This window comes from Ammospiza caudacuta, chromosome 14 (assembly GCF_027887145.1).
Source record: "Ammospiza caudacuta isolate bAmmCau1 chromosome 14, bAmmCau1.pri, whole genome shotgun sequence".
Taxonomy (NCBI): domain Eukaryota; kingdom Metazoa; phylum Chordata; class Aves; order Passeriformes; family Passerellidae; genus Ammospiza; species Ammospiza caudacuta.
Genome location: NC_080606.1, coordinates 2814091 through 2884438, shown reverse-complemented (window position 1 = coordinate 2884438; position 70348 = coordinate 2814091). Strand labels below are relative to the sequence as shown.

The window sequence follows — 70348 nt, the reverse complement described above, 5'->3', positions numbered from 1 at the left end:
TTGCTTCTCCTGATCTACAGTAGCCAATAAATGAACTATAAGAGATAATCAAATAAAAAAACTGTGTTGGTGAAGTCCCTGAGCAGCTGGGACTTGATTAATGAGCACAGACTAAAATAAGCTCTGCTTTGGAAACAATTCTTTTTTTAATAACTTTCTACTTGCAGGTGAATGAACTTAAAAGGTGTTTCAAGGGTTAGAGAAAGTGAAGCGGCCACAAACTGAGAGCATTTACATGTAAATGTTGCTGCATGCAGCCCAGTTATTTGGGATATAAAGTGGTGCCTGCAAGGAGGAGAATATTTTGATTTTTTAAAGTGTATTTATCCTGTGGCAGTGTGTGAAATCAGGCATGCAAACACCTGAGTTCAGGGATGCATTTAGGAGGCTGCTTTATACTTTGTCCAGCTTTATTTCCAGTGTAAATTTACCTGCTCTCCCAGGGGGTTTCTATACATATTGGTACTTACACAAGGTAACACAAATGAGTTTTTAAACCAACAAAATTTGCTTTAAAATAGCAAACTATGGCATTTCTGTGAATTTTTAATGATGCTTAAAATAACTCCTTTAGGAATGAGTCAGAGCTTCTTCCAATTTTTACAAACTTTAAATTCCATGAATAAATAATTAAATCTTCCATATGAAAACAGTGGCAGTGAGGTGATTTTTGGCTAGATCAGACCCCAGACTATGGTCTGGAGCTTATATGAAATCTCCCAATTTATAGAGCTTATAAAATAACTAACATTTCCAGGCAGTTGAACTGGATGATCACTGTGGGTCCTTTCAACTGAAATATTCAAATTCTCTCTTACACAGCAGAGGTAAATCAGTAAAAGTGTCTAGCCAGAAAGACCTGAAATGTTCCATTAGAACTGCAAGACCTTTATTTATCTTTGTGGCTTTAAAGCTTGTGACTTGGTTATGAAATAAATAAAGCCAATAATAGAGTAATCTCAGTTAAAAACAGCTGCTCAGTTCTCTCTGACAAGTGGTTGTCTATTTTTGTTTGTAATTATCCTTAAAAACACAGTCCCATGCTTAGTGAAAAATGTATTCTCAGTGAGAAAATCAGATTTATTTGTCTCTAACTGCTTTGGTTTTCACAGGTTCTGGTGAGGCCCCATCCCTTGCCATAGAAAGGGAGACATAGCAGTGTGAGCACACAGTGGTGGAAAGCTGCATCAGAAAGGTCAGTGTTTCTTTCTTTATCTCCCTCAACACCACTGCTCTGCAGGGACTGGGGAGGTGATGTTGAAAAGGTTTGGGCTTTAGCAGGAAAATATTTCTCCAGCTTGCCCAGCAATCCCTTATTCAAGGGGCCCTGGAGGGCAGCAGATGCTCTCAGAGGCCCTGGGCTGGGTAGCACAGGTGACAACAGAGCCCAGCACTCTGTGAAGGGGAGGACACCAATCCTGCAGCTCCTGTGGAAAACAGAGCTGGGACAGTGGCAGGATGGAAATTCTGGGGTCTGTGGGAGGTGTGGGAAGGGGCAGGTGAGGTGTTAAACTGAGCACAGCCAAGGTGCAGCTGGGGACACAAGGAAGTGCCCTGTAATGTCACATCAGCTGTCACTCCTCTCCAGGCTTTCCCTCCCCCTGGGAAAGGTGGGTCTGACGCCAGCTGGGGCAGGTGCTGCTTCCAGAACATTCCCTGCTCTGGCTTGGAGAATGGTGGAGATGCCCCACCCACCCCCTGCCGCAGGAGCTGCGGGCAGTGAGGAGGGCACAGTGTCCTGCTGTCCAGGGGAATGGAACTGATGAGATCCCAGCAGCATCCCCTGCTGTCCCTCTGGCAGGAGGTGGAATTGCCAGCTGGGCTTTGCCCCTCTCAGTTCCAGGGCAGGCAGTGACTGCTGAGGCAGAGCCCTGCAATCCCTGCCTGGCTCCCTTCCACACTGCTGTCAGTGGGTGTAGGACTCTGCCTTGTTCCCCAGAGTGTTTTCTGTCAGCAGTGAGGGCTGCATCCTGCCATCCCACCAGGCCAAGCAAAATCAGCATTTTCCTCTTGTTCTTCATGGCTTTAAAATGACTCCCAAAGCCCAGATCAGCCCTCAGTCCCTCATAACAGCAGTGCTATGGTTGCACATTTGTATTTCTTTAAATTTCAGCTTCTCTCTCAGGAGCCAACATCCCTTCTCTTGGCAAGGACTTCAGTTTTGAGGGGCAGAAAACAGGTGGATCTCCAAGATGAGAAAACATCCTGAAGTATTGTCTGATGGGAATCTGCATTCCAGAGTGCTTCTCCAGGAATCCTGCTGTCCAGATGTCCCAAGGCTTTATAAATTTAAGTTACAGAGTTAACAGAACAATTTTACAGAGTGATTGTGGCCAATCTTTGGCCTACTCTCTTTTTTTTATAAATACTATCTATTTTTTATTCAGAACAGGTACAGATGTTGATGCGAGTGCGTTCCGAAGGCCTTTTCATTTTGCAAACATCAGGGACTCGAGCTCTTGAAATTCTTCCAAGCCATAATATTCTTGGGGATGGTTATTTATTTTGAGGCTGATTCTCCAACCTTCTCTGACAAGTGGCATTTTCTCATGTATTTAAATTCTGAGTGAGTTCAGCTCAATGCAAGACAGACCCAGTTAAATCTGGCCCAGTTAAATTGGGAGCTGAATGTAAAAGTGTTGAAAGCAAAAGTGCTGAACATGCACATGTACATGTGCAGCTGTGAGTGAAAATAAAATATTCACATTGCCAGTATCAAGATTCAAGAATATTGTGGCCATAGATTTTTTAAAACATTTTTAGGGAGGGTGTTATTTTCCTGGTGTTTGGGTTATAGTGCTCTTGCATCCCACTTGCAGGCTTCTAAAATGCAAAAGGGAACTTCAGACAGTCCAGTTGGCATTAATTCCTAGGGTTAAAATATCATCTCATTCCTGGATCAGTGTTTGATGGAGATTTGTGTGTTCATGGAGTCAGAAAGGAAGATGTGAATTTGAAATATGCACTGAAAGTTTGGCTCCAAGAGTCATGTTTGGAGTTTCACTCCACAGGGGTGGCTTTAGCCCCAAAATGCTGAAGACACAACTGATATATTGAATTTTTTCAGACTTCTTCCCAGCTCAGTGCACTGAGTGGCTTCAGGGGTTTCTGCACTAAGAGGTGATCAGATTTGTTTCTGCATTTTGCTGCATTTACAGTCAAAGAGGTGAATCCCTGTTTCTGTTCTGGGGCATGGAACTGAGACTTGGCTGGCTGGATTATGGATATTTTTCTAGACCTGAGTCCTTTTTTTTTTAATCTGCATGATTCAGCCCAGTCCATCATTCTTGTTTGAATTAGGTGCATGCTAAAAGTATTGGTGTACTGCCTCTAAGATCATTTAGTACCATTTTCTATCCCATTTTTGTGTTTGTTATCAGCCCACTGGTGTTGGCAGTGACTACAGGAGCAGCTGTGCGTGACAGGAGAAAGGAGCTGATGAGTGAGGTTGGTGATGGAGGCTTTGCCTACAGAATAAACCCCTTTTTCCTCTGTTCCTCTGCTGCAGGGATGTGTTTGTGAGCCAGGAGAGCCTTGCAGAGGTTCCTTCCCTAAGAGAAGGTTTCACTCCTGGCTGATCCGTGCCCTGGGATGGAATTTTGTCCCTCAGCCTCTGCAGTGTGTGTGGAGCAGTGCTGACCTCCCTGGGATGTGTCACTGCTGAATTTGGTTGTGAGGGGCCCAGGTGGGCTGGCCCAGGCTCCTGTGGGTTTGTCTCTCCTCAGGGGGGCCCTGAACACTGAAAATGTTCCTATTCAGCCACCTGAGCCCCATCTGTTGAGTGGCTCTGTCACCAAACGACTGCTGAGTGCTGGAAGGGTTTTCCCTGTCAATCTAAAGCTGCATTTCTGATGTAAATCTGGTGTTGGACCTTGTGCTGTGTGTGATGCAAGGTGGCAGCTGAATTAATCCCCTCATTCCTGGCAAAATGTGCTCTGGAGGGGGAGCTTGAGAGGATGATGGCAGCTAAACACAGCCAGAATGTAGCGCCTACAGAGGTGCTATTTGTGCCTTTAAAAACTTTAAATTCCTTGTATATAAAACCAGGAAGGTGATTTGGTGACTTTGTTTCATCCTGCCAGCTGGAGTGTATTTTCCCAGAGCTTGTGTGGATTTACAGGAGTTTTCTGAGCAGGCTCTTGTGCCCTTCCTGGCTTTGGCTCTGGTTCCAGCCCTGCCATTATTTGAGTTGTTTCTGTGCCAGGCAGGAACAGGGAGCTGTGCAGGAGCTCCCCTGCCTGCTCCTGCTGCTCTGAAAATCAGGGTTTGTCTTCTCATACTAAGGCAGATATCTTTGTGATGGCACAGGTACCAAGCTCAGATTGAGAAAGGGTTTTAAATGTTTCCAAGTAACTTTTATTCACTTTTCTTGTAATTAATTATGGTCATCTCTTCCCTTTCCTTCAAAGCAGCTCAGCCTCCCATGGTTGGAACAAACTCTTGTTAGAACAACACAAAGTTTATCACTTCAGAGCCACTTCTCAATATCCACACATCAGATGCTGGAAAGTTTAATGAAATGTGAAACAAACCCAAAAGTTGTGTAAAATGAGGCAGAACAAAATGGGAAAACCCACATGTCTGAGTGAGCAGCTTCATTTTATTCCCTTCTGCTCACTTAAGGTGATATTTTACCCCTGGCCTTTGTCCTTTTAATGCTGAGTAAATGCACTGGAAAACAGAAATTCCTCAGGCTGCTGTGGTCACTCTGCAGGTGACAAAAGAGAAAATATTCAGCCCAGTGTGTGGTAGGCTTTTTTAACCTGCAAATGGCTCTTCAGGGGTTACTCACTGCAGCACCTCCTTTGTTTTCCATGCCCTGATCCTCATCCAGAGGCTCTCCCCCACCATCACTGACTGTAAGGGCTGTGTCAGCAAAGCTCTGTCCTGCCTGCACCCTCCATCCCAGCATTCCAGGGGTGGGATTCAACACCAAGGACACTGCAGCTCTGGGAGCTGCCCATGATTCCATGTGAATGTTGGGCCATCTCACGCTGCCTGTGCTGGTGCCCAGCATTCCAGGTACCCCTGAGCCCTCTGTGTGCCAGGAGCAGCCCACGTGTCCCCACTGGGATTGCCACCAGTGTCACTGTCACCCTCTGGGTGTGTGCTGTAGGTGCAGCTCCATCCAGGGAACCTGGAGAATGAAGGTTTGAGCCTCAGTTGTGCTGCTGCTGTCAGTGTGGCTGTCAGGCTGCGGGGGCTGCTGCAGGTGTTCACTCCAGCCTGGAGCAGTGTGCAGGCAGCAGGAGAACTGTCCCCACCCCTCCAGGAGCTGCTTTCTCTGCTTAGCACTGGATCTGCATTACAGCTTTCTCAGCCTGGAACAGTTTTTCCAAGTGATCTCACCTTGGGAAAGGAGGGAACTCTTTGGTTGGACTGTGATGCCTCCATTTTTACCCCTCTGCTCCTGGATTCATCCTCTACAATAACTGACCCCTAACAGCCACTCCTCACCTCCCCCCTTCTCTCCATTTCCATTCAGGTACAAACCCCAGACAGAGCATCATATTGATGTTTCTCTGTGTGCAATTGTCCTAAATCCAGCCCTGGGCCAGCAAGTCCTGCCCAAGGAACCTGGACTTGGTTTCTCTTGCTGATTGGAAGTTTTTGGAGTAGGATAATCTTGTTTTCCTTCAAGCAGGGAGCACTCTGTATGTTTGAGGAGGCTGTACCCACTGTGAGGGGTGCAGCCACTGGTGAGAGTCAGGAAGCTTCCAAATCCCACTATGCAATGAATGTTTGCTTCCTGGGCCAAACAGGAATGGATGCAGCAAAATCCACACCAGCTGCAGCTCTGTAGTTCTGGATGCTGGTCTGGACTGAAAGCACAACTTGATGCATAAAGTCTGTCATGTGATATGAATGTAAAATGTAAAAGGGGAAAAAATTACTGATTTTTTCCCTGAATTTAGCTATGAAGAATGATGTACTGAGCAGTTACTCTGTGCAGTTACTCTGCTGAGCAGTTACTCTGTGCAGAGCTGAGGCACTCATGGGAGGGTTTAATTAGCAGGGGAAGGAGCCACTGCTGACCTTGTTTATTAAGGCAGAACTAATTAACTCAAAAGGGTCATGTTTCCATTTCAGTGACTCCTGTGGTACAGATTTCTGAAATGGATCCATAGTACTTGAAAATACCTCAATTTTATTGATATTTTTCCAATTCTATCAGCTTCTGCTTTATTACAGAACACTTGCAAAGCTAAACTCACCTGAACTGATCAGATCCCTCAGGTCACTGAAGGTGTTTGCATGGCAGAGGGGCTCTGGTGTGGCAGACCCTGCACTGGCTCTGCCATGGGCTGCATTCCTGCCCTGGTCACACACACTGAGCTCACACCCACTGCTGCAGGGTTTTGGTCTCTTGTCCTTTTTCCATCCCACTTTGAGTATTCCCTCTTCCTCCTGAACATGCAGATAAATATTTTCAGCTTTGAGCTGCTTGTGCTGGTTTTTTTGGATACTGTGAAGGTGAGTAGGTGTCATTTTATGCAGTTGTGCCATGTATTTTATTTGTAATTATTCTCTGTTTGTCAGGTATTGGTTTGTGGTTCCTCTCATCAGGCTTTGCTTAGAGCAGGATCCCACTTTCCTGCATTTTCTCTTTCCTAAAGCCTCATTTCTTCATTCTCCAGCTTCCATTTGGGATGTAAACCTTGTGAAATAAAATGTAAGTTTACATTTCAAATACAAGCCTGTAAGTTGCTCATGCCTGCATGCTCCTTACAATACTATTTTTTTCTGTATGAGGTTTTAAGATTTACAGCAGCATTTGTAAAACTTTAGTGGGTAACAGCCATTGTTAAAAAAAATAAGAAATTATGCTAAGGAGGGGGAAAAAACCACAACCCTCAAAAAAATCCAACAAAAAGGACAAAGGGATCATCTCTGCTTCTTATTCCAGCTGTGCTTGAAAAGAAATGCTGCTTGCATGCAGTGCTGTCAGACAGCCCTGAGACAGGCAGGTACCTCACCTGAGGGCTTCCCTGCTGTTTCAGTACTTCCTGAAGCACTTCCTTGGGTTAAACCTTGCACTAAATCCCATGGAAACCCAACAAAATCAGCCTCCCCCTCTCCCTTCTAACCTGGGGAAGGTGAGTGCAGCCCTTCTCAGCACTTCCCTCTGTAAGAGAAGCAGAAGCCCAAAGTGAAAGTGTTGGTTTATTATTTCCCCACCTTTTTCTGAAGGATCTGGGAGCCTCCAGGATGTGTCCCAGAATTCCCTCAGCACATGGAACTCTGCTGATGTCCTGAACTGCTGGGCTGGTGCAGGTGCCCCTCCCTGGGAGGGACCAGGCTGTGCCTGAGAGCTGGGGGGAGGAGGTGGAGCTGTGGTTCCTCTGCTCTGCTGGAGCTCCATCCTTTGGAGTTAACTTCACTATGGAATGGCTTTCTGCTCTACTCATGGAGCTACTCCAGAGTGACTCCAGATCCACTGCTGGAGCAGGGAGCTTTGGGTTAGGAACACAGCAAGTAGGAAAGGTCTTGTTATTTTATAAATGTATAATCTGCCTGCTCAGATGGCTGTTCCTCAGCTGAAAATGCTGTTTGTGGTGCAAAGGGGTCCCTCAAAGATAGAACTGAGCTGGATCTCAGGATCAGAGAATGGCAGAGGCATGGTGCTGTCGGTGTATCAGGAGGGTTTAATGTCATCCAGAAAAGCCAGGGGGTTTCACACACTGGAAAATGGGGCTGGAGCAGAACCCCACTGCAGGGGGAGCCCTTTTGGGGGCTCCCTTTGGGGCAGGATCAGCTCTGCCATCCCCATGGAGCTGCCAGAACTGGGACACAGCAGCACCCCCTGAGTGGGAGCTGCACCCAGCTGCTCTTATGGCCCAGCATGAACTAGGGCTGGCAGGTGTTCTGTCAGAACTGCTGGTTTAATACACATCCCTCCCCCAATTCAATGGGAAGTAATTATTTTGCAAGGAATGTCACAGCAGGACTGCTGCCCACCTTTGGGGTGTTGTGTTCAGGAGTTTAATGCTGCTGCTGGCATTGAGACTTTTGATATCAAATGGGTTTTTACAAAAGCCTTGGATACTCGTTTTTACTGTCAGACCAATGCTCTGACTATGCTGATGCTCTGTGGAGTTTCACTGGTATTTTCCAAGTGTTTGTACAGTTTCTACAGCTGAATATCCTGTATGTTCTGCTTTGTTGTTTTTTATTATGGTTTATACTGCACTGCAGGCAAGGACTGCATTAAAACCATTTTTGGCTAATTTAATAGACTTGTGAATGGTTATTTCCTATGCTTGGGCTAAACACTCCCTCTCTGGAAGTGTTATACAACTTTAATTAATTGGAATTACTGCTTGGAACAGGGAAGGTTCTTCATCTGTGACAAAAAGATTCATTGGTGTGGGCAGCCCAGACCTCAGCACTCCACTCACCTGATAAGAGGTGAGGACATTACTTGAGACAACATTCCCTAATCCTGCAATTGTAGAATATGGATATATTTAAAAACAATAATGGTTTCTATTGTATTCATGAATTTCCCCAGAGTTACAGTAAGGGGAGGTACTGGCCAGCTGGGTATGGTGTGTTTGATGCCAGATAAAGAAAGAAGGGATTTGGCTGCAGATTGATGTTTAATGTGACCCAAACAATGAGTGCCCTGAGGCTTTGGAAAGGCTGCTGAGCCCTGAGGGCCACGCTTGTCTTCTGGCTCTGGTGCTCCTGAACAGGACTAGAAATTGAGTTCCAGCTTTTTGCTGCAGTTTTCCTGTCATTTAAAGGGTTGGGAGACTGATACAGCCACAAGTTTTGTCTCTCAGAACTCTCAAGTTCTTTGTGTGCAGAATTTCCACAGGCAGTGCTGCTCCCACCCCCAGTTCCCACCCAGTTTGCACCTCTGCTGCAACAGGAATCTTCTTGACTCAGAAGCCCTGAGCAAGACAACCAGGGCTGTTTCACTATTTGAGAATAATATTTGCACAGCAAAATCCCAAGAATTGTGTCTTTTATAGCAGCCAGACCAAAAATGGCTGCTCAGGAGGACCCTGAGATTTGGAAGCACTGGGAGTGGCTGTGGCTGGAGTGATGCAGGTGACCCTAGAAATGAAGGACACTCCCTGGGGGTTTAGTTGGGTTTATTTTGCTCTTGCAGGAGGCCACAGACAGGCTGGAGAAGAATAAATAGGTAAAAGCAGAGTGTGGCAATGACAGAGCCCCAACATGGAGATGCTTGACCGTGTAACCAGAGTGCTTTGTCACTGTGCCTGATCCCTGTTCAGGCCAGCACTAACCTAAGCTAGTTGGCCAAAAAGCTTTTTAAACATGCCCTTGGCCAACTCAATAGTAATAAAATGTAAAAAAAACCTCTTGTAATGCCATAGAGTCATATCCAGTTGTTCCAAGACTGTCAGTCTGTCCCAAAGTACTTCTGTCCAAAGTGTGTTGGTGCAACAGGGTGCACTTCTGTAGTTAAAATGGTGATTTCTGGGAATTCCTGGATGATGGATTTGGCACCTTGGAAGAGACAGCAAAGGCAATAATGACTACAGTGCTCCAGCCCGTGTCAAATCATGATCAGCAAAAGTAAGTCAGGCTATGTGCTTCTGTCTTCCTGTTCCTGCCTTAGCTAACCATCTATGAGGAAAACTGCCTGACTTAGGGGATTGCTGTTTTGGGGTTTTCTTCTTTGGAATTGCCTTTCCCATACACCCATACTCCCAATTAAAGTGGTTACAGGCTGCTCTGCAGTTCAGCTGAGTTTTCTGATAGCAATTTCTGCCAGGGCCAATTTCTAAGACAACACACAAGATCCTATTTCCTCCCAAAGAAGCAAATGTTCCTCATTTAGATCCCCTTTTACCTTTAGCCTGCAGCCAGACCAGTTCTGTAGCTCCATTCAGCTCCCACTCCTGTGTTGCTCTGGTGCTGGAGCACCCCCACATTCCATGGTCCAGACCAGCAGTTGGCCTGGCACTGCTCTGTGAGCCATGCACTGGCAGTGCTGCAAACTCCTGCTTTTAGGAACACTCTCCCATTTGCAGTTTTGCCACTCAGTCCCCTCCTCACTGCCCACACCAAACACGGCGCCGTCTTTGCTCAGTCTTAAAATTCAGCCAAAAAACCCCCAAACCTGCTCTGAGCAAAGCAATGCTGCCATGGCAGAGGCACAGCTGTGCCCTGCCTGTCCCCTGTGTGACTGATGGCACTGTCCCCACAGACACAGCTGTGCTCACCCTGTGCCCACTCACCGTGAGGTGTGGAGAAGAGGCTGAGCAGGATGATGACGCTGGGCTGGACCCCGTGTTCCACCAGCACTTTGACAGCCTCGATCACTGTGTTCCCAGTACCTGGGAGCAAGAGGGGGACAGGCTTTAGGGGTTTTTGTGGTTGGTGAACTTGTCCTAAGCTGTCTGAGAACACCTGTGGTACTGCTGGTGTGACTGAATGGTGACTCTGTCCTTTCTCATGGGAAAGGCATCACCTCTGCATGTACTCCTTGTTCTCCTAATTGTCAGAGTGGACAAGTAACCTCATCCCAACAAACTCCTTATTATATTAATCTAGAAATGTCTCATAATAGAATAAGAAAAATACTGTTTGAGTCTTTTCCCATGGCAAAATTCATATAATTAAATTTTTGTCAAATCTTAATCTCAGCCTTTCTCCCAAAAGCAGCCATGCCCAAACGATTTGCTCTGCATTCACACTGGTGCAGCTGAGTAATGTGTGTCCTGGCACAGCCTGATCAGTTCCCTGCTCTGTCCCTAAACCAAGCAGAAACCCCAAGCAGAGCCCAGTGAGGACATTTTCAGCCCATGCCAGCTCAGAGGAGCCTGGCTGTGGGTGCTGGCACTCACTCAGGATCGGGTACATGAGCAGCACTTTCCTCCTGTAGATGTCAGGGGGGAACTTGGCGTAGTACACCTTGGCTCGCTGCGTCTCCTCGTCGCTCTGGATCAGGATCTTCCCGATGCGGATGGAGCGGCAGCAATCCCGCAGGCCCTGCTCCATTGCCTCCCCTGCAGGGCAGCACAGACACAGCAGCACAGGGTGACACTGGGAAAGGGGCTGCAGGGACAGGGACAGGCCCAAAGGAACAGTCCCCAAATGGACAGCCCCAAAGGAATAGTGTCAAAGGGACAGTCTCAAAGGACAGGTCCAAAATGGACAGTCCCAAAGGACAGTACAAAAGGAACAGTCCCCAAAATTAGAGTTCCAAAGGAACAGTTCCAAACAGACAGCCCCCAAAGGAACAGTCCCCAGATGGACAGTCCCCAAAAGGGCAGTCCCAAATGGACAGTTCCCAGAGGGACAGTCACAAGTGCACAGTCCCTAAATAGACAGTCTCTGAAAGGACAGTCTCAAACAGACAGCCCCCAAATGGACAGTCCCAAAAGAACAGTCCCTGAAAGAACAGTCCCACCCCTGTGCTGGTGCACAGCTCTAAGCATTAAAACCCCTGAACTCTTCCCCTTTTCCCCTGTTTACAGCAAGCTGAGTCTCCTCAGTGCTCCCCAGCCCTGGGTTTGGTGCTCCCAGCTGTGCTGAGCTCTCACAGGACACAGCTGGAAAGGTCAGAGGGGTGGGTGGGGTTTGGGGACACCCCGGTGACAGAGGGGGGGCAGGGTGTGGGGCCAGAGCTGCTTTGCCAGCACAGATGCCAAGGTTTGCCCAGCACTGGGCACTGACAGGGACTCTGCCCCACGGAGCGTGGCTGGGGTGGGGCCCTGGCTCTGGGCACAGGAGGGAAACAGGGGAGGGCACTGGGCCCCTGACAGGGAACAGGGCCAGGGAAGGGCCACAGGAGAGCTGTGCCAGCCATTTGGCTCCTTAAGGGTAATGGGAGATAGTCCTGGACATTCTCTTATCAAGGATACCTAAGAAAGAATTTGAGTAAACCTCTTGTTGCACATCTTTGAAAGGAAGTTGCTTCATGTTTCCAAAGCATTTAAAGTGTTCCTTCAGCAGCACCTACCACTTCTCATGATGCTGACCCCACAGTTTCCCTTCTCGAATCGGACTCCTTCATACTTGTGTCCTGTGAGGAAAGGAACAGCAGGAAAGGAGCAGCTCAGTGGCTGCTCCCTTCTGCCCTCTCTGACAGAGAGGAGATGGTCCTGGGTCTGTCACAGACTGATGGGAACAGAGGTGACACCAATCTCAAAGGTGAAGCCACTGCTGTTTGATGTAAAAATGAGCACAGGTAAGGGATGCTGCTCCTGGGTGTGTGTCTGAACTCTGCATCCACAGCTGAGGGTTTGCAGTTCATCATTTCTCTAAGTGTAATAAAGCCACACCAATGCTTTCCTGCAGAGTGGGAGTGTCACCCTGCAGGAATGCCAGTGGAGTTCCCCGGGGGAACAGGACTCAGCTGGTGTCCATCTCACAGGGGGCTGTGGGTCACACCATGGAGCTGAGCACCCCCCCAAGCTGCTGATGCACTCAGCTGCTGCCTGAGCACTGCACACCTGAGGATCTGTAACCTTACAGGAGGAACCACAACTCCTGCAATGGTTTTCTCCAGTGCCACTTTGCATTTCCTGCCCATCCTCACTCCCAGCTGGCCTCAGCTGCAGGGCCAGATTGAGGCTGGCAAAGCAAAGCTGTTTGTGCCAAGCACTTTTTCCTTGATGGGCATGTGAAATGTCACCAGTTTTAGTTCCAGGCTGTATTCTGGGCAGGAGAACTGATCCTGCACATGCACTGGTACATTTTCATCATGGTTTTGCAAGACCACTGTAATCCTCAGTGAAATGACAGTGCTGACTGTTTTGCTCAGTTGTGTTGATATGTGCCTTGTAGCTTTCTAAAGCAGCAGGGACAGACACTCTGCCCTGCTCAGAGCTCCCCAGGGAAGTGCTTGTGGCACCAATAATATACACCAAGTCTGTCAGAGTTCAAAGACCATCTGGATGTTGCAGGGTTCAGTTTCAGGCTGTTCTCTGAGGAGCAGGGAGTTGGACTCAATGATCCTCTGAGTCCCTTCCAGCTCAGGATATTCTGTAACTCTTGGAATAATTCTCTGTATTTTGATACCAGTTCCAGCTCCAGTCCTCCCCAGGCCAGGGGTGGTTTCCCACTTACCTGTAGGAGTGGTCACAGTACATTCTGTGTAGGGCAGTTGGTTCAGTCCCTCTTCAACCACGAGTCTGATCTGTGGAACCAAGGAGATGGCTCAGCTTAAAGGGGTTGTTATCTCTGGAGATAAGGCACTACATGGCAGTAGGAGTTACAAAGACTGGGTGAGGCCGAAGGGTCTAAAGGGGTCTTTAACAGCAATTAGGGACTGCATTTAGAGACTTTTTGGGGGAGAGGCCTATGTTTTGGCCACAAATCAAACAAAGGCATTGAAGAACAAAATTGGGAAAAGAGAGGGGTTCATAAGCAATCATAAAACTGATTTTATTTACATCTGGTAGGCAGAGGCTTCACAGACAAATTATTCTCAACAGATGAGTGAGGCACCAATGTAACTCCCTTTGCTGACAGGAAATCCTGGGGAGGGAAAGGTGAAGCTCCCCCTCAGTCAGGCTCTATTTTCACATCCCTGTTTGTAGGACTGAACTGCAGCTGGGCTGCCAGAACAGCCCCAGAGGCTGCAGCAATGCACACACACCAGCAGTGCCCAAAGACAAGTCAGAATCTCTTTATCATCTTTATCTCCCAGCTCCTCCCAGCTCTGGTTTCCAGGTGGTGCTGCCAATCCCTGCACTTTTGGATGGTCCAGGTGGAGGGGCAGCTCATGAGCCCCCAGCCCTCCCCTGGTGCTGCCCTGCAAAGCACCAAACATCCACCTGCAGCCAGAATGAGTGACCTGGCTTGTGCTCTGGGGATTAAAGATGTGAGAATTCTCTCTGTTCATGAGCCAAAGATTCACAGCCAGAACTGCTCAAGCAAAGCTACTGCCAAGCAAGAGCTTTCATTAAAACTCACTGATTATTCAAAATTCACTGTGGGATGGAGAGTGAGGCAATGCTCCTGGGATGGAGCAGGTGTACTGCTCACCTCAGGCAGTTCTTATTGCAGAGGGCAGCCTGGAAGGTTTTCCTGTCCTTCCATTCTGCCCCAGCTCCTGGCACACAAGCAGCCTCTGCTAGAAATGGTCCCTTACATTTATAATCTCTCTTTCAAGGTATTTTTAGTCATTTTTATACAACTTTTCCTTCCTAGAGCTGTGTTTGTGGCAGCCATACTCAGAAGTTGTGGTCAGTTTCTGGGACATTTGTAACCAATTTTATTTTATGTTTTTGAACTTAATTCACAAAAAAAAAAAAAAAAGCTAACCTATTTGCCAGGTTTGGAAGAAAAGCCTTTTTCATCTTGCTGTAGTGCTGACATTGCTCCACATAATCTGCCAAAAGTTTGGAGTAACCCAGCAAAGGTCTTATGGTCAAATAATCTCTGTGATCTCCCTACACTTATCAGTGCTATACAGAGAGGCTGGAAGGATTCTTTGTAAACTTGTCAGTGTTGATAAAACATTTATTTTTGCACTGTGCTTCCTGCCACCTCCACAGTCAGGGATTAATTTCCTCCTCTTTTCTCTCATGCCCCAAGAACCAGCTGCTCCTCTCCCAAAGGGTGGCTGCCATTGCTTAGAAGATAAAACCAGTGTTATTACAGCCCCTCATGAAACAGGAAGTAAAGCTTTGGTCCCAAGGTAGAAAATCCTCTAACCCATTATGTGTGGCTTTTCTTGGAAGCTCAAGAGGAGGCAGAACATCCTCTGCATCTGTACAGCTCTTTGCACTCAGCATTTCAAACCATTTTGAAATGACTCCTCCTCATGACTTTAACCTCACTTCCTTCAGCTTCAGGATCACAGCCCTGGCAGTGGCATTCAGACACTCCCTGCCAACCTCCACTGCCCATTAACTCCTTTTTCTCACAAGTATCTTCAAACATTTCCTTTGTGTCATCCCCTTTTGTGTGAAACAAACTGCCAGAAAAAACTGCACCCCCAGAAATCCATCACCTTTAGAATCCTTCCTTAAGGCCTCTCCCTCTGGTGACCTCAGGAGACACTGCCCCTAACAGTTTAACTTCATTCTCCTCATTCTCCTTCCCAAGTTTAACTTCATTTCCTTCCCCTATAATCCCACACTTTTCTCCATGCATTGCCTCTTGCCATTAAACTCTGTTTGCTCTCTGGGTGGAAAACAAGGCAAGTCATAACTGTTTGCACCTTGCCAAGTTTAGTAGAGAGCAAATTCCACATGAAATTATAACTGTTCTTTGTCACACCTAGGAAAAATATTCAGAAAATGAGAGTGCTACATAGTCTTTTGTGCAAAATTCCTCCCACAAGATGGAAACCAGAGCAGCAGGTTCTGTGGCAAGGAGCTGCAGCACACAGAGGCTCCCTGGCTGTGCTGGCCACCCACAGAGGACACTGCTGCAAGGACCTGAACTCACTGCCTGGATCTGCAGCTTCCAGCAATGAGAGGAGAGGAAAAAAATCAGTGTTTGCCTCAGAACAGGGCAGGACACCCAAGAAAGGTGAGAAGGTACATGGAGAAAGGTCCTTCACACTGACAGTAAGGTACTGGAATGCAGGAAACATCCTCAAGGAGGGGAAAGTAGGGGAAAGTGGAAAGCCATGAAGATAAACAGCACTGCAGTCACAATCTCAGCTTGTGGTCATATCTAAGCCTGAGCAAGCCTGGATTAAGCCTGGGCTCAGCACAGGAGAGCTGCCTGCTGTGCTGTAACTGTGAATGGTCTCTGACCGTGCTGGAAGGGGAAAAACACCTCCCTCTGTTAATGAGAGTGGATTTGCAAAAAGCAAACACCCTTGTGGACACAAGCAAGTGTGTGTAGTAGCAAGTGCTGGGGCTTTCTTTAAGCTTGTAATTTAAATGAGATAAAAGCTACACTCCCAGCAGTCTTTGTTCTGACTCACTAAAACATGTGAAAACTTCAAACTGCTTTGTCCCTGCCAGTAACCACCATATGGCTAAAGACAAATTCTCCATGTGGATGCACCCAGAGCTGATAATCTAATACACACCAAATGCCAGGAGGCACTGCTGCATGCAAGCCACTGGTAACATCCAGGCTGTAAGAAATTGTACTGCTTTGTTCACAAGATCAAAAGTGCTGCTTCAAACTCAAACTCAATTATCTGCAGCCTCTGTGTATCTGTTTTTGAACAGAATTTTCTTATTACTGCAGGTCTCTGTCCTCAAGTAGCTGTGGCTGGTAACACCATGGCTTCTGGAACCTGTTGAGATGAAACAGTGAACAGAAGTCCCTATATAGAAAGTTGCAGTCACACAGCAATTTCCTTTGGATAGAAAAGTTGCTGTCACACTACCATTCTTCTGTCCTGAAAGACCCATTTCATGGAAGAGTTACAGTATAATATCAAGAAGAAATTCTTCACCTACCAGACGATCAGCAGAAAATACAAAGTCTCCTCTACTGGATTTCCTGGAAAAGGTAAAATTTACATTTTAAACTGGGAAATAACTTTAAGAACATTGCTTAAACACAACATTAAATACTATATTCCAAGGCAGATCAGAGAAAAGTCTCCTGTCCTATACAGAATTTATCCCAGAGGTTCTGGGTTTTCTGGCTGGTGGCAGAGATGCAGTGACCAGCACTGGGGTTTGGCTCTGTACCAGCAGCAATCAAACACAAGAGGATGATGTTCTCTGGGTTTCCCATGGTGCTGCTGCTCCAGCTCAGCTCCTAAACCCCTCCTGAGCTCAGATATTCCTGCACTCCCTGCAGCTCTGAGCAGGTGAGCTTTGCTTGCCTGTCCTCCTGGCAGACAGAAGCTGTGGGGCAATGACCATGCAGATCCTTAACCCAGGGCTGACAACACACCTGATAAGCAGGAGACACATCCTATCTTATCTGGAACTCACTGAGTGTGATGAGATCAGTGAATGTGAGGTTAAACTGAGCAGGGATTAATGAGCATTCCCATGAAAACACCTCTCTGCCTCTTATTATTTTGGGTACAACCTTTTGCTGCTGTGCCTGTGTGGCTTTTGGACCCTTCAGAAGGCAAAATGAAAGGTTGAAAGCCTGAATTCTAAAAGCAGCTTTAACACCTTGCTTCCCATGCCAAGAGCAACTCCCACTACACCAGAACAGGACACACTTCTGATCAAGGAATGGCTTTGAAAACCCAACATGGTAAGAGTACTTTTAAATGAAATGTTCTATTAATCCCTCTCATGTTTTCAAACCCTAATACTCTGCATGTCTCCTTAAATACCATTTTCATTTAATCCCCAAGGTTCTGAGACACCTCATGCTTACATGAATGAAAGTCAAAAGGTTTGCCTGCTCATTGCCTAGGAACCAGTCACTGATTCCCACTTTAAAAAAGAGCAATAACTTAATCTAGTTTCATTCCTTGCATTAATAACACACTGTTAAAATACTGTTTGCCTTTTTTACCCCTTCTTTCTGGTACTGACAGGATATTCCTAACTTTCTGCTATTTTGACATTAACTAGACAGGCAATGCTCAAAAAGACCCCAAAACTTGAAAAAAAAAACCCCAATCCAAAACCTATACAATTATATGACCTGATTTTATTAAGGTTTTTGGAAAGTTTCATTTTTCTATCTGTGGTATTGATAAGTATTTTTAAAAGTTGAAGTAGCTAAGTGGCCTATCTAGGTTCTTCCAGAACCTAGAAATTTCAGAACATTTAGCTGAATTTCACAAATAGGTGTAAGACAGACCCAACAATGTCCAGACCACAGTTTTGACTGCAAAGTGCTAACGTGTTCTGAGTGAATACTCTGAGATATTAATGCAGATTGTGAAGCTTTGAACCAACTCCTCTGTGGAGACACAGATGTTCCTCTGCACAGTTCACTGAACACCCCTCATTGGTCATACCTGCTTTTTGAGAAGGGAGGGCAATGGAAAATGACAGTGCACACAAATAACAGTAATACAGAAAATGTCAGACCACGTGCACAGGGGCAGCTGGAAAGCTGAGACCACATCTCAAACCCCACATCCTGCCAGAATTGCCAGGGGCAGAAAAAAAAGGGTTTAAGTGAAAACACTGTAACTGTTCTTCCTAAATACCAGCTAAAATACATAAAGCAACAATTCATGTCAGACTAGAAACTGTTTCAGCTGCTTCATCAAGTAACAAGACAACATCTAAAAATATGACGCATTAAAACCTAACTTGTAGCAGGAACGCTGTGTTACACAATATAAATGAATTTCACTTTGTTTCTGAAGGCAGGGGAGTATGGCTGACATCACAGTGCCTGTCTTGGGAGGTGGGAAGAAATGGGTTTTTTGGGACTGCATTGTAATATAAAGTAGCTGCAGGGTTTCTTCCTGCCTTAGCACTTGGTACCAGTGACAAACACTGCCAGGTCTGCAGGTACTGGGGCTTCAGTAACTCCTGTTTCTCCCATTACCTCACAGACCTTGTTGAGAGACACCAGGGTGAGGGCCAGGCTGGAAAAAAGCCACTTCCCTACAGGGGATCTGTAAAAGGCTTTTAAGAAAACTGAAGGCACTGGATGAGCTGCTGACACTCAGGGAGATGAGGTAGCTCGGAACAGGGCCATGTTCCACCTGCAGCACTTCAGTCCTTAGTGGACTGCAGTGTTTAATTATTTCCATGCAGGGGCTGGGGTGCAGAGGGATCCCACCCTCCCTCCCTGCAGCACAGGTGAGTTACACACTCAGCCTCTCTCCCTTCAGCACAGGTGAGTTACACACTCAGCCACCCTCCCTCCCTGCAGCACAGGTGAGTTACACACTCAGCCTCTCTCCCTTCAGCACAGGTGAGTTACACACTCAGCCACCCTCCCTCCCTGCAGCACAGGTGAGTTACACACTCAGCCTCCCTCCCTGCAGCACAGGTGAGTTACACACTCAGCCTCCCTCCCTTCAGCACAGGTGAGTTACACACTCAGCCTCCCTCCCTGCAGCACAGGTGAGTTACACACTCAGCCACCCTCCCTCCCTGCAGCACAGGTGAGTTACACACTCAGCCTCCCTCTCTCCCTGCAGCACAGGTGAGTTACACACTCAGCCTCCCTGCCTGCAGCACAGGTGAGTTACACACTGCTGAGCCCCTGCCCTACGCAGCAGCCAGGGCTGCACATCCAGCCACTCTGCCATCTGCATTTCTATGTTGTGACTCTGCTCCTTAGGGAATAAGAAGCTTTAGCAGAATGCCACAGAATTATCTCACCCAACAGACACAGGAGCCTCAAAGTACCTGGATTTAAATCGTAGATCCTGTTAAATCATGAGTTAAAATGACACTGCCAGCCTGAGCTAATGAATTTTCTTCTATATAAACACATCACTGCACTATTCATTTCAGTTTCCAGATCCCTGGTTCACATCTGAGGCTGGAAATTACCTTGAGATCATTCTCTCCTTGTAAAGAGACTGTCTCTGTTCTAGAATGTTCAGTAGCTCCCATCAGAGCACTCAAGGTCCATATCCCACTCAGTATGAAAGGCTTTAAGCACTTGCTGAGCAGAAGAGTGACAAGGCTGAGGGAAATGAGTGGAGTGAGGCACAATGAAGTTGAGGTGATCTCCATCTCCCCGACTCTGGCACACAGACACAGTTCTTGTTAATTTTAAAGAAGCAAAAGTGCCATTTCAGTCTGCCAGGAGGACATCCCTGTCCCAGCCAGCCACCTCTGAATCCCATGGGACACCATCACCAGCCAGGGTGGGTTTTTATTTACAGCAATACCAATTGAAAGGCCATGATTTCTTTCTCTGAATCCTCTCAGAAACAAAGAAAGAGCTTTCCACTTCTCTGAGCAGCTCATGCTATGGACAAAATAGAATCCTAAAAGCCTTCTGCACCTGGCTGACCAGACCTCAGCTCCATCCCAGCTCACTGGGATTATCTATCTGAATATTTACCCCGTCCTCACTTACAGTAATAGCCCAAATTGACTGGGTTTTTTCCCTACTTTTGTTCCATTTCTCACTCCTCAGGAGCTTGCCTTTTAATGTCTGCCATTTTCAGGTATTCCTGTACTTGGAGCATCCATCCTCTGCAGCATTGAGGATTCTAAATATTCTCCTTGAGTTAAGGTGTTACCTGTTCTTATTTAGTCCAGAAAGTCTAAGTGACAGGGCTCTATCTGCCTGTAGATGAAGCTTCTCCTTCTTCCCAAGCACTGTATGCCAACATACCTCTCTATCAGCTTAAACTGGATTTTTGACCAGTAGCTGCTCTGAGTCACACTGCTGCCAGTTCACAAACACAGTTTGAGGAGTTTCTTTTAGCACCTGGTTTGAATGCTACAGTAGCTACACAGTTGTCTTAGGGCAGACTGCAGCTGCCCAGGGAAAGGTTCATGAACAGTGCCTAAAAAATCCTTTTCTCCCTTCAGCATCTTTCTGAATGACAGGCACATAAATAGGCCAGTTCAAGGTCTCTTAATGAGATGCAGCTGAATTCCTGGGATAGAACACAAAAATAATATTTCCCTACTGTCCTTCCCTACAAACCCAACCTTTCTGAGCAGGCTGCCACCCCATTTTCCTCACTGGTTGGGAAGGGAGCTTGGAAGTGACAGTTCCATCCCCACTTCCAGGGCAACATCAGAATAAAGCATAGCCTGCAATTGCTGCAGCTGCTCTGAGTAATTCACTGTTTACAAGCCCTATTCTAGACTTCCTCTTACCAAAGTCTTGTGCAATAAAGCAGATGTAATTCCAAAGAATGTCCTTCAAGTTAAAATTGCAGCTGCTGCTTTCTGGATAAGCTCACTGTAACCAGAAACCTCTTAAATGTATTTGAAAGTGGTCAAAACCCATGTACAACAAAATAATAATAATAAAACCCATGAGTAAAGTAATTACATTGCTAGTATTTGTCTAGACATCAAAATTATATGGTTTTCACTAACCTCAAACCCCTTCAGAGGCTATCACCAAGCCTAGCTTGGATTCCCTCTCTGTCTCTCTCTGCTTAGCCCTCTCCCAGATTCCTTTTCTGCTCCACAGAGAAGCTGCCAGGTGGGTGATCTGTGTGGTCTTGCCCTCCTTACATCAAGACTGCACTGCCTCTGGTGTTCCTGCTGCCAGGTTTTGTTTTTCCCACAATGCTTTGAAAATTAAGGAAAAGCCTCCCCAAACTAGTTTAAGGCAACAAGGCTCAACTAAGTAAATAAAATTAATGGAGGTACTGTGTTTGAGAAATGGTGATCAGTTTTGCATTAAAAAATTAATTATTGTTAGCTACAAAGTTAAGCCTCAAGAGCCAGAAAATAGCAAAACATGGACTGTGCAGATAGTGAAACACAGCAAGGAACAGTGTCTCTGCAATGACTTACTGCAGATGTCAGAAAGCCACTGTGTCACAGGAAGAGAAGGTTTTATTCCGAACCTGATCATTCTATTAATAGACTTGATTTCACACCTCTTTGCTGGTGGTTCCTGCAAACCAGTAGTTTTTAATAGATGGATGCTACTGAAGTTTGTCTTATGTTGTACGCTATATCTAATACCTTCCACTATCACCTTCCCAGTGCTGAACAATCACAGCTACAGAGATCAGTGGGAGGGAGGGACGTGTTCAACACCTGAGCTGTGTTGTGGAACATGGTGCTCACAGGTATCTCCAGGTAGAGCCTGGGAAGGGCTCCGTGCCCCATGCTGCCCGCAGGATGCGATCTCAGAGAGCGGTAATGAGCCCCAGCTGCTGCCGGGCCCGCCGCTTGTCCCTAAGGTAGAGCCTGCTTTCCCCAGGGCTTACACACATCGTACTGCGCGCTCCTTGTGCCGATGATGTGGCACGCAGGCTCCGAGCCGCCCGCGGGGCGGAGGCGAGCAAACACCGCCATCAGAGACCGTCCGAGTGTGTGAGGGGTTTAAAGCCCGGCCGAGCCGCTCGGTGCCCGGCAGCCCTGCGGCGGGGTGGGCAGGGGGCCCCGGGAGCTCTGCCTGCCCTGCCCCGGGGCCCGCCTCACCAGCAGACATGGCCGCGCCGCCGGCCCGGGCGCTCCAGCCGGCACACGCGGCACGGCAGCGCGTCCCGCCGGCCTGGGGCTGGGCCCTCGGGCCCGCCGGGACACCGCAGGCAGCGCCGAGCCGGGCAGCCGGCACCAGGGCCCGCCTGAGAGCGGCTCGGCGGGGCTGCGGCTCCCTGAAGAGCGAAGGATGGAGCGAGGGACAGGCGAGGATCCCCCTCTGTCTCCCCGGCCCGCCGCGGCTCCTCCCCAGCCCACACGCCCCGGCCCGGCCCGGCGCGCTCACTTGTCCCTGATGATGGTCTGCAGCTCCCGCAGTTGGTCGTTCATGGGCAGCAGCTTCAGCTGCGGCCCGATGGCCGGCGCGCCGCCCTCCCCGGCGGGGACCGGCGCCACCGCCACCACCCCGTTACTGCTGCTGCTGCTGCTGTCCGGGCTGGGGCAGCCGCTGTCCTCGCTGGGCTCGGCGAAGCGGATCAGCCGGGTGCCGCCGCTCGCCGTGGCCGTGGCGGCCGCCGGCGGCTCATCCTGCGGCCGCGGGCCGAGGCGCTGGTTCTGGCAGGGCATCGCCTCCATGCGCCGGGGCCGCGCCCCCGTGCGCGCCGCCGGGGCGGGGGAAGCGCGCCCGCCGCCCGCGCTCCATTGGCGGCCGGAGCCGCCGCTCAGCCCCGCGGCGGGAGCGCAGAGCGGGGCGGGACCGGCACCGGGCGGGCACCTCCTGCCCCGCCCCGGCCCGGCCCAGCCCCGACCCTGCCCCGGTCCAGTCCCACTCCGGCCCTGCCCCGGCCGGACACGTCCAGCCCCGGCCCTGCCCCGGTCCAGTCCCAGCCCCGGCCCTGCCCCGGCCCTGCCCGCACTGCGCGCTCCGGGACAGCCCCCGGGAGCTGAATAAAAGCCTCCTTTAAGTCGCTGTTTTTAAATCGAGAAAGGAGGCCTGTGGGGGTTAGAAAATGAACATGGGTTTTTACCCATCTTTTTCTCTTAAGTAAATATGTACAAATCATTGCCAGGATCTTACACATCAGTGCCAAACATTCCAATGTACACCCATGCAAACACAAGGACAGGGAAGGGACAGCACCTCTCTGCCAGAAAATAATCTACAGTCTGAAATTCCTGGCTTCTTGCTCTGTGCATGATGAACATGTAACAGGAGGTGGAGTCCCAAAGGGCCCAGGAAACACCTCCCAGGAAAATGCAGCCCCTCCACTGCCTGAGAGCAACAGAGCACCGAGAGTCACCAAAGCCCACGAGACTGAGAGCAGATGAAAAAGTAACCGGATTTCATGACTTACTGTCCAATACTTAATGAAATACTTGAAGACTGTTGCAGCAATATACAAGCAATACAACAAAGAATAGGCTAAGAACAGTAGAAAGAATTTGTAGTTAGAAAATCCAATGCAGTTATTCACCCTGGAGGACAAAAGCAAAGTTGAAATCAGGATTGGTGCAGTACACAGTGGGTGTAACACAAAGAGCACGAACCAGTTTTGGGGGTTTGGAACCCCTGGGTCACACAGCCCAATTTGCCAACGAGCAGCTCCCCTTAGTGGCCGCAAGGGAACAGGACCGGTGGCTCTGCTTTTCCCTCCAACCCTTCCCTGGGCCCAGGAGAAGCACAGTTCCGATTTTTGGAATTGTTTTGAGGTTGGTATCACAGGGAAATGGGTCACAGAGGCAGCAGCTCGTTCCTCCTGTCTGCCTCTTGTCTGCCAAGGAAATCAGAGCCGGGAGTTCTGTGCTGCTTTATTCCTTTGCAAAGCTCAGGAGCCACCTCAGCCCTGCCTGTTTGTTACACACAGCCCAATTCACTCCACCCTGGTTAGAATTGTCCATGCACAGGAGAGCTCTAGAAAGGAACACGGGGATGTACAAAAAACCCCAGTGGGTGTTTGTGTCAGAACTCAGGTTTGGAAAATCTCCTACAATTTTGATCACCAGGAAGGTTCAGGTAGGGAAATGTTTGGGTTGTTTCTGAATTCTTAAATCTTCCTGGGTTTTTTTAAGAAATAAAAGGGGGAATTTAAGAAATTTAGTGGCAGCAATTTTGGAAGGTGTAAAGCTCAATTATTCCATGCAGCTTTCTGCACAGACAGACATATAGATGTATAGCAGTAATACATGTAAAGAAGGCTTTCTTTTCCAAAAAGTGCCTTTAAAAAAGAGAAACTGATTGAGAAAAGGAAGGCAGGGACTCACCCTCTCTCCTCTTCCTTCCTTCCCAGATCATGGCATGCCATTCAAAAGCAACAGTGTGCTGTGGGAAATAACACTGAGCCTGCAAACAGTGAGTCCTTACTGAGCCCAAAGCCATTCCTGGAGAAGAAAACTGGTATCATGAGCTGCACACACTGAATTTCTCCTTTCCTCTCTGGCACACCTGTCAAGCCTCACTGCTTTGTCAGAAAACGTTCCCTGCCCACCCAAGCCAGCAGTGCAGGCTGAGCCCCTGCTGCAGACAGACTGCCCCTGCATTCCTGCCTGTTTGCATCCCCCTGAGCTCTGTCCCAGAGCAGCTGCAGGAGCAGAGCTGATGTTCAGCCTACACCTTCTCTTTGCCCCCAGGCTCCAGACACACCCAGCAGATGCTCAAGGCTGTCACTGACCTTGAGGAAAGACAAATTCCCAACGTGCCTGGCAGAGCTGCAGAGGGACTGAAGGTGAGGAGGGTCCCTGAGGAGTTTCCAGGCTTCTCCATTCCTTGACAGGCTCCTTGCTCTACCAAACACCCCAAAGACACCCAACCCTGCCTCACAAGGCTAAAAAGCTCCTTATTCAAGTCAGGAACCCCCAGTTCCAGCAGGGTCACAGCCTCTGAGGCTCCCCTGGCTGTGCTGCTCATGGGCTCTGAGCCCCCAAATCTGTCCCTGCCTATTCCTTCCTTTCTCCCACCTTCCTTCCAACATCTCAACTTTAGATTGTAAATCTTCCTTTACATTGTGCATTTCTCTTACCAGTTCCCATGGCCAAAGCCCTCCTTGGTGGTGCCCTCTGAGCAGGAGGAAAGGAAAGCAAAGCTCCCATTTGTGCCTGGGCCAAGGCGAGCGCTCTGGGCACAGAGGGCTCTGTGTGCCCTCGTTCCCTTGGCAGCAATAACAACCTCGGCCACTTCAGGGGAGGTGACTGCATTAGCAGGGCACAAAGGGGAAAAGGGCAGAAGAAAAGCAGCCAGTGACAGCCAAAAAGTCTCAAGCATGGCCTGGTGGATTTGCAGTGAGCCAGAGCACAGGCTGGAACAAAACCTGGAGAAGAGAAAGGGATCAGGGCATCACAGAGCCACAAACTGCTGGGGATTCACTGCAGGTTTGATCTTCCCACAGGCAGGAAATCCATGACCTGGGCAAGGCTGGATGCCTCTGCTCTGTGCTGGGCTGATGTGCCCCTTCAGTTGTTTCTTGAGCACTTCAAGGGATGGTAACTCCACCACTGCCCTAGGGGACTCCTTCCAATTCCTAACCACATTTTCAGTGAAAACAACTGGACATGTCACTTTTGTAACACAATCAAGCACATTTTAAAATACAGCTCTTTTATGCTACTTATTTAACTGGCTGTGAGATAAAACTCACACTGCATTTCCAAAGTGTGTGCAGCTGCTCGGTTCTTAAATGCAGGGTCTAAGGATTAATAGTTCATATTTTTCTAGAAATAAGGGCATTAGTTGCTACATCCAAAAGAGTGCTGTGCCTTTCAGCATGCATTCTATTTGCCAAAATCATTTTTCACCTCAGAAAAAGGGCTTCCATCTGCCCTTAACCTTGTCCTCTTTTTCTATTTTTATTTTCTTTGCATTACTTTGTTCTCATTAATTTTCAGTCTTGCTTCAGATACTTCTTCCTTGTGATCATACCCTTCCAATACCATTGATTCTAAAAGATGTTTGAACATTGGTGCTTTCCTTTTTCCTCTAGCCTGACTCCTGAATTGATTTGGATTCCCACAGCCCTGGGGGATTTTCTTTTAGGCTGATGCCTGCCACAGCTGGAACTGTCAATGTTACCATACAGAACAGAGGGTTCAGTCTCCCTTTGGAATACTGATTATCTGGAATTTAGTGTTGATTCTTTCCATTTTATAGGAATGTTATTAATTATAAATCTTACTTCTAGAAGATATAAGTTCTTATTGCTAGAAGTGAAATTCATTACAGTGCTAGAATCATATTAAGCACCTTTAATGAGAAAGAAGAACTTCAAGAAACTCTAAATAAAATGTTATTTCATCTCCACAAGATTGGTGTTATATTTGTGTTGCTGAGCTGCTTCTATAAACTTTTCTAGCCAAAAAACTAACATGTTCTCATTTAGTACACTGACCTTGGTCTCAAGCCCTGGTTTGTCATCTACACAGCTCCTGGAAAAAGGCCAGATTAGATATCTTTTAGGATTCTATTCACAAATCTCCTTTGTGGTGAGTTATTTCCATTACTGGAGCTTCTATTTCTTCAACTGAGCTGCTTCTGTCATCTTTCCAGAGTGCCAGCTCTGGAGCAGGCATTGATTTGTCTGTCTCCAAGGAGATCCTCTGCTTCCACAGCTAAATCTGCAGAGAAATAGATATTTATTTTGTGGTGAGCTACTTTAAACAGTGTAAGTTCATAAAACTCCTCTGTTGGCTTTCTGTGTCTCTATCATGAGCTCTGTTCCCCTGGTTCAGTCACTCTGGGATAGAGCTTGTTACTTCTACAGGAATTTGGGCTCTTTTCACCCTGGGTGTCTCTCAGGCTTTGAGCAGTGCCTTGTGCAGGTATCAGTAATCTGAGGTCACATAAATAAAGTGGTACCAAAAGGAGAAAGAGAAGATCAGAAGTGGAAACAAGAATGAAATATTAGCAGGAGGAAATAGAGCCAGTAGCATGGGGGAGTTATTACAGAAGGAACAGCTAAAGTAAAATTTGCAGGGAGAACACTCATATCAAATATATTACATTTGGAAAAAAGAAAATGGTACATTATCTAACAATGACAAGGTTGAGATGATGCAGGGGTTGTGTGGTTTGACAATAAATGTTTGCTGAGGGATTTGTAAGTCTCCCTTAGAGGCATTGAAGCTGAGATCCTGTGACACCACAGTGCAGCTGCTGTTATCCCTGTGCATGATGTTCCATGCAGCAGTGTCCAAAGAGCCTAGCATGGTCAAAACACTGGTCACATTTCACAGGGCTGAGAGCCTGTGCTGCACGTTGGATTGACCCAAAAAGCACTGCCTGTGCACACAAACACTGCATGAAACCATTGCAGCAGTGCACGTGGGGAAATTGCAGAAACATTTGAAATCACTCCAGAGATGCTGCCATGCTGGCCAGCCTGTCTGTCCAGGCCATCCCAGTCAGAGCTGTGATTATCCCGTTTTGCCAGGTCAAACTTCCCTGCAGAGCAGAGCAAAAGGAAGGAAGGGGATGCATGGAAGCCAGAGGCCCAGAATTCCTGTTTATCCCTCTGAATCCCTATCCCTATCCATATCCCTATCCTGTTTATCCCTGCCACGGGGCGGCACTGTTCAGAGCCAGCTCTGCCAAATGCAATTATGATGAGGAATCAGATTAGTGCCAGAGAAATGTCGCCTTTGTCATTTGAAGTGGATCCTGGTCAGGAGCAAAGTTGTGTATCAAAGTACAGACTAGAGAAATCCTGCCTCATTAAAAATCGACTTTAAGCCAATTGTCCTCTTCCTTTCTGTCTGTCTGTCTTTCTCCCCTGCAAATGAGCTTACAACTCTCCCTCAAGGCAAGAGCATCAGCAGTCAAGCTCTGGTAGCTTTGAAGAAATCTTTGTGTGATTAGAAGTGCCACACAGAGCTCCAGCCTTCTGACAGCTCTGCATGCCGATCACATGGGAGTATATAGGCCACTGGAAATGTAATCCATGGCACAGCTCTGTCTTCCTAAGTGGGTGTTTAATTAGGAACTGTACTATTGCTGCATTATTCTGTTTCAAAGGAACTAAAACTAAGCTGTGTGAGCAGGAAGAGGCCTCTGAGGTAGCTCAGAATTTAACCCTAGGAAGGGTGTGCAATACAGGATTAGGTGTGTATGGAGATGCATCATCTCACGTGCCATCCACGCCTTCCCCTCCGGCCTGAGCTCCCTCATGGTGCTGGAGCCAGGGCTTTTCTGTGCCTCAGGCAAGGAAACTGCCTGGGCAGCTGCACTGTGGGGGACCCAAAATCCAGAGAGACTGTGTGCCAACATGAGCATCTCTTTCTGTGCGCAGTGATGACAGTGTCCAGCTGCACCAGGACAAAGTGTGGGAGTGCTAGCAGCAGCTTGAAATGAGCAGCCTGCATGAAGTACTGACAGAGCTGCTGACCAACATGAGCCATGCTTGCAACTGTGCAGTTTGTGCTGAGGACACCCACATTCCAACAGTGCAGTGCCTCAAAGAGCAGGCTTTTATCTGCACAGTCAGAACAGAAAGGTTTCTGAAAGCCCTTCATTCATTCCCTTGTTCATTCCGGCTTAGAAGGGCCTGGTTAATTCCCAGCTCGGCAGGGGTGTGCCTGTCCCCCTCAGGGTGCCATGGCAAGACTGAGAGCAGCCCCTTTCTGGGGATGTTGTGGGACTGAGGGCAGCCCCTCTCACCGTGTGCTTTGCTAGGGCTGTGGGCTGCTCCTCTGGGAGGTGCTGTGGTGGCACTCAGGGACACTTGAGACACCATAGCGGGGCCAAGGGCTGCTCATCTCTGGGCTCCATGATGGGGCAGTAGGCAGCCCCTCTGAGAGTGCAGTGGCAGGACTCGGGGCTGCTCCTGTCTGAGTCCAGTCGTGGGGCTGAGGGCTGCCCTGCTCTGGGTGCCATGGTGGTACTCTGGGCTGTCCCCTCAGGGCACCGTGGCTCGGGATATCTCCTTTCGTGGCACCATGGGGAATGAGGGCAGCTGCTCTCAGGGTACCATGGCAGGGCTGAGGGCTGCCCTTCTCAGGGTGCCCTCAGGCTGCCCTTCTCAGGGTGCCCATAGTGGAGATGAGGGTAGCCCCTGTCAGAGTGCTATGGTGGTGCTCAAAGCTGCCCATCTTGGGCCACCATGGGGCAGCTCCTCTCACAGAATACCAGGAGGAGGCCCAGGGCAGCCCCTCTCTGCCCGCCGTGGTGGCTCTGAGGGCAGCCGAACCCGGCTCCAGCCATAGCACCGCGAGCCACCCTCCCCTCAGGGCGGCCAGACCCGCCCCGCTCCGCCCCGCCCCGGCCCGCCCCTCCCGCGGGTCCGCCGCCGTCCCACAATCCCCTGCGCCCCGGCCCTCGCAAGATGGCGGTGCTGGGGGCACCGCGGGGCCTGGCGGCCGCAGCCTCCCGCAAGCGGCGGCTGCTGCTCGCCCTGGCCCTGCTGCGCCCGCCGCCCGCCGCCACCCTCGCTTGCTTCGCCGGAGGAGCCGTGGGGAGCGGACGGCGAGGCCCTCGAGCCGCCCCGGGAGGAGTACAGGTGGGTGGGGGCGCCGGGGCGGGCGGTGAGGGGTTGAGGGGACGCTGTGGGCTGAGAAGGATGAGGGGCGGGCGCTGAGGGGCTGAGGGGCCCCGGTGCCCGCAGCGCTGTTCCGCCCGCTCTGCGAGCACCGCCCGGTTCGTCCTTGCCTGGCCGGTACCGGCGCCCGCCGGGCCGGTATCGGTCCCGCCGCGCGGGGACCGGGGCTCCCGGGGACACTCGTGCGGAGCTGCCGGGGGTGCCGGGGGCTCTCTCTGTGACCAGCATTAAAGCCCTCAGTGTCTCTGAGCGGATGCTGAACGCTGTGCCGGGCCCGACTCGTGATTCCGCCGCTACGTGCGGACCGGCAGGTGGACTTAGAATCCCTTTTGGAACGCTGTAATATGGCCTAGCGAAATGTTTTTTATTCCAAGTAAAGTATTGAGTACTTTATCTCAAACTAAATCCAGCTTTTGGTAATTCACGTGCATTTTTCAAAGTGACTTATCTTTGGTATCCCAAAGACTGAGGTAATGAACTTTCATAAACTCTCAGCTTGTAACTCTGTTTGATAATAAACTTCTTTATCCTCTCAGATTGCTGCTGTTTATGAGTAACTTTCCTTTGTCACCCGCCTTGATTAGTTTTTCCCGACAGGCAGAATTTTGTCAGGGACTATGGTTAACTTTATGGCACTAAATGAGATGAGCAGGACTGAAAGGGCAAATTTTGGAGTTTTTAATTTTGAAACTTGTGTAAGAGGCTGGGAGCTAAAGTGGATGCAGATCAAATATTTTCCCCATGTATTTGCATGCATTTAAATACACCTGAACACTCGGTATTGTCTGGTGTTCCTGGAGATGAATTTCAGCTGTTAGGGAACAAACAGCAATGTTATCATGGTGATGAATAGAAGTATTAATTATATTCCTGCTTTCCTTTTGAATGACTTTATTTTCATGTGAGAAATGCCAGTCCCTGCTGAGCAGTTTTAATTGCCACGTGTCACTAAATGTGGATTTGCTGAACTAGAAAGTAAATACTACATCTGTGGGATATATATATATATATATATGTGTGTGTGTGTGTGTTCCTCTCTTTGGCTTTTCAATTTATAGGCATTTTTGTGTTAGAAAGTGCTCAATGAATGCATTTTTTGATGATCTGGTAATGAATTTTCACTTTTGCATCAAGCTCTATTTGGCTGAATATTAGATTTCATGAAATGCAAGAGCATTTATTTTATTAAACAAAAACTCTAACAGGAGGCTCAAACTTAAGTGTCCTGGGCTTTTTGGTTATAATGCCTTTCAGAATTCTGGGACATGGTTTTTCAAGCATTTAGATAAATTTGCTGACAGAGGAAGATGTGTTTTCCTGACAGGAAGGACTTTCCCTGCTGTGGTTACAGCAGAGCTCCTCAGTGCTGGGGTAAAACCCCATTGGGAGTGAACTCCACAGCCACAGTTCTGCTTTAATTTTATATATAAATTATATATTTTTAAAAATTAAATAACAGAGGTTTGCAGCACCAGAGCCAGGTCAGTCAAGAGCTGTGCCTGTTTCAGCTCAAGCTGGTGACCAGCACAGCCATAGCTGAACTCCTGAGGAAAAATGGGATTAAAGACAGGAAGGAGCTCTGTGAAATGACTGTAAGAGCAAAGTTGTAACCATTCTTTTTGAAAAAGTTAATTTCAAAGACTTGGCTCTCATCCTTCTGCTCTGCTTTGCATTCATGTGGTACTTGGTCTCCTGTCCTCATAGTTTCATGTCCATTGTAGATTTTTTTAAGCTTACAGTTAATTGTAAGCGTAATTGTATACAAAATATATATTTTCTATGGGACTTTGTACCATGAGAGTCAAATACAATAGAGTTGTTTGGGTGTTATTACAATACAGATTCCAGTATTTTTTCCCCCTCACACTTATATTTTTCAGTAGTTTTGATTAGATTCTGAATACTAAGCCACATAACATTTGTATGCTGGAGAGGAAGAAAATCTAAATTTAGGGAGGGGAAAAACAGGTTTCAGGAGCTGGGATCAGGCCTCATTTTTTACTATTGAGATCAGCTTGAATTTCCATAACCACAGTTCCTTCAGTTCACCCTCCTGTGGCTGGAGCAGGCAGGGCCTCATCATGTCAAAACTTGTGTTTGGAATTTGGGATCTCTGCTCAGTACAGAACTGGAACATTGGCTTGATAACTTTATGAGTAACTGAATAATTGCTGTTGGGTTTTTTTCTAGGAAACTTCTGGGTTTTTTTTGTTGTTTGTTTGTTTGGTTTTTGTAGAACTTCGCCCTATACTCAAAATAAAAACCATGACAAATTCTGTTCAGTGTAAATATGGAAATTAAATGAATCTAAAAATTAGTTAAATTAGCCAAATGGAAAGAAAACAGCTTTTGACTGGAAGGGTCAAACAGCCTTTAAGTAAGGATAATTATTTTGCTAGGAATCTTTATAAGCAGAGAAATACATTGAGAAGTTTGTTTCAGGGAGAGCTTTGGCAGTTGTAGGAAGCAGGGCTGTGTAAATGATTGTAACTGTAACAGAACAGAATAGAGACTTTTCCCTTCCATTATCTTGCCCTTCCAGCTGCTAGTGATAAAGAGCTTGTCCTTCTGCATAATTTAATAATATCCCTGGCTCTGGCAGGGCTTGCAAGAGAACTTTCAGGTATTTTTGTTACATTTATTTCTATTTTTCTTCAGTTATTTATTTATTTTCACTTGGAGCTCGGTCTGTTCTGTAAAATGGCACTGATGTTTGTTGTGCTGACATTCCGTGTGTTTGTGTGCATCGCTGAATTCTCTTCTCTGGCCTCTGAAGGTGCAGTTGGGCAGTCCCTGGCATTCCTGCTTGTGTGGGGCTGCTGGAAATCCCCTGAATTGTAAAACCCCTTTAGAGAGGAGTTGCTGCTGAGCAGGGCAGCAATCCCATGTCTGCCTATAAAAATGGACCCCTGAAATTGCTGTGAGGAAGGATGCTCCATCCTGGAAGGGTTCCAGGCCAGGCTGGACGGGCTTGGAGCAGCCTGGTGTCCTGGGAGGTGTCCCTGCCCATGGAGAGGGTGACACTGGGTGAGCTTTAAGGTCCCTTCCTTTATCCATCCAGGTGCCCAGAGCAATTGCACATTGGCCACTGGTAAATGCAGCTCCAGTTAAGTTTGCATTGTTCGTTCTGGTGACACTTTAGCCTATCTTCATACCAGAATATTTTCACCTTTTTCTCTCGTTTTCTGTCGCAGACATTTCTCCACAGAAATCCTTTCTTTCACATTTCTGCGTCTTTGGGAGGCCAGAGGCCTCTGAAAACAAAGTAAACAATTGTTATCAGCTGCTGTAGAATGCAATAAGATTCACCTTGATTGGCTCATTTTCTATGTTTATAATTAAGAGCCAATCATCAGTTCAAGCCAGGGGACTGAGTCCTTAGCCACAACTTTGTTGTGAGTTCTTTTCTATCTATTCTTAGCTTAACTAGCTGCTCTGCAAAACCTCTCTCTATATTCTATTTAGTATAACTATAATGTATTATATCATATATTAATAAATAAGCCTTCTGATCAAGATACAAGATTCACCGTCTCTCTCTCACCAACTGCGACCCACACAGGTCGCAGTAACAGTTTTCCTCCATTTTCTTTCCTATGCATCATTTCTTTTCTTGCCCTGTAAACTCAGCAGGATTAACTGTGGGACTTAAATGCTGCAGAGGAACCTGAATCCCACCTTCAGTTATCTTTACAGTTAGTTAAAAAAAGTCCCCATGAGATGAGTGCAGCATGTCTGGAACACAACATATTCCAGAGAGAAGCTTCTAAGTGTGGGTTTGACCTTGCACAAATGTGTTTAATCCCTGTTGTTTGTTTGCATTTGTAGCATTTAAACTACTACCCACAGTCATGACACTCTAACAACATGACTTTTATGTGCAATCAGTACTAGACATCTGTTTCATCCTTTAGAGTTTAGAGAATCATATCCAAAAATACATGAAAAGAACATAATGGTGCAGAGTCAGGCATTCAGGAGGTAGGAAATGCCAGAATTTCAGTTGCCTGCATTATTTGTTAAATTCTGCAATAAGCAGGACTTGCTCCTGGTTCTTTAAAGCAATAACCTGCTTCTTTTATGTGTTGTGATTAGATTAAAGGATGGCTTTGCTTTGTAGTCTTAAGGCTCTTGGGAGCCCTGGTGAGGGAAGGTGGAGTGCTCAGTAAGTGTGGAGAGGCAAGGGAAGCTGCAGCCCCTCTCATTTGGGCTCTCTGTGCTGTGATGGTCAGGAATTACCATAAAGGAAAGTGTTCACCTTGTTTAACTCTTTGTTTCTCTGCTCAGATTTGTTTTTAGCAGGAGCTTGAGAGAGGATCGAAACCTCCACTCTTCCAGGCTCAAGACTGAAAATAAGAACAGGTTTTTTGTGTATCTTGTGCAAAACCTTTCATGTTTTTGCTGACTTAACCCCATGACAGTTCATAGCTTCTTCATAAGAAATCAAACTATTTATCTCATGCAGTAATTGAGGCCGAATCTGCTGCTGTTTCAGTAGAAGTTGTTTCTGTGATGTTTGCTTCATGTTTCAGTCAGAAGTGAACTCTGAGAACTTTAGTGAAACATTTCTCTGCTGTCCTGTGTATACATCCCAGAAAACAGTATTTAGCTACTTTCCAAAACTGCTGAAGCATATTTTTTCCATTATATTTTCTGTTTATGGCGCTGTCAACATTCCTGTGGAAAATGTCTTGCTGTAGATGGAATCCTCAGTGCTGACACAAAGCTGGAATGCATCTACAGGGAAATGCTTTAGAAATGCAACTCCTTTGTTTAACCCAGGTCTTGGAAGGATCAGGATGGTTCACCCAGGCCAGTTAGCTCTGCTAAATGCAGAATGTATAATTATAATGTTCACTTTCTCTATATAATGTCATATAATAGAAATATTTGGAATAGCAGGTGCATGTGATAAGTTGTGGAGAAATGGTTTTAATTTTCTTTGAAATGACTCATGAAATTATTAACTGAGATATGTCTGAGGAAGAAAAGGATGTTTAAGGCAAAGTATAAAATATATGATGGTGCTGCTCTTTGATAAGGTTAAAATTACCTTTTTTATGATCAAGTCCCTCTTTTTTTATTTTCTTTTTTTTCTGTTTGTCCTTTGCCATGGGCTGGACAAACATCTCTTGGTGTGAGTGTTATAGGGAGTGAGGTTAATTCTGTCCCAGAGCAGTGAAAATGGAATCCTGAGTGTCAGGGCTGATGTGCACCCTCAGTGCTGACCAGGAGAGGTCCCTGTGCTTTGCCATGGAGAAGGAACTCCTATCCACTCCCTCTGAGGAAAACAAATGCTCCTTTTGAACTATTTTAGCCCTTTAAAACATAAAAATATGGATTGCTTGGCAAGGTAACATGTGGAGCATGGTGCAGTTCTGCCAGCTGTGTATTACAGGTTAAGTGCATTGCAGGGTCTGTGAATATTGCATTTATTGTGTCCTGCTAACCCAGAACTTGCTGCCAGCCCTGCTCCACTTCTCTCATGGTCCCAGGGTTGCCAGGCAAAGCTGGAGCTTGGATTTGCCTTCTGGAGACAAGCATGGCATGAGCTGAGCTGAGAGGAATTGGGAATGGCAGAAGCTATAAGCATAAAAAGAACATTTCTTAATGAAAAACAGGACAAAAGACTGTTTGAAAGAATTCAGGAGACAACCTGGGAGAAAATGAAAATGAGAGGAAAGGGAAAGCTGGGCTTTTGTTGTACAGAAGAAACAAAGTCTGATGAGAGTGGGGATTCAGGGAAGGGAAATGCAGTTCATTGTCACTGAGCAGTTCTGATGTGTGAATGTAATTTATTTTACAGCTGCTCCCCACCAATTCTCTTTTTCTGTGGTCAGTTGTTAAAAAACAAAGCCATCTGCCTTCTTTTCATGTTATGCTTGTTTACATAAACTAGATGAATATTCTCTGAATATGAAGTGCATGTTCTGCATGACTCTGTTTTCATTTCTTTTTTTTTTTCTTTTTTCTTCCTGTTTTATTCTGTAGATTCCACCAGTCTGCAGGCAAGGATCATGGCACAGCCTGGGAGGGAATTATTCAAGACCATTATTGGAGCATTCAGAGGTGGGTATAAATTGTTCTTCCAACTTGCAGGTCATGAGAAACTTAAGCCTTTGCAGCATCTTTCAGTTTAGACTCTTGTTGCTTTTATTTTTTTTTAATTTCACTATTTACAGTTCTGAAGTTAAATGGCAACTTATGTTTCTGCCCCTAGAAATCTTTTTGAATCTCTGCAAACTAATGGTAACACAGTAACTTCAAAAAAGAGATCTTAAAAGTGTGGGGTTTGTGGTGATGCTTAGATTCATTTATTAAGCACAGAAAATACCCAGTTAAGAAACTGAGTTTTCCTTCAATATGTAGGGCTTTATTCTATCAAAATTCTGCTTAGATTGTAGAATATTCTCATCACTGAGTGCCAGGATGTCAGGCTCTTACTCCTGTGAGGTCTGCTTGCCTTAAAACCACTGCAAACACAGGGCAGCTGCAATTTTTCCTGTTTGTGGAAGAATTGACACATTTCTGAGTAACACACTTGTTTGAATGAAGCTGAGAAATGTGTTTGTCTTGCCTTTTTTTTTGTTTGTTTGTTTTTAATTATAAAATAACCACTCACAGCTGACTTAAGTAGCTAAAATCTTTTGAGGGTCATTGTGACTTCAGAGCATGAAATCTACTTAGATTTGGTTTTTTGATGCTTTACTTTAAAATGTGAAAAGTGACATTTTGATTTGGGAAACCCTGGGGTCTGCTATCAACCAACATACATAAAATAAGATTGCTAATGAGCTTTTAAATAACTTAAACTTAGAAATTGCCAACATGTAGCAAATCTTTTAAACAAAAAGCAGATTCTTTTTTGAAAAGCTTTAACAGGTCCATTGTTTGTGGCAGGCACTTTGAACTTGGAAAAATGCCTGGTGGTAGTGATTGTTATTTTTTAGTACATCTACATGCATAAATAAATTCAGAAATTTTCCCCAGGGCATCTTGGCCACATGCTAAGAGAAGTGACATTTGTTTTTAACAAGCAGGTTCTTTTCCAAACAATGGGATAACATTCCCATTCCCATCCTGGGAGCAAAGACAAGTGGGAAGCAGATTTATCTCATTTTTTGCCCTCAAGTAAAGCTACCCTTACATACATGGAGGGAGTATTATTGCTTAAATGTGTTCCACTTTACATTAATGTGCCTGAGTATGGGTATCCTCCAAAACCTCAAGGTTTTCCTGTGTTCAGTTCATTTTCAATATTTAAGGATCTGTTATCTTTCCCTCCTGGCTGCTGGGATTATTATATCCCTTTTTTATTACTGTTTTCTTAAGCAAGGTTTTTAGAGGGAGGTGAGATCTTTTATTAAAACAAGTTTAAACTGTTTGATGATGAGGGAGGTAAAACAAGCCAGTAGTTCTTTCTGCTGCCTTTTATGTGCCTGTTTCCTGAGGTTCTTGCAAATTGACTTTTCATTTTCACACAGATCCTGCCCAGGTGGCAGCTGATGGAGAAGAGGATGTGTTGGCATGGCCATGCTGGTGGAGGGCTTCACACAGATCCAAAGGAAGGGGTAAAACTTGCTCAATTATTATTGCTTTTTAAATAAAAAATGCTATCAGCTTCCCCAAAAAACCTGAACCTAAAAACTGAAGACCTCAAGCAGCAATTTGTCCAAAATTCTCTCAGCAGATACATAAATATTGTAGTAGATACTGTTAAATTGTCAGTGTAGACTTGCTAGCTCTTAAATCACCAAATGTGTGATAATGGTGTTGAAGGGTTTTATTTATTTTTTAAAAATACCATTTTACTGTTACACCCTGGAAATTGCCCTGGATTGGATTCTTTGGATGGAAAATGTTTCCTTGTCATTCACTGATGTGTTGATCTGGTTTGTGACTGATATTTGCCTGTGACTTGGCAGACAGGATGGTGGAAATCAGCTCCTGGGTTGTTGCATCACTTGGTAAAATCACACTTGAAATAGGAGGGGAGAGAAGCAATTAAACTGTGTTCATTTTTACTTGGAATTAATGGTAATACCTCTGGTATATTTTGCCTGTGTTTCTATTCAGGAAGCACATTAAAGTAATGATGATGGTATATGAGGAGAAGCAGGATCTTTTATTAGACCAAATGATTACAATCAGAAAATGAGGGAAACTTTTGGTTAAAACAGGACAGTATCAACTGTGTGATTAAAATTGCCAAATCAAAGCTCCTGAGTGTACAGAACTTCCATCCTCTCATTTCCTGGGCATACTTATTTCTGATGCTTTGTGTATTTGCAGAATCATTCTGTGTCAATGGTTATAACTTGTTCAAACCTGGGTGGAATCCACTCTAAAATTCATGAAGACCACATTGATGACAAACAATTTTCAGTTTCAGAATCCAGGTCTTCCAACTTGTTCAGACCTGGGTGGAATCTTCTCTAAAATTAATGGAGATCTCATTGATGACAAACAATTTTCAATTTCAGAATCCAGGTCTTCCAGGGCTGCTCTGCTGGTTTAACTGTTCTGATGATGTCTCTCCTACAATTCTTCAGTTGTAAAGAAATTGAAGATTTCAATTTAGGATTTTCTTTCAAGTTGTTATCTGAGAGTTGCCCTTCATTGAATCCAGACCTGTTTGTGCTACAGGCAGAAGTCAGGAGATGTGTGTGTTTTATAGTGAGAGGGAATTTCCTAACCTGAGGTGTAGCCAGCTTGTTTTAGTAAACATCTCTGATCTTTTCTGCATGAGGCACAGGGGAAACAAAATAATTTCCTGTCTCCAGTCATAGGTACCAGGGCTGTGCATGTAACATTAACTTCAGACTCACTTTTAAGCCCTCCTTGCAACAGGTGTAAGAGATTTTCAGAGATTTCCTGAGCAAAGCAGACTTCAAACCCGAGTCTCCTTCTCTGTTTGACATATTTAAATTCCAGGGTTTTCTCTGGTCAGAAAGGAAATTGAGGGTTCTGTTTACCACAACACAAATAACCTTAAGGGATGTGGGATGTTCCTTAATGCTAAAACTCACTAGCAATATGTTATCCAAAAATTTTGATGCCAGATGATATTTTTTAAATTTGCTGGCAGTGTAAAATTCCATTGGCATTCTCCCTTCAGCCTCCACTTGCAGCTATTCCTGTGGAAATCAATCTCTTAACTTCTTTATTGTAATAAATGCAGCTGAAACTGTTTAATACAGGCCATGGTCAGTTAAGGCTGTTGTCTAACCAAACAAATACCAGCTGTCCAGGGGAAAGGAGCAAGGACCAGCTGTGGAAAAGGTGAAATGTGTGAGGAGTGGAAAATAACAGGCAATGTTGGGTTTGCCAGGAGTTTCTCAGCAAAACTGAAGGGAAGGAAGTGCTCTGCTGCTCCAAGTGCAGCTCCTGTATCTCATGTGTGCTTGCACTTGTATTCAGTGGGTACAAATACTGGCAACCCATTCACTGCATTTTTTCTCCTAGGATTATACTTTTAGGAGAACTGCAGGTGAGATATCTGTCAGCTCTATTACACCTTTCCCTGTTGCAGATATTTTCTGACACACCAGGCTGTTTATTCTGACTTTGGAAGTGACATTTTAAATTGCCCCTTTTACAGCACTGAGCCCTAAGGATGAGCACAGAGTGCAGGGCACATTACCTTCACTACTAAAGAAACTTACACTTTTTAAAATTCCAAAATCTGCTTACAGCAGTGGCTGCTGTGCTGAGTGCTGAGATCAGAACTGATCTTTACCAGCTTTGGGGGATTTTTTGGTGCTGGTTGGGAGAATAACCTCATGCAAGGGGAGAAAGTTGTGCTGGTACAATGGAAGGGATGATAGAGCTGCCTGAGGGAGCACACAGGGAGCCAGAATTGTGTCTTTCTCTCTTCATCAGCACTGACAGCTTAAATTCCAGTCAAACTACCCCTTTCTTGTATCCCACTTGTGACAGCTCATCATCCTGGCACAGCCTTTATCCACCAAGTGACAGGGTCAGCCCAGTGAGTGCCTTGCAGTGCTCAATAACCATGGAGATGGTGAAGAAGAATTATGGCTTTCTTTTTTTTTTTTCCCCTCTTTAGGTATTTTAAAAGGTCCAGAACCTGGATGGGATGGGTAGAAGGGGCAGGAAGTTGGTCCATGGTCATTCTTTTGCAAATAACCTTCAGTATTGCACAGAGTGTTTTAGAACCATGCTGCATTCAAGAAGAGGAAGAGGCTTTCCTTCTTTGCTCCTTGCTGTATAATATTTTTCCTTCCATTCCTGTAGAAATAGACCTGTAAAGAAAATGCTAAACATTACTACCATTTAAAAGGAGGTGAAATAATTTCATCTCTTAACCTTTATGTACCTCAGAGAATCAAAAAAGGGCCTGAGTCCATTGAACAGATTGCTCATTTGAATTCTTAATGTTGCCACTTGCATATTTAAACAAATTTTTAACTCATGTTTCTGTACAACAGTAACATTTATTTCATGGTAAACTTTGATGTAATATGTGTGCATTTTGCACCCTTTGATATTTCTTCTTGTTCCTTTGCAAGGCCTTTGGCAAGTGAGTGGCTGCCTCCTGACTTTTTTCTAAATGGATTTGCTTCTGTCACCCTTCAGAGCCATGAAAAAAGGAAATAGATTCCTTGTTTGCAGCCAATATATTTTGTTCCTTTTAATAGGTTTTCTGTGCAAAGTCTGCCTAGCCAGTAGCAACATATAATTAGAACTGCTCTGATTGCACTTTTGTATCTTTTGTGTTAATGTGGTACCAATTTTTTTTAACTTCCTTTTAACCTGTAAGTGGTGATCAAAGATATTTTCCACATGTTTGAACTGCTTTTTATGCATATCCTTGACTCAAATGGAAAGATTCATGTATATGCTGCAGCAGGTATCTCCATTTTTAAGAGGGTAGGACACAACAGAGGCACTTTTGCATCCTCTCTCCACTGACAAATCTTCCATATACCCATTTTTTAAAAGTCCTTTGAAATGTGCTTATCCTGTGTAATGTTCCAATACATTTGCAGTGACATTTGATGACAAAATGCCTTGGTTTTGCTTGAAGCTGTGACTAGAAAAACTGAGATGAATTTCCTGGTGCTTTTAAAAGCTTACCTTTATAGGATTGGCTTCCCTGGTTGCCTCAGCAATTTTACCTTTTAACAGACCTCTCCTTTCTTACTTATTCATCCCAGACCTTAACAGAGAATTTCTTTTCTAATTTGGTTTATCCTCAAACAGGAAGATTTATTATAACACTCCCCCTTCCTACTGACTTCTGTCACAAGAGTCATCTTTGAAAGGTGTGCACTAACTTTTTGTTTCTCTCCCTCCTCCCCACTACAAAATATTGCCTGAAATGGGGAGATTAGCTGCCCTTGCTGCCCTCCTTTCTCCCTTAGATAACCCTTGTGTCTTTCAAGTTAACCCCAGTGTAGCCAGCCCAGAAAAATGAGTTGTTGGTACTTGTTGTCGATTAGGAAACATGGTTTAGGCTGCAGATAATTTAGCTTGGGAGTTCAGTGTTATTATCAGAAGTGTCAGTGATAAACATCTTTTCATCTGGAAAATAATACAGCAAAAAAACCCCCAACAAAATAAAAAAATACAGCAACCAAACCCAACAACAGAAAAATAATCCCAAAGGAAAACTTAAACACAAAAAGAAAAAGTAATGTTTTTCAAGCTGTCTTGTTAAATGGATTGTGCTCTTACTTAGAGCAAAATTTGAGATTTGGAGGAGAAGCTATTTTAAGAATTCAGTTAAAATTGACAGCATCATTTAAAGGTGAAAACTTGAGGTTGTGTCTAGATCTTGTTCTGTTTATTGCAAATACAAGTTTTTCTCACATTGTTTTTGTCACACTTTGTTAGAGTGCAAAAACCTGAGCATGAAATGTGTGCAGATTCTCCAACTTCTTAATGTAACTCTAGGAGTTCAAGCTAGGGCTACCTGTAGCAGATATTGCTGAATCCCCTCACAAAAAACAAACCTTAAACACTGCTCAGTGATATTGAGCATTGTGCTTATCCTGGGTAATGTTCCAGTACATCTGCAGTGACATTTGGTGACAAAATGCCAGCACGTGGCCATGTACATCTTCTGCCTTGTGAAGCCTGATTAGCCATGGCAGGGAATGTTCTCCAAACTATTTATGTTTATTGTGGACCTTTCAGGCTTCCTTCTTACCTTATTTTGTTAATTTGTTAATTTTTTTGCATTTCTCTCCTGCTATTTTAAAACATCTTCCAAAAAAAGAAGTAGCAAGCCCTTGACTTTTGTACAGCAGTCTTGAGGAGATAAAAGAAAAGGGTCAGTGAAGTGTTTAAAGATGGGGAATTGTGGTTTTCTCTATGTTCCAGTTGCAGCCAGCCAGGTTCCATGCTCTGGAGAACATGGAACATTTTAATGGCATGTCATGGACATAAACCCAAAAACTTCCACCTTGAAATGTTCATAGGCAGTCGTGGTGTCGGGCATTGTCAAATGTCTGTTTCCTACCAAATAAAATACAGAAGTGATCCAACTGTATGAAATTCATTACTTACAGTTGTTTTACTTGCCAAGTCTGTGTGTAAGCAGTGCTCTGTTTGTGCCCCCCCAGCTGAAGGAGATTGATGCCAAGAAGATCATCAGGGCCATGCTGTCCTACGTGTGGCCCAGGGACCGGCCCGACCTGCGCGCCAGGGTCGCCCTTTCCCTGGGCTTCCTGGCCAGTGCCAAGGTAAGAGCAGAAACTCCCACAGCTGCTGTTCGTCTGTGCAAGGAATCATTTGCTTTTCTGGTTTTTAAAGGCTTTTATGCTACTAAGATTTTTCACAGGAACATATATGAGAAATTATAGATTGGATTTTGGAACAGGGTGTATCTGCAGGGAATACCCATGTGCATGTTTAGGGAGGTGATGATGACAACTAGAACTTCTGTTTCCCTTGATTTCATTAGTTTAGCCCAGGATTTTCCATTTCTGGTTAATTTTTTACCCCAGAAATTAGAGGAAATGGGAGTTAAAGGCTGTTCTTCTCTCCTTGTGTGGTGCTGTCAGACAGTGCCCATTCTGAACCCTGAATGTGATCAATGTGGTGGTGCCTATTCACAGGTCTTGCTGTGCTGTGGAAAGGGATTTGAGCTCCACTCTGTTGATATTTCTCTATGAGATAACAGAGAATTAATTATTTTGGGGACTCCTCTGGTGTCCTCATAACAACCCTGCTTTCATTCAAATGATTTTCATGTAGTCTTTGATTATGAAATGGAAGATTGCTCTTACTTTTATTTCATTATGTGAAAGGATCTATATTCTTACCTGCAACAACATTAGTGTTTATTTGTTCTTTCAAAGAATTTGGAATGCAAAACTGTTCTGCAGATTAAAAGGGGGTATAATTCAAATTCTATGCAAACCTTGCAGAAATAGTTCAGAAGAGCAAATGTTACCTTCCTTTTGCTTTAAATAAAAAAAAAGAAATATTTGATTGCAAAACACTGGGAGGAAGTTTTGTGAATTCCATTGAGACATACAGCTCAGCTGGGTTGCTTTTAAGTACAGCAATTTTAACCAAACATAAAGCTAATATTAGCACTCAGCACCATTGCCATGTTATGAAAAGAGAGAAGAGACAAATTTCAGCTCTGTAGGTGTTAAAAGAGGAGTGCTTGGGAGAGAAATGTGCTCATTTCTGTGAGCTGGAGCTGATCTACAGTGCTTTCTCAAGGGGTTTTTATCTCTCAGGTATTTGTGGGTACTGTCTCCAGCAGATACTTGGGTTGTGCTGCAGCTCAGGATGTTGCTGATAATGCAGGTGATGACATGCAGAATATGGCTGGACTGTGCAAGTGAGCTTCCCCCTTTGGGCAAAACACACAGCATTGCTTTCCACTGCATTTTAAAACTCCTCAAAATGCAGATGCCTTGAGGTTTTCTGATGTGGATCTACCAGGTGGAAATGAAAATCATTCTCACTCACTTCCTTTTAAAAGACTTTTATTAGTAATGTTAATAATAATCTGAAGGCAATTTTTTAAATGTTTGAAGGATTTTTTCCTGTTCTTCTCCCCCCATTCCCTGTTCTCTAATTTGTAGTGTTATATGGATATGATGGAGAATGTGTATCCAGCCTCTAATCCTGCATATGGCAGCACTGTACCTTGCCTTTAAGAAGTCTTATTAATGTTTCAAGCAGCTTTTTGGGATGTTAAGAAAACAAAATTGATGACCAGGATACCTTGACTTGTGCAAATAGCTCTGTATTTGGTGTAAAAAAGAGCCATTATATTTCTACTGGGAGAGAGAGATGTTTCCCCATCAGAAAATCATTTAACTCTTTGGGGAAGTAATTGATGTTTGGATCTTAAGTGTTCTCTTAAGTTTCCCACTCTATATTTGTACAAGGCAGCCCAGAAGCCCTGATGTCCAGAGCAGAGTCTCAGAAGAAAAGCAGAAAACCTGGTGAGCTCTGCCCAGGTTTTAGGAGATGCTTGTTAGAGCAGAAGTGTTTTGTGAGAATGTTTGTTTGGGCAAACAAGGATTTCATTGGGAAAACACACAGCAAACTCTCTATGGAAAATAAATATCATAACTGGCAGGGGTGGAAAATTTTATGGATGTCTCCTAGCTGTTCTTTGTTTTGTTCTGTCATTGCAAAGCTGTGTTGGGTAATTGCAAATTAAGGAGTTACCCCTCATCTTAGGAGCTGTGCTCACTCTTCCTTTGTGGGAAGAACTTTTCTTGAATTGCTTCATGCTTTACACGTTCTGTGTGTGTGTGTCAGTGTGACACAAGTGATGTGCAATAGTTTATTCCAGAGCTGTGGTGAGTCTGTCACATCTTTGAGCCCTGAACATCTGCTGCCCTTGCAGAGCACACAAAAGGTCACTTTGTCCTGGAGAAAATGCAGTACAAAGTGGTTTACCTGTGTCGTTCCTGCACCATGTGTAATTGTGTGTGCTTTCCTCATTATCCCATTTGGGAGCCCTTTGTTCTGCCTGCCTGTGAGGTTAATTACAATGCACTCCACAGACCACACAAGCTGTTTGGTAAAGTTTTTCTGCTATATCATTGTGTCAGCACAGGAACACCAGCCTGTTTTTCTCCTCACTGCAGTCCTAATTTCTTTGTTCACTATGGAACAAAGTGAATTCTGTGTCTGAAGGATTTGCATCCTTAGTGTGGATTTTGTCTAAAGGCCCCTCGTTCTGAGGGGGTTTGCATAGAGAACTGGATGTTCATGATGGCTGCTGCAAGTCACCTTCCCCCAAAAGAAACACTTCTGTCAACCCTGTGCCCAATTCCTTCTGAGTTTGACAAAAGATTTGCAGATTTTATGAATTTACAGCAATAGATTTCCAGTTAAAATACTGTGGTTGTAAGGTGGCTTCAGTTTTATTCTGTGAGAACTCCAAGGAATCACAGAGGACAGGTAGGTTATGAAATTCTCAGCTGTGGGGGGAAAATGTAAGGAATATACCCCCAGTTTAATTTAGTTACTTACTCACAAAACAGCTGCAGTTCATTTCTCCTTGTGCTGCTGCTTGAGAAATAATTTGTCTCTTTAAATCTTGCAGTTCAGTAAAATTCACTTTCAAAACAAAAGCCAGTTTGTGTGCAGTTACTGAAGAGCCTGCAGTTACAATCTGTCTTGACTACTTTTGTGGGGCCCAGTTGCCTGTCATTGAACAAATTATTGTGATTTTTGGTTCCTTTTTGTCTCCACATAACTGCCCGTGGTATTGTGAGCCTTCAAAGCAAGCTGTTAGGATGGCTCTTTATGACAGGATGGAGTCTGCTCCAGGGCTAGTGAGGTCTTTTCTTCCTTGCAAGATGTGTTGTATTATTATGACACACTTGAAATTTTTACCTTAAATATTTATAGCCTATCTAGATGTGTGTACATGATCTGAAGGATGCAAGAGGAAGGCAGGTGAGAGGAGTACACAGGGAAAATCTGTGTTTTCAGACATTGCTCAGCTTCTGCATATCTGCATTTTCTTTTTCCATGTTTTCCCACCTTTTTTTGGCTTCTCTACTGGTGATTGTATAGCAAATGCTTCCTTACTTTTCTGTTTTTTTTCCCTTTTTCTTCTGTGGCACAAGGAGAAAAGTGCTGAGGCTTCTGAGGAGCTGGATTAAACACATGAATATGACAAAATCACTTGTCACCTCTGTCAGCCTGCAATGGGTTTTGGCCTCCTGGTCACAGAGCAGGCATGTGTTATTCATGAGCCAAAGAATTCTTTCAGACTCTCTGCATTTCTACTGACTGCTAATTCCATCAGTTTCAGAGCAGGAATGGCTGGCTGAGGAGGCAGGACACAAGGGTTGAATTGCAAATTCTGCCTGCACACGAAGATAACGATATCCAGCTGATCAGTGAAGCATGTTCCTGTGATCTTGGTGTTTGAGCTCTTTCTAGGGGCTCAGATGGAGTTAGATAATTGCAATAAACCTTTAGAAATTGGTGGCTTTTTGAGGAGTTTCAGGTGAAAAGTGTTTAAATTGGTTTGAGTTTTTTTTCCCTACTGGAAAAAGTGTAGTTCAGGTGATCATTAAATTTGAAGAAGCCACGAAGGCAGGTGCTTCTTCCCTCATCTGGAGAACATTTTGGAGCTTCTTTAGCAGTCTTGCCTCCACAAGGGATGGAGATTTCTGTGTGATCTCCACAAATGTGTATGTTTATATTGGTCCAGAGATAAATTCAGTCATCCTCATGCCAACATTTCTCACTGAATTATTGGCAAAGAACAGTTCACTGTGGACCAGTTTTATCTTGTTGGGGCTCAGGCTGTCATTAATTCATCATCTTTATTAAACAAAAAATGCTGGGAAGAGCAAAATGAAAGATAAGGCTGTTTGCCTTAAATGTAGTGTAGTCCCATGGGGGAATAAAGATGATACTGCACTGTCAGCTTAAAACAGTGCAGTCATTAAAAAAATGTTTAAACTCATTTACTCATGATTCATTCCAGGGCAACCTGCTGTTAAATGTGGGCAATTGAGTTGGGATGATTTCATGGGATGCTGTATTTGCTTTCCAATAAATTCAAGCAAGGATAAGCTATTAATTCAAACCCAGAAATAGAAAATGCACAAATTCATATTGAAAGAGTCTTTTTAATGGGAATTGTTATCAAGCTTTCAGGCATTAGGCAGAGGAGGGAAGCCTGTGCAGATATATTGTGTAAGACAATTGTTTTTCATGGTAGATTTTCATGGTCTACCAAGGTGTGCTTAAAGCTTTTTGTTCTGTGCCAGCAAATACAAAGAGAGAATGTGAATTTTTGCAGAAGGATGAAATTTTGTTTCCATTACTGTGAACGTGATCTCATTGACTTAACAAATTGAGTAGGAAAGGCCTGTTTCTAATAATGGCCTCTCATCTCTTGCTATAAACTTTGTAAGATTAACTTTTTTCTTTTTAAATTACTGGAAAGCAGACTGTCTTGATTGCTAATGAAATGCAATACTGTGCTGCCTTGTTCTTATTCAAGCTTTACCCTCCAGGAGTCAGAACAACTATAACCTGAGACCAGGCTTTAAATTTCATTTAAAACTCTATTGGGAAGAATTATATTGATGTAAAAGAAGACATTTCTACAAAATTGTAGGCTGTTACCAGTTAAATTAATTGTGAGTGGAGAACAGCAGTTTAAAGAATTCATCTCTTTTCTTTAAATGGACTTTAAATATATCTGTGGTTCTATTTCAAAACTACCTGTAGTGTAGCACAGTCTAGTGAGGAATAAAATCTCTGCAGAGAGATTTGTGAGAATCTGCAGCAAATGAGGACCATCTGCATGGCAATATTCTTATTTTCTCCTGAGAGGTGTCTCCCAGGAAAACCTGCACTTTGTCATGTTGGTTGTCACTGGAACAAACATGGCAGTAGATTCATCTTTATCAAGAACAAAATGCCACCCCAGAATGGAGTTTCAGTATCTCTGAAGGCAAAGTGGAGTTGTTTGGTTGTACTGGGGAAGGGATTTGAGATTTCCACAATTCCCATCTGTTAGAGGGCAGCTGTGGCTGGAGGACTCTCAGGCTGCTCTGGACAAGTTTCAGAGAAATGCTTGGTGTAACACCTGATCTTTCAGCTGCTTTCTCTTTTCAGTTACTAACAAACCAGCACTAACCTCACCCAGGTGCCCTCAGATCTCATGTATCTACTCTCAGAGTTACCTAAATCACGCTGTGTTGAGAATTTTGATGTGTTTTTTTATAATGTATTTCATAGGGAACACATGGGGGAAGAGGAGAAAATTAATTCCTTCCTCATTTGCATTTAAATCTTTAGCCTAAAACACTGTCTGAAAAAACTAACAGCACAGATTCAAAAAATTAATTTACATTATATTCTTTAAATCTGTAGTTTACAAAAATATTTTCAAAACCCAGTTACTCTGCTTGGTGAAGTTTATACCTTCCACTATTTGCCATAACTTGTAAAACTGGAAATATTGGATCCTGGGACAGTCATTAGAACTTCTGGAACTCTGTCTTCCCCCTTGAATTTGGACTGAACTTAAGAATGACTTTATCACTCTTTTGTCTCAAAATCTGGTTTTATCCAATTTATCTACAGTTTTTTTCCCTGGGCTTTCAGCTCTGACAGATGTCCCTAAATACAATTGAGATCTAAGTGGGTATCCAAAACATTTGGTGGAGAGAGCTGAAATATCTGTATCAATCTGGTTTCTGTTTCTTGTTTCTTCTCATGTAAAATTATTTGTCATCTCCTCACAAGTTTTTTCCAAATACTAAAAAAAAGCCCAACCTTAAGCTAACTCAACTTGCTGTAAAGTATTTTAACATCTGCTGTGATTGTAAGATTGTAGGTCATAACTTACTTGTTCAACTGCTAAAAAAGTTGTGTCCTTATTTTCAAATCTCAACAGTTAGGAGCAGTTTGAATTAAGAAATTGTATTAATTTTATGAAGTTTGTTTGTAAATTGCCTTTCTTGTTGGTATAAGTGAGCAATGTAACAATGGTACATTAACAAGGAATTTTAGGTTTTCTGTGAGATTTTCCATTTTTTCTTGTGCTGCAGTTGTGCAAATAGAAAACTGCTAAAGTTGATGTGTTTACATATCCATCTGTTTGGGGTTTCACATCTAGAGGGGCACACTGGGTGATAGGTGGTGGATGTGACTTTTTGTTTGAAAACTAATATTTGTACAGTAATTTGTAGTGTCTTATGGACTGTACAGACAATCTTTTGTGCTGCTGTGCCAAACCCCAGGGTTTATAATATTTGGAGTGATGTTGCAAATGAGAAGCATTATTTAAATTTTAGGGGAGTATTAACAGAGACAAAGGAGGGGTTGGTTTATTTTCTTTGACTTCCTTGGAGCTTTGGTTGAATCCATGCCAGTGACCCAGTGTTAGCAAAGTGCAGGTGAGTGTTTCCTGTGGAACTGAGCTTCTTCACACTGAATACTGCCAGCACCACAAAGAGCAAACAGCTCCAAATGATGGCACAATTTAGTAGCACTGTGTGTGCCATGCAGTGGCTGCTGCTTGATTCATTTCCTGGGCTTGCCATGCTGTCCTGAGAGCTCAGCTCACTTCCAGGGCCTTTGCAGTGTGGTTTGTTGAGGACAGAAATCCATATTTAAAAGAAGACAGTGAGAGAGACAAAGTAACCCTGCAGTGCCAGCAGCAAGGGTTTAACATCCTGCTTGAAGTAAAGAGCAAACTCACCCGCACTAAGTGCTCAAGGACTAAATATAACAGCAGAGCAATTTCAGACAATAATAGTCATGCTGCAGAGATGTTTTAATGCAAATGGTCTAACTGGTGTGCTCCTGCTTTCAGGCCATGAATATTCTGGTTCCCTTCATGTTCAAGTTTGCAGTGGACAGCCTGAACGAGGTGTCTGGGAACGTGCTCAACCTCGGCGATGCCCCGAGCACCGCGGCCACCCTGGCCACTGCTGTCCTCGTGGGCTGTGAGTGCCTCCAGACCCTGCCTGGGACCTCAGGGGCTGCAGGGAGGGAGGGAGGGGTTCAGCAGAGCTCCTGCCCGTTGCTCTGCTGGCCATCACAGCTGCTTGTGAATCACAGAATCACAGAGGGGTTTGGGCTGGAAGGGACCTTCAAGGTCATCTGTGGGCAGGGACACCTTCCACTGTCCCAGGGTGCTCCAAGCCCGTGTCCAGCCTGGCTTTGGGCACTGCCAGGGATCCAGGGGCAGCCCCAGCTGCTCTGGGCACCTGTGCCAGGGCCTGCCCACCCTTCCTAATTCCCAATATCCCATCCATCCCTGCCCTCTGGCAGTGGGAGCTGTTCTATGTGTCCAAGGGCACAAGCTGTGCTCCGAGCCCTGTCTGCCCTGACCTTGGACATTTCAGGGATCCAGGGGCAGCCCCAGCTGCTCTGGGCACCCAGAGCCAGGGCCTGCCCACCCTCCCAGGGATCAGTTTTTTCCCAATACCAAATGTAAACCTACTCCCTTTCAGTTTAAAGCCAAGTTTGGGTAGGAAGGGATTTTAAGATTCCTTGGGCAGGGACACCTCCCACCATCCCAGGCTGCTCCAACCAACCCTGGACACTTCAGGGATCCAGGGGCTGCCCCAGCTTCTCTGGGCACCCTGTGCCAGGGCCTGCCCACCCTGCCAGGGAACAATTCCCAATTCCCAATCTCCCATCCATCCCTGCCCTGTGGCAGTGGGAGCCATTCCCTGTGTCCTGTCCCTCCATCCTTGTCCCCAGTCTCACTCCTGGAGCCCCTTCAGGTGCTGAAAGGGCTCTGAGCTCTCCCTGGAGCTTCTCCTCTCCAGGTGAGCACCCCCAGCTCTGCCAGAGCCCCCAGAGCAGAGGAGCTCCAGCCCTCAGAGTGTTGTAACAATTTCATTGTTACACTGTGTTGATGTCTATTCCTAATATTCTCTGACCTTGCTTCTGGTATTCCAATTAAAAAATGAAATAATGCTTATAGAAACTATTCTTGATTATAAATCCTGCCCTTTCTTATAACCAGCTATAAAAAGAAACTGATTTAAATGTGTGCACAATGGTTTATAAATGAAAAATTGCATAAAGCTTGGGCCAATTAAGTATAAATTACCTTTGAACTAAAATTGTTGAAAATATATAAAGAATGAGTCTAGTGTAATTTCATGCATGAAGGGAAGTTGAAAATATAATTATTTTCATTTTGTAAACTTTTTCATTCCTTTTTAGATGGTATCTCAAGAGCTGGGGCAGCATTATTTAATGAAGCAAGAAATGCAGTGTTTGGGAAGGTAGCTCAAAATTCCATCAGGAGGATTGCCAAGAATGTTTTCCTGCACCTTCACAACCTGGACCTGGCCTTCCATCTGAGCAGGCAAACAGGAGCTCTGTCAAAAACCATTGACAGGGGCACCAGGGGCATCAGCTTTGTTCTCAGTGCTTTAGTGTTTAACCTGGGCCCCACAATGTTTGAGGTGGCTCTGGTCAGTGGAATTCTGGTAAGTGTGCTTTAGTTGGAATTGTCTCATTTAGGAATAATGCTCTTACCAAATTCTACTAATTATAATAATAATAATTGAATTTACAATGTGAAAGCAGCTACTTCAAAAGAGAGCAAAGCAACCTATAGTGTTCAAATATCTGGTGTTTTAAGTAAGCTTATTTGAAGTGGTTTTCACATTTAAAGCCTCTCTTCAGCCAGTTGCATTTATGTGGACAGTTTTTAATGTTTTTCTTCAGAATTGTTGGAAAAATGAAATCAGAAAAGTAAACTGTGCACACAAGTGTCAAATATACCCAGGTGACTAGTGAGGAAGCAGAATAAAAATGTTGTGGTTCAGTGTATTCAGAACAGAGGAGGGAGTGATTATTGGCTCTTTCCTGAATACTGATCTGGACTTATCCAGAACTTAAAAGTGAAAATGAGCTTTTGGAAAACAGGCTTCTCCTGGCAGGTTTTAAGCTTAATGCCCTGAAATTTAAACTTCTACAAAATAAATCACACATTCTGTCTTTGAAGTCAGGATCTTTGGGTGTTATTTGGGTGCAAAAATCTGAATCATGGTTATGTATCTTGGTTTAAATTAAAAACAAGAATCTTGTTCTGTTTATTGGCCTTTTTGGAAAGACTTAATCAAGTTTGAATGGAACAGTGAAATGCCTGTTGGGTTCCATTTTCTAACCAGTGGAAATTGCAGACCAGGCTGGCTGTCAGCCAACCCTCCTTAGGGCTTTTCTCTCCTGATGTGCCCTGAAGTACAGAAAATGCTTCCTAAGTTGTTTTGCAAGGCCATTTATTTCTTCTTCTACAGTCCAGCTTTCTTTCAAAATCTGAAAAAGCATAGAAACAAATACTTATTTGTGAAAACAGCACAAGCATCAGCAGCATTTATATGTTTTATAATTTGAAAAATAACTTTGCAGTATTATATACACTAGCTCTTGGTTATTGCCTGCAATCTTTTCATCTAAATCCTTCTTGCTGCTTTCCTTTTGAGTTTAAGCCTTTATTTAGCCTTAAGCTGTTCAGAGCAGGGATTGTGTTGGGAGGGACCATCATTTCTTGTCTTAAAATTAGAGTAGCCTAGCTGGAGACATCAGTGAAGTTTTGAAAACAATAATGATTCTTTTTTTATTATTATTTGATTTGAAATCTTGCAGTATTACAAATGTGGTGCTGAGTTTGCTTTGGTCACTCTGGGGACCCTGGGAGCCTACGCGGCGTTCACCATAGGAATCACACAGTGGAGGTAAGGCAGGCCCTGCCCTCATCTTCCTCAGCTTGGGATGGTGCCTTCAGTGGCTGCCTGGAATTAAGAATAAGAGATATTAGGATTAAGAGAATAAAGTGGGAATTTATTAAAGGCCTTCAATGGATTCACCTTGGGCAGTGCAGAAACCACCAAGGACACACGCAGGATGGATGATGGTCATGAGTTTTTCAGACAATTATAAGTTTGGTCCATTTACATATCAGGGGTTAATCCTCCAATTCCAGCTTCGGGCAGTGAAGTCATATTCCCCTGTTGTTGTTATATAGCAAAGGTTTCACATTGTTGTCTCCTTACTCAAGAGTTTTGTACCTCCTCAGTGTTGCTCATAGGCAGCTCCTCTAGGCACTGACTCTTGCTGGTCCTCACAGCAGCCAACTGACTCCAGCTGCCACCAATCCACTCTTTTATAGCACTGTTCTTATTGGCTGCAGGTGTGGCCTGTTAACATCAGGCCTGCTCCTAATCTTTAGTAATTGGTCCAGCTGCACCTCTTTAGGGGGTAAGATTACATTCTATACCACCTTCATTTACCCATGCTGTGTCCCCTTACATTCCCCCAGTTTGCTACCCCACAATTCACTTTTAGAGGCTGAGGCAATAGAGTATCCTTGAATCTCAGGCCTAGAGGAACTGTTTAGTCTGACCAAAATGAGAAGACAGTTAACTGACACTCTATAAGGAATTTAGAGTTATACACTAATGCAGTACAGGGTTTGAAAAATATAAAAGCTAAAATAAAAGCATCAGTGATGGGTGAAGCCTTCCTTTCCTTTCCCAGGACAAAGTTTCGGATAGAAATGAACAAAGCTGACAACGATGCCGGTAACGCTGCCATTGACTCGCTCCTGAATTATGAGACTGTGAAGGTAAGGCCAGTCTTTACTACCAGGCTCTTTGTCTTGCTTCTGTCAGCCTTAGGGAAGTGAGTCATAAGATTCATCTTTAAAGGGCTGCATATTTGGAGCAATAGCATATTTTTAAGCAGTATTCATTTGAAGAGGAGTGCGTGGCACTGACAGAGTAGCAGGAAGGTTGTTAGTGGGGGTGGAAAAAATCTCTTTGTTAATAAAGAATGAGAAGTTTCTTTCATGGCTGAATCACCTTGACCATCAATTTCTGCAGAGAGTAAACTTAGTCTTGAAGAGGAGGTTTAGGTTGGGTACTGGGGGAAGGTTCTTCACCCAGAGGATGGTGGGCACTGAGCAGGCTCCCAGGGAATGGGCATGGCCCTGGGGCTGCCAGGGCTCCAGGAGTGTTCAGACAGCTCTGTCAGGCACAGGGTGGGATTATTGGTGTGTCTGTGCAGGAGCTGGGCTGCATGATCCTTGTGGGTTCCTTCCAGCTCAAGATATTCTGTGATTCTTTCCTTCAGCTGTTAGAGAGGAGCTGTGTGTGTGTCACTGCACTCTGTTCATGCTGGATTTTACAGCCACTTTAACACTCCAACATGTTTGTACTGTCACATTTCCCATTTTTGTTTATATTGTAGTATTTCAATAATGAAAAATACGAAGCCCAACGGTATGATGAGTTCCTGAAGACCTATGAGAGAGCCTCCCTGAAGACTACCTCCACTTTAGCTCTCCTCAACTTTGGCCAGAGTGCCATATTTAGTGTGGGTTTAACAGCCATCATGGTGCTCGCCAGCCAGGGCATTATTGCAGGTAACTCACCTGTCTGTAAGCCTGAAATGAGTCTCTTTTACCTCAGTTCATCCACAACAGAGGTGTTAGTCTTCATTAACAGAGGGTTGATGTGATAGTTCATTTTGAGAGTTTTTGGTTGAGAGTTTTTTGCTTAAGTTTTGTCTATATATTTCTGCTTCTTGGAGTATTATTAATTCCATTTTATCTCTCTCTCAATGGCTCAATCATACTATGATTTTATCAAAAGCATTATAAAAGTTTAGCAGTTAAAGAAAGATCCCAAGAAAATGTCACTTTAGGAAATTTCTCTTAAAGGTTTTTGAAAGGCACTTCTATAGATAAAAATATTTCTGTGGACATTGTACAAAGATCCTTTCTTTTTGCCCTTCTCCCTTCCCATTTTGGCAAGACTCCATGTATGTATACCCCTGTGCTTTGTCTCCAGTATTTTTGTTACCAATAATTCACTTTCCTTCCATTAAGAAGGAAAGAATTGCTTCCATCTGTTCTGCACTTGTCTAATTTACTACATAAAATAAAGCCTGCTTGATTAGCAAGACAGATTAGCAAGCTTCAAATACAGAATTGGGATGAAGCTCTGCTAAAGCAAGGTGGTTTTAGAGTAAAAATAATGATGCTTTAAAGACTGTTAGCATCCAGAAGTGTTTGAAGGGCAGACCTTTATACCATGTGCTCTCCCTTGCATCTGCTTTGCGCTTTTTAAAGATGCCAGGCCAGGGAAGGGTTACACTGAAGAGATCAGTCAGTAGGTGCAGTTTATAGCTGTTCTTAGCAAGATTTAGAATAGCTTGAAGCAGGATGGTAGACATATGGCTTTAAATCATCTTTCTGGGCCTGTTTCAGCTGAACTGACCTGCCACTTACCTTTAGCTGCTGTGACATCCTGAGCTTTCCCTTGATCAGCCTGTTTGATAAGAGCTGCCCAGAGCTGCTCAGTGTGTTTCAGCAGCTCTGTGGTACATGCAGGGAGAAAGCTCTCTCTTGATCATGACAGAATCTATCATTTGCATTTGTCTGTAATTGTACTTAAGATTGTCTTTCCTGATTTGTGCTTCCATATATTATTTCCTTCCCTTTTAACTTCCTTAGGCCTCTCTGTGGATTTTACAGTCTGATGTTGTATGTGCTGCTTGCCTTATTTGCCAGTGCTATTACATCTTTTTAAAGTGAAATCCACACAAACATTGCCATTCTTCTCAGGCACCCCTATATAAAATCTGAGAATGGATTCTGTGGTTTTGTTTGTTATTTAAAAATCTGGGTTTAGAAATGAGATAAAAGAAATTAGGTTTGATGGACTTGATCAATTCTTTTGGTGCATCCTAAAAGGAAAACCCTTCAAGTCTCCTTATTCTCTCACACCCCTTTTGTCTTAAGGCAGCCTTTCTGTTGGAGATCTGGTAATGGTGAATGGATTGCTGTTCCAGCTTTCTCTGCCCCTGAACTTCCTGGGAACAGTGTACAGAGAGACAAGACAAGCACTGATAGATATGAATACCTTGTTTACACTTCTCAGTGTAGATACCAAAATCAAAGTAAGTAGTAACTTATTTCCCTGAAGTATCTGGGCATTTAACAGGGCAATGCCATCATTTTACCATGTTCTCATCTTCCAGGTTTAATTTCTATTCATGAAAGAGTTGTTGTGTGTGAGGTTGCTGTTCTGCCTCTTCTTAAGTGCAGTTACTGCAATAAGTTAATTTTCTTTTTCTTGCAGAGAAGCAAAAATTGCTTCATGGAAGCTGTGTTTGTATTGAGACTTCTTTATTTAAGTATTCATGCCTCGTGCTTGAATTTTTATTGGTAATTAATGATGCAGAATATATTGCAAAAGAAGTTATGAGGCAGAGTGTTTACAGCAGGAATTTTTACCTCCTTTGGGGAAAAGGAGGAGCAAACCAATGTCACTTGTGCAGCAAATTATGATTATTTTCCACATATCTGAGCTGGAGTGTCTGTTTGTCTTTTTCTGAGGTGGGAAACGGACTGTCGAGCTTGTTGAAGTGTTGGAGATAATTTCTGGGCAGCAGATAAAGTGGAATTCTTCTTTTCATAGGATAAAGAGCTGGCTCCACCCCTGCAGATCACCCCCCAGACTGCTTCCATTGCCTTTGACAATGTGCATTTTGAATACCTGAAGGGGCAGAAAGTCCTTGCTGGAGTGTCCTTTGAAGTCCCTGCAGGAAAGAAAGTGGCCATTGTAGGAGGTAGTGGGTCAGGGTGGGTAAATGGACTAAATATGCCAATCAATGCAGAATTTAGTTTCTTAAATGTGGTGCTGCTTGTGTTTGCTTTTTGTTGTTTGTACATCATTGGAGATTGTAAATGGCAACCAGGATGTAACATTAACTTCAATTCTTTTCAATTCCAGGAAAAGCACCATTGTGAGGTTATTATTTCGTTTCTATGAACCTCAGAAAGGAAACATTTATATTGGTGGACAGAACATCCAAGATGTCAGTTTGGAAAGTCTGAGAAAGGCAATAGGAGTTGTGCCTCAGGTATTCCATGTTTCCTTCTCCCCAGACACTCCATTGGAACAGTAATTCTAATAGTGATTCTCAGTGTCTGGCACTGTTCAGTGAAGGCCACTCCTAATGCAGTGGTGTTGCATGGTGACTTTCAAAGGAACTAGACATTTTTCCCCCAGGAAATATTATGTTTTTATATGCATCATCATATAGATCCAATTTCTGAAATGTGTTTAAGCCTCCCCATGAGAAGCTGCCTCCAGCTTTAAGTGATTTAGCTTTATAGTTGATTACCACCCATAATGAGTTAGCAAAGTGGTGAAACTATGCATGACATACATATTTAGGACAAAATATAATAATCCTTTTTTTGGGAAAAGAAATGTCCCCAAACACTTTTACCTTCAGGCTGTGTAAAGAAAAATAAAAACCATTCTGTGTTGATTCTTTCACGGGCTGGGGACTGTAGCATGCCCTGGTTTTGCAAGGGCCCCATGGTGTGCAGAATTCTAAAGATAGGAAATGCCAAGCCATGGTGAATGGGCTACAAAGACCCTGTTCCACCTTTGGACCCCTGCTTATCTCTCCATTTCTGATCCCCTGTACCCTATAAAAAGGGCTGGTTTAGCCTGGTTCTAGTGGAAGAGCTGTCACTGGAACCCTTCTCAGAAGAATCAATAAAGACATCACTGTGGAACCCCACACAGCCTTCTCTCTCTCCCTGTGTCTGCCTGCCTGGGCACCTAGCAGGCTGAAGGGCTGGAATCACAAAGAGCTGAAATCACAAAGAGCTGAAATCACAAAGAGCTGATATCACTGAAGCTTGCTAAGGTTGCCTGTGGCTGAGAGCTGCTTGGGAACTCAGTCTGTCCCATAAAGGACTGTGCTATCTGGACCCTGCAGCCTGCTGGGGACACCCTGAACCCAGCAAGGCTGATTTAGGGGACAGTTCTGAAGCTGATGTTCATAATTTCTTCTTCCCACCAATGCAGGATGCTGTTCTCTTCCACAACACCATCTACTACAACCTGCTCTATGGCAACACAGAGGCCACAGCAGAGGAGGTGTATGCAGTGGCCAAGCTGGCAGGGATCCATGATGCCATCCTGAGGATGCCCAATGGCTACAACACCCAGGTTGGGGAGCGAGGACTCAAACTCTCAGGTGGGCTCCCAGCTTCTTTGTATCCCTTTTGCTGCCTCAAAGTTTCCTTCAGAGTTTAGTCCTCAGGTTTGGTTTTAGTTTATTTAGTTTATAACACAGAATCATTAAGGTGGGAGAGGATCTACAAGATCAAGTCCAACCTCTGGGTAAATCCTACCATGCTCATTAAACTGCATCCCCAAGTGCCACATCCATTCCTTTTTGGAACACTTCTAGGGATGGTGACTCCACCACTGCCCTGGGCAGCCTGATGCAATGCATGACCCTTCAGTGAAGAAATCTTTCCTATCATCTAGCCTAAACATCTCCTGTCCCAGCCTGAGGCTGTTCCCTCTCCTCCTGTCCCTGTTCCCTGGGAGCACAGCCCAACCCCTCCAGCTGTCCCCTCCTGTCAGGAGCTGTGCAGAGCAAGAAGGTCCCACCTGAGCCTCTTTTTCTCCAGGCTGAGTGAGCCCCTTCTCAGCTCCCTCAGCTGCTCCTCATGGGACTTATGTTCCAGACCCTTCCCCAGCTCCATTCCCTTCTCTGGACACTCTCCAGCCCCTTCATGTCCTTGTAGAGAGGAGCCCAAAATAACTACCTGTAAGGCTGAATATTAATATGAATATGTACATTTTAAGGCAGCTGTAGTCTGCAAGATGTTCAAAGGAATGTGTTTTCAGGGGATACTGTTAAATGAGGTTGTAAGTGAGGCTGGCAGTGCATTTAAGTAAAAATTATTTTTCTCATGATCTGTTTGGGTAGTGGACTAGAATTGGGAACTCTGTGTGTTTTGAGGGATGCAGTGGGTGCAGACAGAGGTGCTGCCTGTTGCAGAGACAGTTCTGAGGGGGATTTCTTTCTCTGCAGCTGCTGCAGTCAGTCCTGGTGCTTTTGAAAAAGGGGGTCAGAGGGTGCAGGCTGTACCCAGAACGTGAGTGCAGGAGAAAGTGTGCATGCTGCAGAAGGGGATTATGCAGAGACCTAAAAGAGAAATAAAGTATGTGAAGCACAGATCTGGGTGAGGGAATAGAAGGTGCTAAATAGGTACTGGCAGAACTGAAGAGAATCGTGCTAACAATGAAAGATTTGTCTTGTGCTGCCTGTCTCCCCACACTTATAATTGCTGGAAAGAGGATTTGACTGACAATAGGTTTGAAATGTCTTGGTGTTGATAGAAGAATAGAATGGTTTCATTTGGAGGGAATCTTCTAAAATTCATCTAAACCAACCCTCCTGCTGTGAGCAGGGGCATCTTTCACTAGACCTGGTTGCTCCATGCCTTAACCTTATGTTGAGGTTTAGATTGGATTTTAGGAGAAATTTCTTCACCCAAAGGTTTGATCAGGGTTCTCAGGGCAGTGGTGGACTCCTCATGCCTGGAGGGATTAAACAGCTGTGTGGATGTGGCACTTGAGGACATGGGTCAGTGGTGGCTGGGGGAACAGTTGGGCTCTCCATGGTCTTGTGGGGCCTTTCCAACCTGCATGATTCTGTGTCCCTTTCTGAGTCTGGAGCATTGTGTGGGGGTGTGCTGGAGTTTCCTTCTGACCTCGTGACTCCTGTAACAGAGCCTTTCAGAAAATGGTTCTGCCTTTCCTCCATCCTTCAGTTTGTGCTGCCACTGGGATGGTCATAAGCACCCACCTGCCAGTGCTCCCACAAAGGTGGTGTTGAGAAAGGTAAGGGAATTGTGTTCTTTTACTGCTTTGTTTGTATTTAAAGAAGAAAGAATATGTAAAATACCCAGGAGAAAGAAAATGGAATTCTTTTGAGCTCTAAGCATCTGCCACTGAAAGAACAGCTTCAGTTTCTTATTTTCAACAATTAGGTGAATATTGACAAATACCAGTGGTAAAGAAGCTTCAGGAATGTGTGCAGCCAGGGTACAGGAGTCTCAGGCCAGTGCTCTCAGAACTGGTGTCATTGTGCAAAGGACTGGAGATATCAAATGGAAAGCTCTGAGTTCCTTCAGTGCTCTGTAAAATGCTACTGCTAATTGCAATCTATAGTTCTCTCAATAGTAGATTGGCTCCCTAAATTCTTATAAAGATATGTATTGATTCATTTCAGAATCAGTTTGTGGGGTTTTTTTTAAGTTAGGTGAGGCTTCCTCAAGGAGAACACAAAGTCCTGCTTTGTTCTGTTACTTTGTGGCAGGAATAGGGTGAGTAAAAGGTGTGTGAATTCAAGTGATTCTCTTTAAAATCCAGGGGTTTATGTGCACAATGGAAAAACAAGATTTTAGCTGCAGTGACAGATTTGCCAATTTAAGTGGTGATGTAGCATTTTGTGCAGTTCTTACTGTTCTCAAGGATTGATTCATCAAGAGTAAAGAGTGAAAAACAAGTTGTTTGGGTTGTTCCAATTAGAACCCACATCAGTGTTGGCTGATAGATGTGTAAGAGGCAGAGCTGCAAATCCCTGACTCTGTGAATGGAACAATTTCTGTGCTGCTGCCCTGGGTGTGAATGGGGAACAACATTCCCTGAAAATATGGGGGATCTGGGTACTGAAATATGTCTTTCAAACATGGATATTGTCAAGCTGTGAGTTTTGAAGATGCTGTACAAGGGAGGGAGGGAGGGGAGGGAGGGAGAACACACTAAAACAGACTGAGTAAATCATACAGTTCTAATTGCTCCTCAATTCTGCCAAAGACAGTTTAAAATGTGAACTGCAGCATTACCACCAGCCTTTTAAATGGTTTATGAAAGCATGTTCTCTCCTGATAGGAGTGGAACATTAACAAGAGTATAATGGTATTAAATGGAATGTTTTGAAGTCTTGCATAAAACAAAGGAGGACAAGTGCACAAATGTGACGTGTTTGCGTCGCATACCAAATGTTTAGCAGATTTTAAGTTCTCAAATGCACCTGTTTTCCTGTCTGTAAAAGTTGCCCTGAGTTATTCTTGAGTAGATGTTGGCTGTAAGAATTGTTTAGGAAGGAAACTAGTCTGAAATTGGGTTATAGCAGAAACCAGCAGGCTGTAGATTGCAGGCTGATGGTGGTTTGCAGTACAATATTAACTGTTCTTGAGTGAAATTTGCCATTATGGGGTGGGAAGTTGGATGAATGTCAAGGACAGACCTGAAAGACACAATGTATGAGCAAAATGCCTGAAATCCAATACAGCAGGTGTGGACAGAGCAGTGTTGAGAGAAAACTGGATTTGTGTGTGCAGAGTTACTGGATGGAGCAGATCTTAGGCCAGGTGAATGGGCTCCTACTCCCAGGTGTACAGAGTGAGTAACTGTACAGCATTGTTACTCACCTGTGTCAGACTCTTGCCTTGGAGCAGATACAAAATAGTTCTCTGTCCTTTTCCAAAAGGATGAGCAATCTTGAATCACTAAATTTACCAGGGAGCAGGAACTTGTGTGCTACTTATGTAACACGTCAGACATTTGTCAGCAGTGACTCTGATGTCTATTAAAAAAGGAGAAAAAACCCAACAACCAACCCTTCAAAATCATGTCTGCTGTTGAATTTAGACTATCACAATTGTAACTTAATCTTTTTTCTTTTTTTTCCTCTTTCCCCCTCATTCAGGAGGAGAAAAGCAAAGAGTTGCAATTGCCAGAGCAATGTTAAAGGAGCCACTTATTTTTCTCTATGATGAAGCCACATCATCTTTAGATTCAATTACAGAAGAGGTAAATTGGGATAAAAAATCTAGAATTTAGGTGATACCACGATGTTTGATTCTGATGCTTTTCCTTGTTCTTTTCCTCTCAGAATTCTGGGTTTTTTCAAGTGTTTTCTCAGTACTATTAAGACATGCTGTGTTGAAGCTGTTGTTCTAAAATGTGGAGCAGAGAAGCTCAGTCCATCTGTCTGGAGAGAGTGAGGGATATCAGCTGTCTCTGGGATATTTTCTGTTTCCACTCTTGACACATTTATCCCTTGAAGCTGGTGCAGGTAGCCATGAAAAAATCCCTCTAAATAATTGAGATCTAATGCAGGACAAGCCCCCCTGGTTCGTTGTACAGATGCAGGTGTGACCTGCAGTGCTGCTGTTCATTTGTGCCCATTCCACAGGAGGAGCTGTGACATGAATGTGGTGGCACTATGACAGGAGCTGCATCAGCCTTCATAACATCATCTTTGTTTAAGCACAAAACTCTCAGCACCAGCAGTAATTTCCCAAACTGATGTCATCAAAAATGAGCTAAGCTATGGCTCTGTTCACTTATGCAGATTAAGTGAATTTATTGACCTGTAATCACTAAATTACTTTCATTTTCCAGATGCAAAGAATCCAGAGGATGAACTCCATATAGCACAGCTCTGAAATGTAGCACAGCTTCCTCATGGGCCAGAAATGTCCACATCACACTGAGTTCTCACATTTTTCCTCTCTTGTTTTGGTGTATCTGTGCAAAAGTCATAAGCAAAGCAGAAAGTTTCAGTGTAGAAATGCACTTGGAAGACAGCAAATGAAAATGAGGCTTTTCCACAAGAGTGTGCCTGGAAATGGAAATGTTTTCTGACAAAAATTTTCAGAGAAATAAAGTGGACACTTCACTTATGGTAGTGAGGGCACAAATTCCCCATCAGTGCTCCTTGCAGAGGGAGGGTGTGGTTTGGAAGGTGCCATAGAGCTCACAAAGGAAACGATGGATGGATGGGTGGATGGATGGATGGATGGATGGATGGATGGATGGATGGATGGATGGATGGATGGATGGATGGATAATTCCCAGAATTGCTCTGCCTTTGTTCCACATTAGCATAATACTGAGAGGGATTTTTTCCTTTAACAATCATGGGAAAGCATTAATATTACAACCATGAGGAGTTCTTATTTTCAGATGCTTTTACTGCTGTTTGCTTCTTGTGTAGCATGGCTCCATGGGGAAGTTTTTTCCTGAAATGAAGTGACACTTCTCTTCCTGTGTCCCTGGGGATAGCTGTGTTTTTCTGTGAATGCAAGGTTTTTTTTCAGTTTGAGGCTTTAGCAAAACCACAGATATTTCATGTTTGGGACTCTTCTGTTTCTCCTGTACATACGCATGGCTGTTTGTTATTGGGAAGCTGTAGCAGTACCAGAGATGATTTTCAAAACTTATTTACAGTAATTTGCATATTTCCAGGAGCATTTTATCTCTCCTCATCTCACTCAGGAGTGTGTAAGTGTTTGTGTCTGTTCCACTCTTGCAGAACATTCTGAAAGCCATGAGGGACATGGTGAAGCACCGGACGTCGATTTTCATTGCGCACAGGTTGTCCACGGTGGTGGATGCAGATGAGATCATCGTGCTGGATCAGGTGAGGGCTCACCTGGTGCTGTGGGATATTCACACCATGGCAGGCTTTGCTTTAGGGCCCCTCTGTGTCCAGTTTGAATTGTGTTTGAATTGTAATTCACTCCCACCAAGCTGCTGGAAGTTTTTTCTTTGGAAATGAAGCATGTTTGAAAATTCCAACCCAAGCTTGGCATGTGTGACTGCCTTCTATGTTGTTATTTTTATGCCTTACTGTTGCATGTTTTTAATCTAATTTTTTGCATGCTTCTGTCATCTGAAGTTTCCTAATGTGTTCCCCCAATTTATGCTTCACTCTCATTGCTCAGGGTCTGTTTTTCACATACATCCATTTTTCCTCTCAGTGGAAGGAGAGAGGACAGTGTGTTCTGTTTCCATGCAGATAGAACTATTGCAGGATTGTTCAGCCTCGTTATGTTTAAAATCTGAGCACCATTCTCTGTTGTACCTGTAGAAAAGTGTGATTGTTCCCTTTCTGTAGGCTTTTTTCCTAAGAAAAAACCAACATGTCTCAACATTTGATTCCCTAATATCAGCATTCAGCTGTTACCTCATACTCACCCAAAGTCCATTTTTTCTCTATTATCTGTATCTGGCAAGAGATTTAAAATAAACAAATGTCCTTAAGATAACTTCATAATTATTCTTTTAACTGATAATGCTGAAAGTACAGTGCTCTGATCTGCTGATAATAGATGTTAAATTTATCTCTGCATGCATTTTTATCAGTTGCTATTTATAAGCTTGTGCTCCTAGGTGTCTTTAGTGACTTAAAATACACATCTAAAAGCAAATAAATTATTCTTACACTATATTCAATGACTTCAGGGACAATTAGAACCATATCTTTGTGAAATAGTGACATTTGCTACACAAAACTCAACTTTATATGAATCTGAAAAGGATGAAGTAGTGGAATAAATCACTTGCAGTGCTCCATGGAGTTTTTAGTTGTTTTTGATCTGCTTTGTTTTTTCAGCTTTTGCTGAAAAAGCCTCTCCTAAGGTGTATCCTTCCTACAAGTGCACGTTAAAACATCTCACAAACATTTTGTAACGTGTCACAAGGCAATTGGCAGCTTTTTGTTTTCCATGCAATTTTTCACAGCTTACTGAGAGCGTGTTTTGTGTTGTAGTGTAACTGTTAAATTAAAAATAAAAGCACAGCCTCGAACTGTGAGGGAGCCAGGGTGCTTCCTTTGCTGAAGGATGGAATTGTGGATGAGGGAGGCAGCACTGCCTGTGCCTCTGCCATCCAGCAGGATTGAGGTGTGAGCAGCCAGGGAAGTCAGGCTCAGGAGCAGGGATGACACAGGGTGATTGTGGCTGCTTTTGCTTAGCAATGGTAATCAGGGAATCACAATTCCAGCACCTTTGCTGAGGTAAAATCAGAATCATTCCTGGCTGAGTAAATGTTGGAGTAATGATACAGATCCTGATGCTGTGGAGCTGAGCAGAGAAGTTCCATTTTTAGGATTGGTCAAGAGTTACTAAAAAAAGCCATAATTCAAAACCTGCTCTCTACTCCAAATGAATCACTTAAAGAATTGAAGTAAATTCTGCACTTCTGTTGATCAAATGTATATTTGTTCAGATTCTACTGGCATAACTACTAATAGAAGTGCCAAGACACAAATTCTTTCCCAGCTTGTCCATCAGCAGATGTCACAAGGAGGTAGATTTAATTGTAGATCAGAACTGATATCAAATCCATGTAGTTGTCTGTATAATGAGAAGGAAAAGTAGCTGGAGAATGAATTAATGTATCAGTTTAATTTGAAGTCAGTGAATGTGTCTCTCAAAGTAGAAAATTAGTTTGGTTTTTTGAAGAGTGATGGTATTTCTCTGTAGGGTTGGAGTTCTCATGGGATTCTCCTCTCCAACTCTTCCTTTCCATGCTGATAGTCAATAAATCATCTCTGCTCTGACAACAGCCCAGAGAACTGAACTGCTCACACAATTTCCATGGTGGTGATTGCAGTGACACAAGCTACAGAGCACCCATAAAAGCAGTTTACACTAATTGTTTTCAGGATTTGACCTTAGATGTGCATTGCTTGTCTAATATAAACCCCTCTCTGTCTGTTCCTCTCTTTTAGCTTCCTCCCCTGTGTTAGTTACTGAGCAAAGATAAATCTGTGTTTATTTTGGTACATTCATGTCACCTTTGCAGGAGTAGTTGAACACCTTGCTGCTCATATAGAGGTCTACATTTACTTTAGATAATTTCTGCAGTTTAGATAGGAAACTTTACTTTAGATAACTCCTCCAGTTTAGATAGGAAACTTTAGATAACTCCTGCAGTTTAGATAGGAAGCTTTCCATGCTGTGAGTTTTAGATTTTGCCCAGATGGACAAAAGGCAGGTGCAGTGTGAGAAGGGCACAGCTCCTTGTTTTCAGCTGGCAGTGCCCACACAAGTGAGTGCACTGTGCAGTCAGTCCTTCCTTGCTGTTTCAAGCTCTTCCTCATGAATTCCTGCTCTAATCCATACTGTAAAACTCTGGTCCATAGGCTGGTTTATTGCTAAAGATCTGGGAATGTGGATTCCTGATTTCCTGCCCTTGTTTTGCAGGGTAAAGTCGCAGAACGTGGCAGGCACGCAGAGCTCCTGGCAAACCCCAGCAATCTCTACTATGAGATGTGGCACACCCAGAGCAGCAAAGTGCTCCACAGTCACAACCAGCCAGACTGGGAGGAGAGAGCCAGCCACACGTCCAAAGAGGAGGAAAGGAAGAAGCTAGAAGAAGAAATTATCAACAGTGTGAAAGGCTGTGGGAACTGTTCGTGCTGAATAGGATCCTGGATCTTGTATAGCAGGTTAAAAATGCACAAGAATACAGTGAAATACAGCTCTTGTTTTTAAGTCAGCATTCAAAAACTTCTGGATTTTGCAATTTTTGGATTTTACAGTTTCACAGAGGGACATAATTTCAACCAAAGGAGTTCTATTTTTGCATCTTTAGGAATCTCTAATATTCAGTGGCATCTGCAAGAGCTGAGCTTTTTTCAAAAACTTTAAACTTCCCAACCAAGGGTGTAATTTATGGCAATTTTTAGGCATTGATAAATTCTCCTGGTAGTTGCCTGATGTGGATTATTAAATTGTAAACAGATTTGTCCCTGATTTACATTATTTCTCATCATTGATGGTTGATAAATGCGTCATGTTTTAATTGTAATTGGGCTAATTTGAACTCATTTGCTAGTGAGGAAGATGCCTTTTAAATTCTTCAGTGGTGTTCTGGTTTAAAAATCTTCCTTGTAGAGAGTAAGTACAGCCTCAACAAAATATTAGACTTCTAGTAGCAAACTAAATATTGGAATTACCCCTCTCACCTTTCAGAAGCACCTTTCATACTGCACTATCAGGAAATGGATTGGTATTATTCTAAAGGAAAACTAACAGCATTTTTAGGTGAAAAATGAACAAATCTGAGTTCAGGATTGTGTATCCTCACCATCTGCTGTAGTAGTCAAAGCAGAATGAAGTCGCTCTTTCTAGTTCAGTCATGGTCTTAGGGAGCAATTAAGATTCAATAAAGACTTCCATAAATTTCTATTATCTCATTAATGTATGAGAAAATGACCTGGATAATGCTTTCAGCATTGCTATAATAATCTCCTCATTTCAACAGCCAGAACTTCTCCAGTGGGAGGAAACCTCAGACTTTGGGATCTGCAGGACACTGGGGGTGTGTCAGGTTTTGGGGGGGCTGCAGGGGGAGAAGTTTCCAGAAGCTTCCCCTGTGTCCAGCAGAGCCAAGGCTGAGCACATCACCAACAGGGCAATGCACTGCTGGGATCACAGATTTGGGAAGTGTAAGAGCAACTGCAGCCAGAGAGAGGAGTGGGAAATGGGAGAGGAGCAGCCCTGCAGACACTGGGTAGGGAAGAAGGAGGGGCAGGAGGAGCTCCAGGAGCTGGAGCTGAGATTCCCTGCAGCCCATGGGGGTCCACTATGGAGCAGAGATGCACCTGCAGCCTGGGAAGGAGAGCTGGATGGAGCAGAGATGCACCAGGAGCCCTGGATGGAGCAGAGATGAACCTGCAGCCTGGGAAGGAGCCCTGCATGGAGCAGGGATGCACCAGGAGCCCTGGATGGAGCAGGGATGCACCAGGAGCCCTGGATGGAGCAGGGATGCACCAGGAGCCTGGGAAGGAGCCCTGGATGGAGCAGGGATGCACCAGGAGCCCTGCATGGAGCAGGGATGCACCTGCAGCCTGAGAAGGAGCCCATGCTGGAGGCAGGAGGATGTTCCCAGAGGAGGCTCTGGCCCTGGGGAAGCCCACCCTGGATCAGGCCCCTGGCAGAAGCCATGGAGGGAGGAGCCTGTGGTGCAGGAGGTTTGCTGTGACCCCATGGGGGACCCACACTGGAGCAGCCTTGCCCTGAAGGACTGCACCCTGTGGCAAGAGGACACATGGGAAAAACACATTGGGGCAAGGGAAGAAAATGAGGAGGAGGAAGGAGCAGCAGGAACAACGTGATGAACTGACCACAGCCTCCATTCCCCAGGAGGAAGGGAATTCTGAAGTGAAGTTGAGCCTGGGAAGAAGGCAGGGATGGGAGGAAGGCGTTTTAAGATTTTATTTCATTTTCTCATTACCCAACTCACACTTGTAATTTGCAGTAAATGAAGTTAATTTCCCCTGAGTGGAGTCTGTTTTGCCCAGGACAGTAATTTGAGTGGTCTCTCCCTGTCCCTGCCTTTCCCACAAGCCCTTTGTTGTGTTCCCTCCCTGCCCAGCTGGGTGGGCACCCAGCATCCAGCCAGGCTCATCCCACCATAACAGGGTTGTGTTTTTAGGCTTTGTCTCTCCAGAGAAGTTCACCATCTCTTTAGCACAAGCTATCCTGGTGTAATTCTTCTTGTTAAATTTAAGAATTAAAATCTTTCTCTTGGATGCTGAAAAATAACTTTGTTATTTCTGAGGAATTACACCGGTATAATTACATTGATATAATTACATTCGTAAATCAGATGCAAGATTTCTCAGTGTGGGCACTAGGGAAGGGCTGAATTTGGTGCTTCTGGAAATTTAATTGCAAATAGCATTTATTTTTTTGTTATACCCCTCCCCTACAACTCAAAATAGGAACATAACTTAAAAGGAGTGAAACCTTTTCTAGTTACTTGTTTTCACTCTCTTAAAATGATGGATGAAAAACCAAGCTGGCATCAATCTCCTGTTAAAAATTATTCTAAAAGCACTTTAATTTTCATCCTTGGAGTGCAGAAGCAAAGTGAAGTCCAGTTAATGCAGTGGCAGTGCAGAATTCCAGCTCACAACCTTCCCTTTATTTTACCTAATTGTCTCCTGGTTGAGCTGCTGACAGCAGTGAGGGGACTGTAATGGTGCAGTTATCTCCCAGCTGCCAGAAATAGCAAAGGTTTATTGAAAATCTTATTTATGAGGAATCTCCTGCATTGTGGCAAACCCCAAACTATGGCTCTCCCCCTGCTCTGCAAGAGCTGATTTTTGGAATTAATCTGTCTGCTGTTCATGCAGCAGGTAACAGGCAAAAGCTGTAAATAGTAATATTGCAATGCTAAGATTGTTTTCCTCTTGGCACAAAGATGAGAAATTACTCTGGTCTGAAATGTGGAGGGAAAGGGCTTTTCTCAGTGAAAAGGTTTCCATGTTCCAGGGCTTGGACATCCCAGAAGGTCCCTACAGGCTGCACAGAATCAGGAATTGTCTGTGAAATGTCTGGAGTCCAAACCCACTTTAATGCCAAGTCTGATTGTGTTTGTGAGGGACAATTTCAGATGAAAGCTGATGGATTTATCACTGTGGATGGACTTAGCAAGGACTGAGAGTCTTGGGCAGTACAGGTTTGGAATGAGGATGGTTTTCAGGTGGTAAATGCCAGGAATTATCAATAATTGTTTAAATCTGTAGGGTTTGCAGGTCTGAGGCCATTACCTGTCTCTGCCATCCCTTTGGTGCCAGTGGATGTGCTGCAGCTCTGGCCAACTTCACATGGAATGGCAGGAGGGAACTCTGGACAAAGGCAGTTCCTAAACCTGCTCATACACTAAAATATGTATTTTATAGAAGTGCACTGAGTTTCTGGAATTGCTGGGTAAACTTTCCTGGCTTGGTGGTGGCTGTATTGTGGTGAATTGCTGTGGAGAAGCTGCAGCAGTACTGGCTGAGTCTCCTGTCTGCTGCAGAGTCAAACTTGTGCTCTTTTTATTGTTTTTCATTTAAATTTTGAGGTTTTTATTCCTGTACTGTGACTCCAAAGTGTCACCACTGAAGCAGATGCTTAAAGCACTGAATGGGAGAGTGGTGGCTTTGGAGAGACTCAGTGACCCTTAGGACAATCTGCCTGGCACCTCTCAGAAAAGCCTTACAATTCTCACAGAGATTGATTTGGGGCTCTCTCCCAGCCTCAGTGGATCTTGGTAATTCTGCTCTTCTGCAAACTCAAACATCCCTTTTCTGAACAGCAGCTTTTCATATTCTGGACTCGTAGCTGGTTGTTGTTCAAAACTCAAGTTATCTACTCCCATTATAAAATCTTTGCCTGCAATTTTAGAGTAGAAAAAGACTTTTTTTTTTCTCTTCACTTTCTGTTTTTAGAGGAAATGTGTTTGTAGAAAATGGACTTTAAAAATGGGCTGCTGCTTGCAGTGTGTAGTGATGTGTTAACTGTGAACTTAGAGAAATCAATCCTAATTTCCATGTAAAAACTTTTTAAGCTCAGGATATCAAGTCACAAGACACAAAATTGGGGCTATTTTAACCTCCAAGTTAGGAAACTTAACGAGTTATTGGCAGGGAGGTTGTGGATGTTCAAAGCTTACTCCTTGCAGATGATCCCTCAGGGTATCTCAGCTCTCCTGTTCCATGGAGGTGTGGTTACCTACATCTCTCAGCACTGAGATTTTGTTCAACTTTTCAGAATGGAAATGTAAAACTTACATTGTACAAGAAGGTGACATGTTCCAGAACAACACAAAGCTCAGCTGAGATGAGATTGTGTAACCTTTCTGCTGGAAGACTCCTTACCCCACTCCTGTCCTTCATCTGTGTGTAGATAATTCTTACTAAATAAAGGATTTATCTTTGTGAATAAAAATGGCTACCCTGTCACAACAGCTCTTCCAGCTTTGCAGCAATTCCCAGAGGAAGCAGTCACTGCTGTGGAATGTGAGTCTTAATTCAGCAATTGTTTGTGGTGCTTGGTGGTGCCAGTGGAGCAGGTAACCAATCCTGGGGTGTGAATTGGCATAAAGTGTCTGAATTCCAGAGATCCATCAGGGGTGAGTTCATGGATCACACCTGGATTCTGCCCCCACTCAGCTTTCACACCCCCTACATTTGTGTGTGGAGCTGCAAAAGCAGGTGAGGTGTTGGCTGCATCCCCTGATGGGAATGAACGTGGTGAAAAGCCTGACTGTATCTTGCTTTAAAACACTCAGTTTTTATAAATGTAAGCTCTTAACATGTGCTCAGTTAAAGTAGAGCAGATTTAAGAATCTGCTTGAACCCTTGACATGACAGTGTAATCACTGACTGGACTTCTAATTGCAGCTATAGCTCATTATCAAAGCAGAATGCAGGAAACATTTATTATTATAATATTATTATTAATTAGTGCCCTGCACTGTATTGATCTGAGCCACAACAGCCACTGCCCTGCTGTCACTGAGCTCTGTGAGCTTGTGCACAGGGCATGGGGATGGATGGATGGATGGATGGATG

At 44.4% G+C, this 70348-nt stretch overlaps 3 protein-coding genes across 3 annotated transcripts in view; 2 read left to right on the top strand and 1 right to left on the bottom strand.

The window, feature by feature from the left end:
* The window catches only part of ZDHHC15 (zinc finger DHHC-type palmitoyltransferase 15), a 14608-nt gene extending 11893 nt beyond the window's left edge, over positions 1 to 2715 (top strand). The window contains exons 11-12 of the mRNA XM_058813944.1: positions 1113 to 1195; positions 2114 to 2715. Coding sequence (XP_058669927.1) covers positions 1113 to 1156 — 44 coding nt within the window. The 3' untranslated portion in view covers positions 1157 to 1195; positions 2114 to 2715. The remainder of the gene's footprint in view (positions 1 to 1112; positions 1196 to 2113) is intronic.
* A 6369-nt stretch (positions 2716 to 9084) lies between these two features.
* On the bottom strand, positions 9085 to 22487 carry UPRT (uracil phosphoribosyltransferase homolog). Its single transcript, XM_058814213.1, has 7 exons — positions 22198 to 22487; positions 16356 to 16398; positions 13051 to 13120; positions 11942 to 12004; positions 10824 to 10985; positions 10215 to 10313; positions 9085 to 9480 (listed from the first exon to the last, which is right to left on the bottom strand). Exons 1-7 carry the CDS (start codon positions 22485 to 22487, stop codon positions 9374 to 9376), a joined length of 834 nt encoding a protein of 277 aa, XP_058670196.1. The 3' UTR covers positions 9085 to 9373.
* A 6663-nt stretch (positions 22488 to 29150) lies between these two features.
* Positions 29151 to 66759, top strand: ABCB7 (ATP binding cassette subfamily B member 7). The gene is made up of 16 exons (XM_058814030.1): positions 29151 to 29332; positions 35363 to 35440; positions 36856 to 36942; positions 41962 to 42081; positions 49170 to 49302; positions 50537 to 50805; positions 51968 to 52056; positions 52859 to 52946; positions 53570 to 53744; positions 55125 to 55282; positions 55804 to 55967; positions 56119 to 56248; positions 57211 to 57382; positions 60917 to 61020; positions 62528 to 62635; positions 65205 to 66759. Exons 1-16 carry the CDS (start codon positions 29159 to 29161, stop codon positions 65421 to 65423), a joined length of 2268 nt encoding a protein of 755 aa, XP_058670013.1. The 5' UTR covers positions 29151 to 29158; the 3' UTR covers positions 65424 to 66759.
* Positions 66760 to 70348: the final 3589 nt, after the last annotated feature.

Coding starts and splice junctions, on each gene's coding strand:
- UPRT (XM_058814213.1), bottom strand. CDS start 22,487: ATGGAGGCGATGCCCTGCCAGAACCAGCGCCTCGGCCCGCGGCCGCAG. Junction 10,314..10,823: donor GCTCATGTACCCGATCCTGA/GTGAGTGCCAGC, acceptor TCTTGCTCCCAG/GTACTGGGAACACAGTGATC. Junction 9,481..10,214: donor CCTCTTCTCCACACCTCACG/GTGAGTGGGCAC, acceptor GTCTCTTCCAAG/GTGCCAAATCCATCATCCAG.
- ABCB7 (XM_058814030.1), top strand. CDS start 29,159: ATGGCGGTGCTGGGGGCACCGCGGGGCCTGGCGGCCGCAGCCTCCCGC. Junction 35,441..36,855: donor CATTATTGGAGCATTCAGAG/GTGGGTATAAAT, acceptor ATTTTCACACAG/ATCCTGCCCAGGTGGCAGCT. Junction 55,283..55,803: donor GTGTAGATACCAAAATCAAA/GTAAGTAGTAAC, acceptor TTCTTTTCATAG/GATAAAGAGCTGGCTCCACC.